The 63,635-nt window shown below is 40.0% G+C and overlaps 5 protein-coding genes and 1 long non-coding RNA gene across 8 annotated transcripts in view; 1 reads left to right on the top strand and 5 right to left on the bottom strand.

The window, feature by feature from the left end:
* The window catches only part of hoxb5a (homeobox B5a), a 3,088-nt gene extending 1,516 nt beyond the window's left edge, over positions 1–1,572 (bottom strand). Inside the window, exon 1 of the mRNA XM_026165928.1 lies at positions 679–1,572. Within this exon, the coding sequence (XP_026021713.1) occupies positions 679–1,360 (682 nt within the window). The 5' untranslated portion in view covers positions 1,361–1,572. The remainder of the gene's footprint in view (positions 1–678) is intronic.
* A 3,191-nt stretch (positions 1,573–4,763) lies between these two features.
* On the bottom strand, positions 4,764–8,335 carry LOC113021320 (homeobox protein Hox-B6a-like). The gene is made up of 2 exons (XM_026165929.1): positions 7,711–8,335; positions 4,764–6,051 (listed from the first exon to the last, which is right to left on the bottom strand). Exons 1-2 carry the CDS (start codon positions 8,282–8,284, stop codon positions 5,771–5,773), a joined length of 855 nt encoding a protein of 284 aa, XP_026021714.1. The 5' UTR covers positions 8,285–8,335; the 3' UTR covers positions 4,764–5,770.
* Positions 8,336–8,359: 24 nt separating this feature from the next.
* Positions 8,360–11,445, top strand: LOC113021325 (uncharacterized). 2 transcript variants are annotated; one of them, XR_003272281.1, is made up of 3 exons: positions 8,360–8,817; positions 10,543–10,681; positions 11,225–11,445. It is a non-coding gene; the product is annotated as an uncharacterized LOC113021325 (long non-coding RNA). The 2 variants fall into 2 exon arrangements; XR_003272280.1 differs by lacking the exon at positions 8,360–8,817 and having other exon boundaries at positions 10,051–10,681.
* Positions 11,446–19,875: 8,430 nt separating this feature from the next.
* Positions 19,876–25,898, bottom strand: LOC113021324 (homeobox protein Hox-B7-A-like). Its single transcript, XM_026165933.1, is given in 3 exon segments — positions 19,876–20,847; positions 25,287–25,646; positions 25,649–25,898. Coding segments are annotated over 3 exon segments (765 nt in total). The 5' UTR covers positions 25,794–25,898; the 3' UTR covers positions 19,876–20,587.
* Positions 25,899–28,446: 2,548 nt separating this feature from the next.
* Positions 28,447–34,832, bottom strand: hoxb8a (homeobox B8a). Of its 2 annotated transcripts, none has more exons than XM_026165930.1 (2): positions 33,893–34,832; positions 28,447–29,613 (listed from the first exon to the last, which is right to left on the bottom strand). In XM_026165930.1, the coding sequence occupies exons 1-2, from the start codon at positions 34,323–34,325 to the stop codon at positions 29,204–29,206; spliced, it is 843 nt and encodes a 280-aa protein (XP_026021715.1). In that variant the 5' UTR covers positions 34,326–34,832; the 3' UTR covers positions 28,447–29,203. The 2 variants fall into 2 exon arrangements, with proteins under 2 accessions (XP_026021715.1, XP_026021716.1); XM_026165931.1 differs by having other exon boundaries at positions 28,447–29,610.
* Positions 34,833–45,991: 11,159 nt separating this feature from the next.
* Positions 45,992–55,809, bottom strand: hoxb9a (homeobox B9a). Its single transcript, XM_026165917.1, has 2 exons — positions 55,000–55,809; positions 45,992–47,633 (listed from the first exon to the last, which is right to left on the bottom strand). The coding sequence occupies exons 1-2, from the start codon at positions 55,613–55,615 to the stop codon at positions 47,398–47,400; spliced, it is 852 nt and encodes a 283-aa protein (XP_026021702.1). The 5' UTR covers positions 55,616–55,809; the 3' UTR covers positions 45,992–47,397.
* Between the last annotated feature and the right edge of the window lie 7,826 nt (positions 55,810–63,635).

Genomic DNA, 63,635 nt, shown 5'->3' with positions numbered 1-63,635 from the left:
TCTGCTTCTTTTTTCTTTCTTTGCCCGGCTCTGTCTGCAGCTTCCCAGCCCTGTTGAGTTTTTCTTCCCTTCGTCTCTCCCCTGACAGATTTATGACGCTTTTGTGGAATTTGCTAAAATAAAAAAGAGGAGACAGAAGGGGCAATTGTCCGGCGTTCCTGATTTCTAAAACACGAAAATGTAATGGGAATTTTCTACTAAGACGTTTTCTGGGGTGTACTGCTTCGATTTTTTTAGATCTTCATATCAGTATTTAAAACACGAATACATAATTTAAAATGAAAGCATCAATATTAACACAATGCGCACGATTAAATGCCATTCATTTGAGATTCATAATCTTGACAACTGATTTCTGACTGCCACACGAAAATATGAAATTGACGCAGTAGAAAAAAGTCTGGTAAGGTGCAGAGAAAAACGAAGAACCGTGGCTAATTGGGTATCTTCCTGCTGTTCTCGAGCATCCACTTTACACAGATCAAAGCAGCAATAATTCTGCACAATCATTAATGTGCATTTTAAGAAGCCCCGATATAGGTACAACAAGCACTGAACTGTTACCAGTCCCATGTGTCAACACGGAGGCTATTCTGCTGAACCAGTCATATGAATGTTATCGCCCGAAACTTCTAGGATACATGGAAAATAAGTTGTAAACACAAGAGCAATGTGTACCATGACTAATATGTAGCTTTCTCATCCAGGGGAATATCTGTGGTGTCTGCGCCTCACTGCCAGTGTTGCCAGCGGCTGATCCCGTCGGACCGCCCTCCTGCTTATGCCCGGTCCTGGGTGGCGGATTGCTGGCGTGACTGGTGTCCCGGTTATGCTGCAAGTCCTCGATCTCTGGTGACGCGTCATTCAGCTCGGTGAAACGCTGCACTGTGCCGCCACCGCCGGTGGAGGAGGCGGAGGACAGGTTTGGTGAGCTGAGATTACCGCTTCCTGCTTGATCCGAGCGAGGAGACGAACTCCGGGCGCCCAGTTTTGTGCTTTCGTTGCCGGGTGACAGCAGGGAGTCCGCCGCAGAGGCGAGGGAGCAGCTAGATGGTTGTCTGAACCCCCTGTCCGGGGCCGGGGAGCCGAAACCCCGCGAGTCCCCACCAACTGAGCCGCCCCCGAAGTGTCCTCCAGCGTTGGCGGTACTGTTGGTTCCCCCTCCCCGGTTAGTGACGGTCAGGTCCATGCCATTGTAGCTGTAGCCGTAAGAGCCCGTCGCAGGGTGCATGGTGGCGGAGGAAGAATCCCTGTACGTCCCGCCGTTCATTGCGCCGCTGCTGCCTCCATAATTTAGCAGTTGATATTCGGGGCCATTTGGGTAGCGCCCCGAGAACGAGTTTACAAAATAAGAGCTCATTTAGGTTGTTTTAGAGACTTGCAGGTTTATAGTTGAGTACTAAGGGGCGCTTGATTTGTTAGATTTCTCTGGGTCGTTATAACGCTGGTACTTTCAACGATTTATGATGTATTAGTGAATTATGGCGTTGCACTGTACTTCGTTTTTAGCTATGTATGCGCCGTCCAAATATGGGGGTGGGGTGGTGTGTGTGTGTTGGATGGAGGGGTGTGTGTGTGTGATGGGGGAGGTGAGGGGTGAGGCGAGGGAGGAGAGAGAGACACACACGTAGTGAGGAAGGAGGAGGGGGACGGTCACGTGCTTTTGTTGACCAGTCGTAAATTCTCGCCGATGACTTTAGAGAGGTAATTTATGCTCTGAGGTTTCAAATGATAAAGATTGGGCGGGGGAAGCTTTCCCTCTCTTTCTCTCCGTCTCTCTCTCTCTTTATTGCTAGAGGTGTCGGGGGTGAGCTCAGAGCGCCACCTACTGCAGATATAATTTATTGTACAGAAAGAAGTGTTAAGGGAGAAAGGACACACAAGAGTCCATGACATATCCATGCTATAAAAAAAAACATTGTGTGTGTGTTTGTTCATCACTCAGCTCTGTTAATTGACCTTTTGCTTAGTCTCACAATTAAGAGCCGTAAGAACCGTAAAATCAAACGTTAATAATGAACACCATGGTAAAAAAAAATAGTAACTAGCCTTTCTCCACATACATCTGATAGCTGTTGATATTTATCCCGGAGTTCTACCAAAAAGCGGTCTCACCGATAAAATACACGTGTTTTTTTTTGTGTTATGCAGTGTTTCACTAATTGTTTGTACCTCAACTTCCGGCACAGGTACAAAACACCAGTAGGAAATATAGTGCAAAATATCACAAAAATTAGGCAAAAATAAACAAACAAATAAATAAATAAATACATCACAGACCAAACTAAACAGTCAACACTACAAAAAATGTTTGAGTTATGACAATTCGACTGGCCTGCGACTGTACATTCTTTCTTTCTTACTGCAAGCCTTCTTTGCAGCTGCAGACGAGGAATGTTAAACCTGATCTGTGACGTCCACACTGGATGGAAATCTGCTGATTTATGATTTGTTGATTCCCGGGTTTGGGTGCATTTCAGCCGCGGGAGTGCTTGTGTGTGTCTAAGCGTTTGCGTGTTTGAAGTAGGCCTCAGTGTGCACTCGGGTGTACACGCTTTGTTGTAACTCCGGCACAGCAGCTAGAACAGGCGACAGATGAAGAATTCCAGAGCTTTGTGTGTATGTGTGAAATGATACAAATGGATGTGCTCAGTGGGGAAATGTGTGCAGTTTGCAGGCCACATTTCAGAGTCTCGGCTAAAGAAACCAGCAGTTGGAATGGGATTCATCTTGAATATTACAAAGTAGCAGGCACATTTAAAACACACGGGCAAGCACACATAACAGCAACATGGGGTTTAAAGCCACAAAAGACCCAGCTGTCACACTCCTCTCAGCACACTGCCTTTGGTATTTATAGATCAGCACAATCGCGCTGAATTTGTTCCATGAAAGAGCTCACTGAACGAAAAACATTTAAATATTTCAATAAGGCCAGTTTGAAGACAATCATAATTCAGTTTTAGCATAGAATAAAACTATCTGTCCGTCCGTCCGTCCGTCCATCCATCCATCCATCCATCCATCCATCCATCTCTTTTCTTTCGCTCAACCTACCTATCTCTTCAGCTGCACATGTTTTGCGTTTACTTTATGTTATATTGAATTTGTCGCATTCTGAGTAAGAATAAAGGAGGGTCAGAATTTAAGGTATGAGCCCAGATTAGAGCACATTTTGCAACCAGTGCCTGCGCACAGATGCAGTTCCTTTTATTCTAATAATCTCATTCAAAGAGCCACGCAGATTTCAATATGCTTCATTTTTGGAGATTTTGATATTTTAACCAATTATAGATTGTGGTCTAAGACAAACTCTTTCTAACTAATGTTCAGTTGTCTTAAACAGACAAATAAACAAAAAACAAACAAACAATTTTTCTTCTTCTAAATTGAGACTTTCAGTAGAGAACAGCTTTCAGTAGAGATAGAAAGAACAAAACAACATGAAACATTTCCTCTTCGTTTTTCTCTCCTTAAAATATGTTAAACACCAAGCACGTATGTGCAATATGTAAAGACGAGCCCCCCTGATTCACAGTAAAACCATTTCCACTGTGTTTAACATAGAACATCTGCCAGCACGTAGTCATACAACTGATTCAAAATGGGAACGAAATCGCCAATCGAGTCATATCCACAACACAAAAAGAAACCAACGTACACTGAATATGTCTGTGCTGCAGAATACGCTTTAATAGATTTTCTCTTGAGGTCATTTCATTGCGAGTCTCACTATATTCTCAATTTGTCTCTCAAAGTATTAAATTCAAACATAACATAACTAAACGTATCATTAATTAAATCATGTGAAAGCTTTAGTTCTTCGCCTCGCACAGTGGCGAGGCTGGTTTTTCTAGGTGTGCTTATTAATTATTTACTACCAGCTTATGCCATCTTTGTCTTGGTAGTATTCCAACAGGATTTTTTTTTCTAAATTTAAAATGTGTATTCGTTAGATACATGCTATAATAACAGCACTTGCTTGGTATGACTTAAGACCGTCAAATAATAAATAAACAAATATCTGTTCTCTGTTATGCTTATTATGTGTGTTATTATACCCATAACTGGAAAATTCAGAAATATATCTTGAATGTTCCGAATGAAAAGCCGGCAAATGAAATCATTCTAAAGTAACTCTGATTTAGACCATATTTGTCTTTATGGTTTTCATGTTTCATGAGATAAGCTAATGTGCAGTGGTGTGTGTGTGTGTGTGTGTGTGTGTGTGTGTGTGTGTGTGTGTGTGTGTGTGTGTGTGTGTGTGTGTGTGTGTGTGTGTGTTTGCACCCGCATCAGTGAAACTTCCAAGATGGATACAACGCGCCGGTCACTCAGGGGACAAGTAGAGTTAAAAGGTCACGAGGACATTGTCCACTTTGTCTGCGTGAAGTGTGTGTCTATGTGTAACGTGTCTGGCTGCAGGGCTCGAGGAGAGGTCAACTTTCTCTGCCTCGCTCTGGTCATCATTTAGTTTGAGCCCGCCATCAGCAGCTCACTCTCCTCGTCGCTTTCCTTCCAGATCGTCGCGTGCGCCTGTTTGGCCGCAGCCTCGCGTTTAACACCAGTAAGAGGCTAAAAGGCTCAAGCGTGTTAAAGTTGTCCTCTAAATCATAAAATAAACCAATCTCAAATCCAGTAATGTTGAGTTTGACTAACCTTTACTGCGCGTTAATTAATGTTAGAATAAATGAAAATTCATTTCATGCCCCAAGACACACACAAACACACCCTATCCCCGTTATAAAAATAACCTTTCTCCATAAATTCCTTTACATTTTATTAAACATTTGTCATAGGTAGTATATGTGATTACTTGACAATAACACATAACCAAAACATGTAAAAATCGATAAAATATACACTTTCCTGAATGTTTTAGGTAGTTTGGCGAATATCATCAGTAGGTTAACAACCGCAACCCCACCCAAAGCTTCAACAGGTTTCCCGATATTGAAAAATTCCCCTCAACCGTAGTTACATTATTTTCACCATACAAGGTGTTTTTCCCTTGCTTATTTCTGTACAGTTTAAATATGAACACCATAAGACATACATACCTCCAATAGTTTTTCCTCCCTTCGTGTATATGCAGAGCATACTTGCACGTGTACTTAAAGGTATTAAAGGCTACACACATTTACAAATAATAAGAAACAAAATCGGGAAGGAAACAGCCGGAAGTCAAGTTCTAAAGCCCCCAAAACAAGTTGTAAACCCTAAAACAAGTGCCTTACATGATGTCTTTGAAAGAATAAAAAATAAAATGAAATAAATTAAATATGCATAGCCATAAAAAAGTACAGTAAAAAAATCGGTAGGCGGAATGCAGCAATAAATTGTGTTTCAAAACTACTCGTGGCCTTGTGTTGGTGGCCTTTAAAAAAAGTGTTCATTCATCTATTGTATTCTTTAATTTAACGCCATGTTCCTTTCCCCTCCCAGGTTTTATCGTATCTGTCCCTTTCCACAGTTACATAACCCTTGCTATAGAGTGTTTTACAAATTATTACCAAATATAAGACCACTCAAGTACAGCCTAAAGAAAGAGTTGATGTAAGAGGGATAAAAATAAATCCCCCCATTCCGTTGTTTCACCACTGCTCAGGTGAGGAAAAGAAAGAAAGAAAGAAAAACAACAGAGAGAGAGAGAAAAAAATGCGGGGGGTGCTCTTGAAAAACTTGGAGGCATGAGATTAATCAGCATGTCTTCTCTTTTATTCTGCCCTTCCTTTTACGTGTCTTACATTAGTTTATTTTTGGTCCTGTTTTACTCAGTCCGTTTCTCCTCTTCATCTGCACCGTTCGCCGTAGAGGAAGAAGAAGAGGATGTAGAAGAGGAGTTGATCAGCTTGTTCTCCTTCTTCCACTTCATCCTCCGGTTCTGGAACCATATTTTAATCTGTCGCTCCGTGAGGCACAGCGCGTGCGCAATCTCGATCCGACGTCGCCGCGTGAGGTACCGGTTGAAGTGAAACTCCTTCTCCAGCTCGAGCGTCTGGTAGCGGGTGTACGTCTGCCGACCGCGTCTCCCGGGGCTACTGAAGGTCCCTGAGAAGCAAGAGACAGATACATTTGAACCAAGATAACAACACTGAGGCGTTAACTATTCTGTTAAGAAAACGTTACCAGAAAAGTTCATCACATGCATATTCTATTCTATTCTATTCTATTCTATTCTATTCTATTCTATTCTATTCTACAAGTTTCCACAACAGTGCCTGTTTAGTATTATCAAGGCTATTTGCCCCCGCTTAAATTAAGAATTAGTAATGTTCACATTAAAGAACAATGCAGACGATGGCTGCCATCTAACAATGTGCGCCATTCCTTAAGGACACTGTTTTAATGTGAATTTAACATTGTTTTACTAAAATGTTTACTTACTCTGACTGCGAAGCCGCGGATTATTTTTGGCTTTGTGAAAAGTGAAAACTTGGATTTCTTATTTTGTTTAATAAAAACAATAACAATCATTCTACAGGAAAGTTGAACTTCATGGTTTATGAAACACGGAGAATAACTATGTTATATAATGTTGCTGATGGTAAGTAGCAGTAAATTCAGAAAATAAATTCCCATTGTGGTGTGTATACACCGATCTTCACTAATAAGGCAATTAAGGCAACTTCAGTTTGTGTATTGATTTGAAAGTAAGAGCATGGATTGCATGCCACAAGCTATTCATATCTAAATCCAAATGACCATAAATAACTCTCCCCTCTCTCTGGCTACTATTTGCACCTTTAACTGTCATTTATAACGCGCTCTTTGTTTTCCTTCATATATATTTATTTGCGGCGAAGTATGTTACCACCTCATCTGTCATAACTCGGAGTGTCCTGCAGGGCTTTACAAAACACTAGCTCTGCATCATCTGCTATTACTCATTCTACCCTCAACAGGCCGTTTTTCTCTCTTAAGGATGGTTTGCAGCACAGGACAGTGTTTAACACTTTAGGTTAAATCATGCAAGAGTGCAAAAGCACAAACTTTTAGGAGAGCCGACTAAATGAAACTATTTCACATTATTTCCGCCACGGTTTGCCTCACTTTCACTTTAAACTTTAGGCTATATCTATATACGATTTGAATCAACAGTGAATAACACTGTCTACGCTGCGGAGGCTCAATAAACGATAAGATAGAAAAGGTCAAAACCAATAATAGCAACAGGAAATGTGATATATCTTTATCAGCACAGAAAAGAAACGTTAGCAAAAACAAAACAGTATTTATCGCATCCTATTGGTCATGGCTCAAAGCAGAGTATGTCTGAGAGGAAAAGCGTTTTCAAAAATAAAAGAGATGAACTATTCAGACACATTTGAATAAACGAATGACTAATAGAGTGTGGATATTTAGACTTATCTCTGTATTTCCTCTATATCTACATCATAAATTTTTTTTATCTGCTCCTTGTTTTCCCCCACACTTTGCTTTACTTGGTAGCATCGTCACGGGTCACACAGGCTACAGTAAAAGGACCCGCAATGCAAACAAACCCGTTTTATGACGGACAATAAAATACAGCGCACATGACGGACTGACAGGTCAACAAACGGGGATCATAAAGCAGCTTCTGTGGCAGGAGGAGGGGAAAAGGAAAGGAAATCTAACAGAGGCTGACAGAGGAAACAAATGTCATTTCTATGACTGGGATCATAAAATATGCAAGAAAGAGAGGAAGAGGAAGAAGAAGACACTCACCGTTGCAGGCGTTCATCCGCTGCATCCATGGATAAATGGGCACTGACGCCGACTGTTTGTCTTCCATCGTTTCTCCGAAAAGCCCCTTTGCACTGAGCCCTACGCACTCTGTTTTACGCTGCACGCCGTCCTGACTGAGCGCGAGCTGATGCTCCTCCAGAGCGCACGGGTGTTCCTTATCCCTGTAGAAAGTCGTGGCTGCAGCTGCGGCCGCCGCTGCCGCCGCTGCCGTGGCGTAGTCGCAGGCACCGGTTCCGGTCGCGCCCCCAACACCGACCCCCGCCGCTGCTGCTGTCGCCCGGTGTCCGGTATATGCTCCATTGGCCGCCTGCTGGTAGTAGGTGGATGCCGGGTACGGTTTGTCCTGGTGTGCGCCGGGTCCGCCGGTGCTGTATGCCACAGCTGCGGTAACGGCTGCTGCCCCCGGGTAGTGCCTAAGCGGGTGGTCGGCGGCGTATCCCGATGAGTAGAGAGGTATCTGACCCAAAAACGACTCTGCTGCCGCCGCCTGCCCGCTTCCACCCGTTCCCGGTAGCGTCACCGGGAAAGAGGAGTTGACAAAATAGGAATTCATCAGGAGAAAGAAGAAAAAGAGGAGAAGCCGGAAAAGAGGAGAAGAGGAGAGGGGAGGACAGGAGGGGACGAAACAAACACAATAACAACGTTCACTCGATGAAGAAGGAGAAGGAGGAGGAGTAGGCAGAGGCTAACGGCTAGCAGCTAACGGTTCTCCCTCCCGTCCTGCTTCCTCTGCCTTCCCCTGCCTGCACTTTATGATTTGTTGTGTTTTATAGCCGACAGTCCGACGGGCTGCCGCTATCACTTAGTGTATCGCAGATTGGGAGGAGGGGGGGGGGGGTTGTATTAGGTGGGCTGAGTGCCAGTGTGGGACGGAGGGGCGTGTGGAGGGTGGGGGGCAACAGAGAGAACCTCTCCGTGTGTGTATGCGATCGGAGAACACGGGACGGGGCGAGAAGGGGTATCGGGTGGGGGGTTGGAGGGCAGACACCAGCTGACCTCGAACTGACCAATGGGACGCGTCTGTGCCTGGCATTCGTTCGCTGTTTTCCTTTCGTAGGAGAGGAAGAAGAAGAGGAAGAGGAGGAGGTCTGGGAACTACCGAATACACCCCCACCACCACACACAAACACGCTCTCTTCCTTTCTTTCCTTTTTAATTCGTATCTAATCTCTCTTTCTAATCTTCCTTCTGTTCCCGGTGACATTGCACAATCACACCGGAATCCTCGACGCGTTAAATTGATTCTTTTCTCTCCCCGTGTGTCTTCCTCCGTCTGTTGTTGGACCCATAAAAACCAGCAGTTCTCACACGTATGCGCGTTTTCCCCTTGGGGTTGGGAGAGAAGGCAACCGAATAATAAAATATGTTTCCCGGCGCTTTGGAGATAATACCGACCGCATTAAAATGAATTTGTGGAGCGTAAATCACAGCCGGGAACGTGCGCGCGTCTTGTGTGTGGTGCAGTGTGTGTGATGCTAGTATTAGATTCAGCCTACTATATAATATGGGCCATGTAATTGGAGTGTTGTATATTTGCAATTGGTATATCTGGTGATTGGGTAGTTTATGTCCCCTCTTCGGCCAGTGTGTGTGTCCTACTCCTATCGCAGGCTGCTATTTTCTAAAGCAGAAGACTAATTTAGTAATTTGGAAGGGATTTTCGGCACATAATCTGATAGTTAGAAATGTAGAAAAATATATATATATATATATATCCATATATATCCATATATATATATATCCACACATACATATGCTGCTATAAGAGTACCATAAGACTATTCAGTCAGAAAAATGTAACTCCTATACTGTGCCAGAGGGTGCTGGGTCTGATCAATGTGTGCAGTGATTTATTATTTTCCTTTTTTCTTCTCCGGTGACACTGATTAGCCTGAAATGTAAAACAAAAAAAGAAAATAAGTATTTTTTCTTTCTGCTTTTTTTCTTAGCGTCATCTTGACACTCATTAGACCCACGCGCCTGAAGCTCTTTCAATATATATATGGCCACGTCCATGTTTATATTGAACCGAAATATATTGCATTGTTTAAAAAAAACAATTAGAATGAAGTCTTCGAATAAAAAAACGCCGTTATTATAGATTTGTTAGTTTTACCACTAACAAAAAAAACATACTGCATTACTACTGTAAAATTATATTATATTTTTTTCTCAGTTTTACACTATATGGAACGATAATTATAAATGTAGAACGATAATTATAAATGTAAAAGAAAAAAACATAGCTAATGGGTACACTAGTGTCACAAATTATTATTATCATCCCTTAGAATAATAAAAACTAAATTTACACAGACACATTTTGCACTCTTTTCGCAAAGAAACATTAGAACCTCCCTTTCCTTCTTCAAAATTAGAGAGGAGAATAAATAGGGTCGAGCTGGGTGGAGGGTGGGGGTATTTCGGCGTGCTTTTCATTCGCGGTCACAAACGGAATATGTGTCGCTGAGGTCGTAAAATAACCGCAGTCATAAATAAGTCGCCCCCCCTCTCGGTGTCTTTCTGTGCTTCCTCTACAGGCTCTGACTTGTCTGAATGGCCAAACTGTAGACAGTTTGACTACCGATAGAGACAAAGCCTATTTTTACTTTTACTTCACCTCCCCACTTCATCAGTTCCCCCATCTCTTCGTTTTAAAGTAATACTGTTCGTCGTAGGAGGACAAATATGAAATTTAATCCCCGAGCCGCGCGTTCTATGCAGGATTACACAAACTGATGGAGAATCTGTCTTCTGAACTTTTATTTTGACCTCTCGCTCTCTCTCTCTCTCGCTCTCTCTTGTTGGCAGGACGCTCCGTTTCCTCTCCACTTTGTGGGAACGGGAAGCAACAGCATTGTGTTGGAGCTGACTGTGGTGTAATCATTAATGAGCACTAACAGTCGGGACAGGACAGGCATGGCCTACAGCCTGGGACACACACAAGACGGTAATACTATTATTATATATACAGCCTATTTGCATTAGCACGGTATTAACGTGATTGTGGCTTTGGTATTATATCTGTGGTAGGCCTATACCAGCACCAGCCCACAGAGTAAATATGAAGAAAGAACTTTGAAAAATACAAATAATAATAATGATAATACTAATAATAATATAAAGGCAGAATCATAGCTTTTCCTGATTCGAGGTACAGCTCTGCTTAAGCTAAGAATATTGTCAAGCCAATTGAAGTGTTGGTATAGTAACATACCGAAAGTTTTGTTACGAAGCATCTATGTATTTTATATGACAATTTTTGCAGAGATTAGCAGTTTATTTAAAGTATAGATTAATGTAACATTTAAGAATAACTTCAGAGGAGATCTCACGAACTTGTAGTTTGGTTCTAATGCTGGAAAAGCAACATGAAATATCATCATCTTATCATCTTATATCATGTGACTGCATGGAAATATTCATAGGCAACACTGCATGATGACATTGTCCTCCATGTTGCAAGTGGACATATATTTATGTGTCATTGCAGATGCAATTGCAGTTGGGAGAAGCGAGTGGCAGACGACACGAAAGAGCAGAGCAAAGAAAAAAACGACCTAAACTTTGGAAACATTTTGCTATTTGAGAACCGGATGGTTGGTCCCTGTGCGAGTGTGTGTCAGGGAGAGGAGTGGGGTGGACATAAAGGAATAGCAGAAGGACATAGTCTGCTTTAAAGCTAGTAAAGAAGTCACATTTTATGTCACGTGACCTTATGCTTTGTTGCGTTTTACTGCCTGATATTTCCTTGTGTTGACGGGGATATTGAAGTCTACCAAACTTTAACTTGCCGTCCACCAGTATTGAAAAAAAGGGAACGGGGCTGTGTACCGACGCTGCTGAGAGCATTACCATGACATTGGGTGTGCTAGACCTTTGTGCCGAAATTCAACGAATTATTTATTTGAGTAACTACAATACAAAATGGGAGACTTAAAAGACCACAAATAACATAAGCTACCTCGGATGGCCTGTTAGCTGCTTTAACCACCCCAAAATCAGTAGGCTAACAGCCTTCCAGTCATTAGCTATATAGTTATTAAGTTTTTACCACTGGTCCAACACTAATAACAGGGTAATGACAAGAAGCGAAATCTGTTTTAAGTATATGAATCATAATGACACAAATAAATAGAAACTGTAGAGAGATGGAATGGTCTAGATTATATCAGAAAACAAAGAAAGAAAAAAGTTAATATTCTGGGACATTCTCCCACGTTAAAAATTGGTTGGATGACGATTACAAATCCCATCTTTTTTCTAAACGGATATGCGTTTTAAGCCTGCTGTATTCCTGCACAGTAAATTTAATGGTGCAGCTTCAGAGTAAACAGCCGAGAGGCGCTGAAGGAACTCCAGGAATCCGGGAAACTTCAGAGATTATCGACAATTAAAGCTGAAAGAGTCAGGCGGCTGCTTTATGGCTTTATGGGTCCCTTTCACCTTTTGCGTGTGTGTGTGTGTGTGTGTGTGTGTGTGTGTGTGTGTGTGTGTGTGTGTGTGTGTGTGTGTGTGTGTGTGTGTGTGTGTGTGTGTGTGTGTAAGGGGGGTATGTGCGAAGGAGAAAGAGAGAACTCAGGACTTTTATGGTTTTATGACTTTTTATGACTCCTTGTAAAGTCCGAGGAATGGCTACGAACTGAAAAACAGGCCCGCAGCAAAACAGCAGATGAACAAATGTGCTGTTCTCCGCACAAGTAACGAGCACTGTGCAGCTCACCTGTGGTTTATTTCAGCCGTGGCAGTGAAAGGATCGATAGCATTTCACGGGTTAAATAATTAACCGTCTATGAAATTAAAAATTCACTGCTTATCCTACTAAATTACTCTTATGTGTCATTTTAGTACGAGTTATTTACAAAAAGGAGTTCAAAACTCTGCGCGCATCAGACTGGTCCTTGTCTGGCAGAGCAGACATTTTAAGTAGGTGGTCTGTTATAATGTCATTAATTTAGATATTTCATGGGTTTTACTCATGTCAGGAAAAACGGGGACATTTTTTGATATAAGTAGAATACTTTCGCTCTTAGGATCGTATAGAAGATTGCAGAAGTTGTGATGCTTGGAGATAAAAAGTTCATGTGTTCAGAGTTTAGATACATGGAGCTTCTATTGCTAATTCTCTTGCTCGGTGTGTGTGTGTGTGTGTGTGCGTGCGCGCGCGCGCGAGAGAGAGAAAGAGACCTCTTCTGCTGCACCAGTTAATGACAAACTCCAAAAAACTGCCTGACTAGTACTTTCTCTTGTTTAATATATTAATCGTTTCCAGGCAGCGCCAGTCGACTCGCCGCGTCCTTCAGGGTACTGTGAGCACGCGCTCCAGGTCAGTTCACTGGACTATTACCGGTGGACGCCAGCCCTCAGCCACAAAAGGCCTCGGGACCAGTTAAAGTTTAACGGGTGGGTGAATGCAGCATCAGAAAGAGCCGCATATTTTTCGGCTAAATAAGAAGACTCGAGCTTGATTATTCAAACTGTGTTGTTCGACATTATTTGGTCAGACGAATAATAATAATAATAATAATAATAATAATAATAATAATAATAATAATAATAATAATAATAATAATAATAATTATCTGGTACTATCATCCTGGCAATCGTTATTCTAACTGCACAGAAAATCCTGTCGAGGTATTTATCCGCTGCGCAGACCACAAATAGGTGAAGCGAAAACAAATGTTGTATCTGATCTCAATACTCTGAAATTGAATACTCAATTTAAAGTGAGACTATGCTAAAGTCATAAATTAAACAGAACGCCATAGTTTTCCCTCCATGAGGGTCTTTCAGATGATTACACACACGTTCACAACTGGAAACATATATCTGAGTGGGGCTGCACAACAGATTTACAGATAAGCGCAAGTGATAAAACCACAAAGCAAGGACGAATTAATATGCTTACACACACACGAACACGGTGAAGCCCATGCACTCACATTCCCTGCTTGCCGCTCTATTCCGAAACAGCCCTCCTGACCAATCAGCATAAATTTTGCATCCAGAATTACTTTTCCTTGAGCACATCCAGTGCTCGTGCGCACGCGCAAACACGCACACACACAAGCACAGCATTCTTCTGGGATTTTGTACACACACGGTTTTCTCCACGTTTCATTCAGCAGTGTAACAGCACCCAGCCTAACCTTGGCAACAAAGCAGGACGGAGAGAAACACCCGTTTCTCTACCTCAGTGCTACAAGTCGACCTTTCCAACCCTACATCAAAGACAAAAAAAATCTTCAGCATACACTCTTGTGAAAGCACACAAAAGCTTTTTGTGCCACTCGCTGGGGTTGACCTGGTATTATTTTTCCAGAGGTAATACATAAGTAAAATTGCGGGCATGGTTTTTGTAAATCGCACTGACACTGACCCAGGGATGTATAACTTGTGTTTCCGAGTCTTGAGAAAGAAGAACCTGTGTATGTGTCTATGTGCTCTTTGGTATTGTTGTTAACGGAACACTAGATGGCACCAGAGTGTCTTGTTAAGTGCGGACTCTGGGCTGCTCTGAAGCTTCATTGTAAGGACTGCCGTCGAACACAAACAGCCTCCGGATTGTGTCTGTCTATAACCGTTGCTCCCAGAGCTGTGGGATCACAGCTTTACAGGAAAACAGACTATTGGCTTCAACTTATCTACCAAAACAGAGAACACAAGACAGAAAGACACACATTGCTCGTACCTTATATACCACTCTCTAAATGTTACTGTCTTCATTTAGTATTATATAACAATTATATTTGTGTTAAATTATCCATTTTAGTTCCAGAATTTCAAGACATACATTAACATCTGTATATGATCCAAATTGTTTGACGGTTAAATATAACTACATCTGTAGTATGTGAAAAATGTATAACTAAAGATGACACTTCTAAATATGGTAAATAAGACCGTAAACATCTCTCGAGTCCGTGATTATTAATGCACACACATACATAAACACACACGCATACTGCTGTTCTAAACCTAGTCAATGATTATAATAATAAAAATAATACTACACTGCTGACAATAATGAGTGTCAATAGCTGATTTGAGATTCTGCGTGGTCTTTCTCTGTTCAATAACCTCAATACTATATTGATATCTGCGACAAAAATATAAATATTTTAGCATACGTGTTTGTTAAAACCCATAAGTATGCTCAATGCATTTCAGTAAAGTCATGTTTTTAAAGCAAATGTTTCACGGTACCTGGGACCAAAAAGAAATTCAATTTCAAATTTAATTAAATTTTATCTATACAACGCCAACTCACAACAGTCTCATAAAGGCGCTTTATATTGTAAGATAGGCCCTACAATAGAAATGCCTTCTAATCGCAAACAGATTTAAAAAAAATATACATAATTTATTATACATTTTATTTCTCTGTTCTATGTTTGCGTTTGTTTTACTTATCACGTTCAGCATACCCCGTAACTTAACGAATGCACGATTGATTTATGTTCCGTTTACCACTACAGACGGAATAAAGAATTGGAAAAGTGCCGCAGATCTGTAGCCACGACTTAGTGTGATCGTGGCTTTAGAAAGTCCGGCACGGCGTATTGCATGTGGCTCACAATATATCCCTAAAACGAGGCAGTGACTTTATCTTAAAGAACTGGTGTTTATTGACAATACTGAATTTCTCACAAAGCAAGACTGTTGATTCTAGGATATATGTTCATCATGCTACAGCTTACTATTAGGCATATCCTTGTGTCTACTGTGTGTTTTAAACCATCCTGCATAAGAATGATTGTGTTAGCTGTTCATCTACAAAGCGGAATTGGAAACGACTCGAAATGTGGTTTAACTGTAAAAATACATGTGCATACATTTCTATGAGTGGTTTGTGAATAATTTGACAACAACCAAATAAATAACTATAAGGTAAAATACAAGTTGTTAAAGTGTATATTTGTCCAGCGAAAATTTCCACAGCCGTTTGCAGACCTGCAATGTTCTTAGATAATCAGTCAGACCCTGTTTTGTATGAGGAGGAATATCAAGGAGCACATATGAGCGTTAGTAAATAACATGTTACAATAAGAAAAACCACATAAGCTTTAAACATTGGGTGATGATGATTTGTCAGACAAGGGTAAAAATAAAGATAAAATCTTCTTTGTGTGTGTGTGTGTGTGTGTGTGTGTGTGTGTGTGCGCGCGCGCTCTGAGACGAAAAGTCTGGCTATTTGATATTAGAGACGGCAACAAATTGGAGACCAAGGAGATGACACCTACAGGTGTGTTTGTGACTGTGGGGTTGTGATTGCAGGGAAAGAAAAAAAACGTCTGCTCCAGGGAGGAAATGAGAAGGGAACCAAAGTCATAAAAGTGAGACAGACAAACATGCCTTGCTTGTAAACTATCTCTCTCTCTCTCTCTCTCTCTCTCTCTCTCTCACACACACACACACACACTCGCGCTGTCAATCTAATGAAAAAAAAATCGAAACAGAAAAACCTACACGCTGGAAGTAAAACACTGACAAAAACCCCAGAAGCTCATCTTCAATTCACCTGCAGCCAGATGCAAACCCCCAAAATAGAAAACTGTTGCTTTTATCTTTAAAAGTCATAGTAAATGAGGGACTTCAAATTCTGCCAAAGCCATCAGATCAAAGCCAGTCTTTTTCATTTGCACATTTGCCTCCTTCCTGCAAACACAATGCGCAGCTTTTGGAGGAAAAGCTGGAAGCTAATCTTTCAGTTCTCAAACAGCCGAGTTTCGAGCAATAGATGGCTCCTCGACAGCTAATACCACTATTTAAACTAAGCAATATATCTGTATAGATCCAGCTAGGAAACCGTTTATTCTGAAATGGCGGAGCAACGCTTCGTTTAGAAAAAACAAACAAAACAAAACAAAAAACAAATGAATCAACTAGATGCTGCAGAATTGAGAAAAGCTGCGCTGACTCATTTTCTCTGCTCCTTTAACAATGCGCATCATGCAGGGTTGCGTTAAACGTGCGTGGACGCCTCTTACCGTTTGTTGATAATCCGTCACGAGCCCACACACCTGCCGGTCACTTCCTTGCGTTCGAACAAGTCAGGCAGTCTGGAATGGCACGAGACAGCCCTGCACTGGGTGGTAATTAGGTGGATGTAATGTTGAGGAAGTGCAGGAACTGGGGATGGGGGACTGCTGTCACCCAGGCGTCAAACCACCACCGTAGTCTTCATCATCCTTGCAGTGACAAGTGACAAATCAAATGTCAAATTGAAATTAAAAATGTAAATCATGAGGGCATCTCCGGGATGCTTTCTCCGGGTTGGGTCCCACTGCTCGCCCCTTCTTTGTCTCATCACAGCGGAACTGTCCTCATCCAGATCCGCCAATTTGGAATAGACAGCAGCAGCACGAGACCAGACGGAGCAAGAAGCCATAGCGAAGCAGGAAGAGAAGAAGCAGGAGGGGGAGGGGCGGCTTGTTGTCGGCGTCTCGCCGTGCCGGTTTCCACAGTCACAACAAATATTCTCATTAACTCGCTCGTTTAATTACAGCCGGGTGTTCATTTCCTGGCGGTGGTCGGACTCCGAGTGGAGCCTTGCAGGAGCAGGGAAGGACAGGCGGCAGCTCGGGCCGGAGCGGAGTGCTGCAGCAATATAGCCACTTGGGAAATCATAAAAAGTTCATGTTCACGTTAAGCGCGTCCACATGACCCGCCCGTCGGCCAATCCCCGCGCGCGGTCACTCATAAACTTGTATCACAAAGTTGTAAATTTTCATAAAACAACAAAGAATTTATTGCATTTCTTCATGGAGTGTTGTTAGAACCGAGCTGCTCCTTCTCTTATTTCATTCTCCAGGCCGCCATTTTCTTCATCGACCGCTTCTTAAAAAGCAAGCTAAAAGCTTTCAAAGCACTGGAGAGCGTGAAGAATTTTGCCACGCATTATTGTGGATTTTTCATGTCATGCTTTATATTTATTTGATTTTTGTTCGTTTTAGATAATTAGACAGAGCTTCCTTATTATCTTCACTGTCATATTTGCATTATATTTTCATTAACGACACGTGACAATATTTAGACCCAAAATGTTTCAGAAACCAGATGTAGCTATATAAAGACAAGGTAGGAGGAATAATGTGGAGCAAACAAGTTTCTGTTTCCATACTGCATTTGAGATTTTTTTTAGTACAACACCAATATTCCGTGTTCTGCTGTTGTAAGAAGACCTGGTGTCAAAACACAGACAAGTTTTCTTTTATGAAAGTGGCACGAACGTAAAGTCTGCGTCCCTGGTGCTGAAATATGAATCAGCTGAATCAACAGAAATCTCTCATCTTTTGAAGCCGCCTATGCGACATTTTTTAATTATTAATGAATTAGTTTAAACGTCATTCTTTGCGTTTAAAGTGTTATGACACAAGGGATTGAACGCAGTGTATCGTAGCCTACTGTGGAAATGTATAAGTGAAAATGAGTTAAATGAGAGATCCCTAGACAAACAACAACAACAACAACAACAAAAAACAGCAGTGGAGTGTAGTACCTGTCCCGGCTTGAAATGTTGTGAGTAAAAGTGGTTTCGCAATGCGGCAAGGCGTCACCATTTAAAACCTGCAGGCCCGAAGCCGAGGATAGCCAGAAACTGCAGCGAAAGTATATTAATGTTTTTACAGATATACAGTTAGAAATCGGAAATGTTCAAGCACATCAGAGCTTCATTTCAACGACGAGTGTCTGGAGTACACCTGACGTAAAGTCTTTGAACGCATCATTTTATTTGGTAATGCAGGTCTTGTTCTCCCACAAAGAAGTCCAAATCCAACGCTTCCTGAATCTTAAAGAGGTTGCAGTCTAAATTGCTGCAGTATGACGAACCATTCCCCGCATCTACTACAAGAAGATCTCTTCAAAGAATATAAGACCTTTCAAACGTTTAAATTAGGTTTCGTTGATATTAAAACCCAGTTTATAAGCGAATTTGCTTTGACAGCAGACTGGAACCACATCCCATATGATCAAAAGCGCCAATATTAGCAGAATTAGTATTTTCTGTGTTGTTAGTCAAGTTGGTCTGCATTTATCTCTGTCATCCTCTGTATGATGCGTCCTATTTACAGGCTCGACGTTTGGCCAGATTTCAGATTTTCTTTTAAACCCTCACTGACCCATGTGTGACCTTTCCAAACCAGCACACTGTCTGGTTAGCAGGAGAAGGGGATCCGATGCTTCCTCTATCTGAATAGCTCGAGTTAAATTTTAACTGAAAACAAAACAACTGCATAGAGCAGATAGAGCAGGACAAAGAACTAGTCCATCCTCCCATCTGCTTTATTCGTCTGATGCCTTTATTGGAGTTTTTGGCCTCTTCATGGATGCAACCCCCCCCCCCCCCACACACACACACACACACACACACACACTCATGTTATGATACTGGGTGGCTTTTTAAGGCAAACACTCCTTGAAATGTCTGATGATACTAAAGGCGCAAACTTGATATTTTTGGCCGAAGAACAACAACAACACAAGAAAGTCCATTTTTTTCTTATCTTAAGTAACAAAGATTTTCTGCTGATGCTAAAGGACTTGGATTATTGAAGCACGTTTTTGTAAATAACACCCTTTTCTTTAGTAACATAAAAAAGATTTTTAAATATTGAAATGGTGATGAATAAAAAGCGTTAGCCTTTATTAATGTTATAGATCGATGTATAGTCAATAATGTTTGGTTGTTTGTTTTAAAATCAAGCAAACAAACAAAACAACTGCGTTTTGTACAAATATTTGATCCCACTAGATACCAAATCTTGTATTTTATTACATTATAATTCCATCCTTTAGTTTTACAGGGCTCGAAGAATACTGTGCTAGCATCAATTATATCTAAGCACATCTTTCAAAATAAGCGACTGTTAAAAATTAAGTTTAGGGGAAAATATTATATTCAGTCTTCATTTGTCTAAATATTTGTCACTAGAATTATGTTTTCAGTATATAAAATTACTCAGTATATATATATATATATATATATATATATATATATATATATATATATATATATATATATATATATATATATATATATATATATATATATATATATATGCACTAACAGCAACTAAGTAAGGAAGCACTGGTGCAAACAGTCGATTAATTTTAATTTTATTTTAAAAACGCGATCATTTAAAATAAAAATCAGCCTTCTGCTGCAACGAAATTTGTTGGAGCACCTTACCACATGAATGTTTCATATGAAATGTCTCGGTCTATCTTTATACATTTATGGTAACAACGTCTTATAAGGTAAAACAGAACTTTCAGACACTAAATAACACAAAAACAAACAGGAGTATAATGCAGTACAGTACTGCTCGCGGACAATTCTTCCTACAGTTTTCCCATTAAGCAGAATACCTGCTGAGTCATTAAAAAAATAAATCTTACTGTTTTAATCTATTAGTAGCATTAAAATATGGGGGGGGGGGGGGATATAAATTAACCTCTTCCGCTAAATATTGAGGGGACAAATCAAAATATTGCGGAGAGGATTGCCTACTTTCGCTCTGAAGTGATAATAAGAACAATAATAACAGAAACAAAAAGCTAGTATAGCTCTTGGATTGTGATTTATGGGCTCAGACTTTTTCAAACATAAAAATATATACATACATAACTGCACATGGAATAGATATAACACGAATCCACAGAAGTCACAAGTGCTGCTGTTCATTGCATCAACAACCATCTCGTGCCTTTCTGCCGCAAATCACTTGAGGTAATAACACGAAGGAGTCTAGGATTCTTGAATTGTAACAGAAGAGTTCTTTGTTGAAAATGGTCCTATCCTGTAAATTCTGATACATTTTTCTTATCTCTTAAAATCTATGGTCACACATCAGTCCTCCTCATCGACCGCCTCCTCTTCTTCTCGACTCACTGCTGTGGGGGCGCCGCTCTTCGTCACAATGTTCTCCTTTTTCCACTCCATCCTCCGATTTTGGAACCAGATCTTGATCTGTCTCTCTGTGAGGCCGAGAGCGTGCGCGACCTCTATCCGCCGTTTACGCGTTAGGTACCGGTTGAAGTGGAACTCCTTCTCCAGCTCGAGGGTTTGATGCCGCGTGTACGTCTGTTGGCCTCTTCGTCTGTCAGAGACTGGACAGAAGAAAACACATTCTCTTTCAAAACAAAATCTTCCTCGAAAGATGAGGAAATATGATGTAGGTTAAAAAACGCTTGTTGACTCGTCGGTTAGTTTTCGACTCCACTTTCTGGCAAACCCGAAAAACTTTTAAATGATGGGGAAACGCGTAGTTTTAGCTTCTGCCTGTCTGAGATATACTTCTATCCTTTTCACCTACAAAAATAATGAAAGAATTTAGAGAAACGGGCATAATCAGTCTGACTGTGATTACTGATGTGTAATTTTTAACTAATTAATACAGTCAGTGTAAACGGACACGTGCACATGGCAATGTTGGTAGAGAACTGTTAATTCAATTTAAAACTAAAGAAAAAAGCCTCTTCTTGTGAAAAATGCATGAATCCGTGAAACTGCATTGACCTCCTGTGTTTATGAGGTCACACATCGCCTGAAGGTTAAAAAAAAAATAGGTCACATTTTTAAATCTCAAAGGTCATTTGCCGGCCACAAAAACGTCCAAGCGCATTTCCTCTGCACATCGCAGTAAAAGAAAGCTTCTTGTACTGCACCCATGACATTTAGAGATCAGTGGAAATCTATTGTGTACTGGACGATTTTCAATTGGGATCACAGTGCACGACATTTTTAGGTGTAACCCAGTGAAAATCTAGGTATAGCAACCGAGAAGGTATTTTACATGGTTCCTGTAAAATATTTACACATGATGGACGGATCACAATCTGTATCAACATCATTGTCTATAAAGACATCATTAATGGGGCAAATATATATTTATCATTAGGAATGATGACTGAGTATTTTTATGTACTGAAAATATAATTTTTGTGAAAAACCTTTAGACAAATCTAGTCCCCTTATTGTAATGTGTTCTGTACAGCTTCAAAACAAACTATTCAATTCAATTCAATTTTATTTATATAGCGCCAAATCACAACAGTCGCCTCAAGGCGCTTTATATTGACAGTAAAACTATCTCTTCCAAAATGATCATACAAAAAATAAATAAAAGTTATATTGACTAAACGTTTTCTTCTACTATGTGAATTGTAGGTGAACCCAATAAAGTTGCAGCTGTAGCTTGAATACCATTCAAGACAATGAAATACTTTTAGTGAATATATATAGATAAAATCTATTAAAGGTTAGTTTTTTTTTAATCAGAATGTCTGGTCTTCTGATGAATGTGTTCTTATTCTGCCTAAATGACATTGACTGTATGACATGGAAGCACAGCTCATGAATCTTTGTCTGTTGTACTTGTCACTATACAAGAATCATATATCACAGATGTGCAATCATAAAATCTATATCAAAACCAAAATTTAAGAAATTACAATAAAGGATTTGCAGTCCCTGTCTGTGATTTGCCATCATTCCTTTCTGTGTGTATAAATTTCACCAAAAAGCAAAAATTAAATACATACTTACGAAAGGTAGGTGTGTGTGTGTGTGTGTGTGTGTGTGTGTGTGTGTGTGTGTGTGTGTGTGTGTGTGTGTGTGTGTGTGTGATTATGCATGATGTGATTTCATTTCCTAATTATATATAATTAGGAAATAAAATCTTTTGGGTAAAAATCAGTCTATGAGCTTGTAAAAGAATCTTGACTCCATCCATTTCCTTCCACTTATTCGATTTCCAGGTCTCACAGGGCAAGAAGACAGATATAGCTTGGAAATACTGCTAATCTGTGACAAGGTAACACAGACAAATAACATATAACAATTCATGATCACACACACCTGTGGTCGATTTAAAATGGCATAATGCCATGCACTGTTTTAGTATGACAGAGTATCTGAAGAGAAAGACACAGAGAGCACGCATCACGGCGAATGTCCCTAGAGGAGATTCAAGCGCAGGGACATCTTGTTGTGAGACAACACTGCACCACTGTGAATGTCAACTCACTCAGCCAAAAGCCCTCAATTTCTTTTCTTTCTTTTTTTTTGGTTTGTTGTTCTTTCTTTCTTTCTCTTCTCTCTCTCTCACACACACAGACACCAACCTTGTCACATTCAAATGCTAAAAGAGAATATGATGTTCTGATGTTTATTTCCTGTCCACGGTTATTTGTTTTTCCACCTTTTTAGATGTAATTATTAAATACACATTTCAGGGAATGTATTTATGAATGTAATCAATACATTTAATTAAAAAAATACTTCCAGTTACTTCCATTCTTGCAGCTGCTATTTGTGTTTGAGGACATTGTAATAACTGGCTGGTTCATGCGTTTATCTGTTTATTCTTATTCATGTCAGTGGATATCTCACTGTTTTCTCCTGTTTCACGTATACACGTTATATGGTATTTTTTCCCCTTAACTCACAGTCCATAACAATAATTAATAATGATTGAAGGAGAGTAATTACAAACATAAACTCATATTTGTTTACATATATGCCTACATACACATTGCTCTCATTGTCCTTAAAGAGAAAGTCGATAACCTGCACTTAAAGGCTCACCAAGAATATTGTCGAGTATCTCAGTGTGTGCAGTCTCCTCTGGGTTTGTGCCACAGATCAGTATGTGTAACTGTCAGCACCTAGACATGTTTTGCTAGTTTGTGTGTGTGTGTGTGTGTGTGTGTGTGTGTGTGTGTGTGTGTGTGTGTGTGTGTGTGTGTGTGTGTGTGTGTGTGTGTGTGTGTGTGTGTGAGTGAGAGTGAAATTCATTTTCGCTGGTAATATTTTCTGCTCAGCAGTGATTTTCTTGAGCCAGATTTGGAATTCTCTGGCAGTCAGTGACAACAAGGGGATTTGCTGTTGCTTACTCTCTCTCTGGTGCAAACACACACACGGGAAACCAAAACGAAGTAATTGAAAAGAAGTCTGTTGGTGTGCTTGTGCGCACATACACATTCGAAGAGAGAGGCCAGCAGTCTCCTTAATCAACACTATCAACGGGAACATCCGGATCTTCTCTGTCCAGTCATCTTCGGATGCCTGGATCTAAATCAACATCTATAAATTGATTGGCTGATTCGACCTCAGAACACTCGGTCTCTCAATACACATTAAATAAAAATAGAGAAGACTAGGAATAACAACAATACGGATTTTGCAGTGCCTCTGCAGTGCCTGTCTGTGATTTCCCACCATTTCTTTTTTTAAAAGATTTTTAATTAATCTTGGTAAAATATTCTAATTATATTTGTAGGCCACAATATGTGGGCTAGTATTTTATTTGTCCATTACTAAGTTTTTATAATTCTATATGACACACGTTGTTTTCACTTTTCTGCCTGAAAACGTGAAACTCCAAAATAATTTCTTCATTCTTTACAGTTTAATGTTTATACATTATGGAGCTCTTGAAATGAAAGACACTTCAAATTTTTTGTTATGCTGTCAGTGAGATAAGCACCCACACGGGGGCTGTGGGACAGGAGGACTGTATGGTGACAATAAATAATAGTGAAACCTGGGTCCCCTACACACGAAACTTGTCTTTGCTTTTTTCTTATCGTAAAAACATAAAGTAAAGCACAGAGTAAGTGTACATTAATTATTTAACAAATACTTGGTTATAAGATTTCCTTTTATGACAGCTTTGACCATACATCTTTATAATAGTGCCACTTAAAAGCGCAGGAAGAACCTTCAGGTTCTCACCTGCGAGGCAAGGCAAGCTTTAACATTTTTCACTTCTCTCCTATATGATTCCACGTGACTGTTTACTGTGTGGGGCAAAGATATCTTCAGCGCTTTTACGGAGGTTTTACGCAACAGTATTCCTAACCTACATCCCATATTGTATCACATGTTCAATTTTACCAGTTATAAAAACAAAACATGGTATCTTTGTTGTAGTTCGAGACTCAGTATCCATTTTGCATACAGCTCGATGTCGGCATGCCAGATCAGTTCGTGGGAAAGAGCAAGCCTTCAAAGATCTGCTAGTTTATAGTGTTTGTAGTGGTTAGCTTATTGTGTGACAGTACAATAGCACAATGGGCTTTCAGCGGACTGGTTTGTGCAGACAGTGAAACATAAGGATGAGGTGAGCTGAGCCAAACACTGACTGTGATGATTCCACTCCTGACGGCCAGGTGAAAACTATTTTTCTTCATTTTCAAACAGTCAGAATAAAGCTCCACCCTGCCCCCCTTTTAAACACAATATCACCTCATGAATATTCATAAAGTCTTAAATTCTGGTTTTATGGCATTATGGCAGAGCCATAAAAGAACTGCAGAGTGGGTAGGGGTGCTGTAAAATAGTTGCAAAAAGACCCTGACAGGCATAGTTCATCAACCCACAGTGGCCGCTGCGCAACCGGGCCAACAGTTTAAAGACCGTTTAACGAACAAGGACACACACACACTCAGTTCTCTTTCTTAGTTCACCTCCCTGTGTTCCCAGCTGACGAGAGGGGAGGGCGCCTCATCACCTCTCATAACTTTCTATCCCCATCTCTCCTCACCTGAGCTTTTCATCCAGGGGTAAATACGCAGTCTCTCGTGGTTTAGCCTTCTTTGATCGGGGCTGCTCTGCCTCCTGGAGGTCGGCTCAGGAAGCTTCGGAGCCAGCGAGCATAACTGAGTCCGATTGAGTGGGAACAGCTCTGCGGGGCATCTCAACGGCCGGACTCCCAGTGAGTTATAACCTCCTGCTGAGCATATTTCTGTAGCCTCAACACCCCTAATGCCCCCGTTTAGTCCCGAAAGAGAAGACCCAAATGATAAAGGAGAAGAGGAAGAGGGAGGAGAAGAAGAAGAGGGAGGAAACTGGACTCTGCTGCTGCCTCTCTCACTGGATGCATAATGGTGGCGATATCCTCGGACACGAAGGCGCACGAAGAAGACACGGCGGGAAAAGGAGAAGAAGACGGACAGTGAGAAGTTGAAGTGTCCGCTGAAAGCAGTCCACAGCTCATTGTGGATTGTTGGTATTTGGTAAACAGCGCGTTGGCGAAGTCCAACGAACTCATAATTTGGCTCCGGTGATTTGTGGGCCTGGGTGGTTGAATGTCGATCTTTTTAGGAGCGATAGTGAATTATTGGTGGGGTATTACTGTCTATAGTTTTACACACACACACACACACACACACACACACACACACACACACACACACACACACACACACACACACACACACACACACACACACACACACACACACACAATCACCCCACCCTGTATTTCTCATCCCCCACCTCCCATTGCCTCCAAGAACACGTGACGGAGCGTCCATGTGATGTCAAGATGTCCAATGGCGGACGGGGTTTCCCTCCGGATGCAAAATCATAAAGGGATCACAGGGAGTGACTCCTACAACATGTAGAACATTATACAAAAAAGTCGGGGCAACTCAGAATCTTCGCCAATCACCTAGAAACCAAGAAGACTGAAATCTGACAAATATTCAACTCAAAGCTAAATCATTAACTGCCATACTTGAAATGGGCTTCAAACAAACAGCAGAGGACACTATTAGAAGAAGAACAATTGGAACGTATGCGAAGCAGCCGAGCAGACTTCAACAGAAAACGGAATTCTCTTGTTCTCAGTGTCTTGTCCCGGCTCATGGTTTGAGGGGACCACACATGCAGAGAGCAGAACAGACGAGCTGTTGTGTGCCTGCAGTGGGCCGCTGCTGTCTGGTCAGTACAGGCAGAGTGATAGACGAGGATGTAATGCAAACAACAGATAACGTTTAATGGAAGCAGTCCAAAGGTGTCACTTTGAAAATAATTCTGTGAGCCAACGGTGAAAGATGAAATCTCTCCACTAATATAAAAAAAAAATTACGTTTTAATATTGCTCATACCATATCACGCTCCAACTATAAAGCAGGCAAACAAAAGTTAACGAGTAATGGATATGGTTTCAAGAACAAGCATACCGAGTCTTGATCTTATACAAATTCACCGAAGAACACAAAGCGCACCTCTCTATGCCGTTTCATAAATCACCTTTACTCTTGAATTCAGCTTTAATGAATCCTGCGCCCTCGTAGATTCAGAGAAACTCACCTAGCGTGCAGGTGCTCTGCTACGTCCTTAGATGTTCAATGTCCACGCAGCATTCAATTCAATCAGGATTAAATCTGCGCGTTGAGTCTAAATAAGAGTTATGAACTGGAAGAACGAGGGAGAGTTTGAGGATTGAGAAAAAAAGATTTGTTTTTGGTGACTAGTCAGACATAATCGGATGTAGTACGCTTCAACCTCTGAAAAAAGGTGGCATCTGTCTCGGTTTTAACTGTTCATGTAGCAGGACAAGATCGCAAAGCATGGCTATGACGTTTGCATGCAGTTGTTTAACATCAGGAACCCCCCGCCGAGATTAGATATTTTAATAGTATGCTTTGATCATACTTAAAGTGCTTATTAAATCAGAAATATATCAGTCATGATTACTTAGCTCACCAATCAGATATGATAAAAAAAACTCCTTGGAAATGTTGTCCAGTGTGCCCCAAAACATTTATATTTTGACAACTACAACTGCCATATCCCTCATTTACAGTGTGTCTCTATCTCCTGCTGGTAAAATATTATTGGACATAAAATATCTGAATTTCAGAAGCGGGACCACATCATTATCCCAGTTCTACAAGCCGTTCGTTCTCGTTTTGGTGCCCCACTCCCCCCCCCCCCCCCCTTTTTTTTTTTTTTTCAATTCTTTCACGTCTTCACTTCTCATTAGTATGAGTATCTGCCAGGCCCGGGAGCCGCCACGGGTCCCCTCCAAGGCCTTCTCCAAACCGCAGCTTAATTCATGTTTGAGCCATTCGCCTTTATCTACTTAAACGCTGTCAAACCTAAACTGAGGACATAAGCCCAGCTAGTGAAATGAACAAGTGCAGTCTGTAAATATGTACTCTGAAATTATATTTTCAAGTACAGGCTTCTTAACTGTGGTTCATTACTTTAAAACTAAAAATGACAAACAGAATGAAATATTTCGAACATTTAGGTATACATTAGTGCATGTGCTTTTATTGTGGAAACTGCACATGTGGTCCACTTTGCCTCAATATGTCAAAGCCTGTTAGATTTGTGCAATTATTCGAAGCCTATTTGTCGTCCTATTAAAGCTTTACTCTGAATCTGTCTTCCAGCCAACGCCTGAAAACCCGACCAGCCAAATATTCAGTGATTTGATAGCATTCAAACCCAGACTTCACGGATACGCTACAGTTTAGGTGAATGCGGACAAGCGCATGCTCCCTGAATTTGAGCTTCCCATATGGAAACAATCGGATCTGAAGTATCACCGTGATGATGATGGAAGACGGTGTAATGATAACTTTAGAGGTCTCTAATAATGTAAATGCAGGTGGAGTGGCACGCCATAAATAAAGTAATGTTTGGAAGGATGAGGATTGTGCGCGAGTGTGTCACCGTGAGGGTATAAGAGGGTGGATGTCTGTTGTTTTAAGAAGAGATTTCCGAGTCAAGGCTAAATGTTTGGCCTCGTGAACTGAGCGGTCTGGCAAGTCTGCGTGGTGATAGAGTGAAGAGGGATAAAAAGGAAAAGGATGGAAGGATGCGGGAAAGGATGGAGAGTGCCACACAAAAGATGAAAGGCGGGGATTATACGATTATACGAAGACATAAAAGGAACCCTCAGCTTCGACTTTTTATCACATTTTCCCATTTTTATTCTTATAAATGTTCTTGCTTTTGAATCTGCACTGCGCGCATGCGTTTAACCCCCCTCCCCAAAGAGAAAACAACATAAGACAAACACCACCAATCAAAAAACAAAATAAAACAAGAAAACAAACAAATAAACAAAGGGAAAAAACGACAGTTAGAGGGTGTAAAAAAGAGACCCGACCTACTAAAACGGCATAAATAGGCAGTTTCATGTTGTTGGAAATTTCATTAATTGCTACGTCATCACCATCATCATCAATCATTGCCATAACAACAACATAGAAGTGAAAAGTACAGTAAAAAGTGCACCATTATCATCGTCGTCATCATCATCATCATCATCATCATCATCATCATCATCATTTTAACTTAAAAACTATACAGCTGCCAAAGATAAAATTGTTAATGATTAACTTCTAACAATATAGAAATGTTTCCACGATAATTGTTCCACAAAGAAAGAAAGCTATCTTTTTTTCTTCTTTTTAAGTTTATTTTAAACACTAGTGTAGACTATGTTTTCTTGCTTCATTGTCACGTTTTTTTCCTCTCAAGTCCATCTAGTTAGCCAGTCACCATTTTTAGAAACTCACATTCCCTTCCAACGATTGAATCGTGGAGACAGCAGGGGAGTCCAGTGGCCTCAGTTAAGAAAAAACAGCCCACCCCTCACCCCATCCTGCCTAACATTTACACCCACCCTGTCCCCATCTACCCCATTTTCTTTCTCCCCTACATTTGCTTGTGGCTTTTCTCGCAGCAATCGTCGTTCACAGAAGCCTGTGACCCCGCTGTGCCTGCCACCGAGCCTCCTCCACCACCTCCTTCTCCACTTCCTCCTCCTGCACCACCGCCACCTCCGCCGCTGACGCCATCCCGCAGCTCCTTCTCCCTCCTCTCCCTCTCCACTGCCTCCTGTTCGCTCTTGCTACTGGGGAACTTGTCCTTGTTGTTCTCCTTCTTCCACTTCATCCTCCGATTCTGGAACCAGATCTTCACCTGCCTCTCCGTCAGCGCCAGCGCGTGCGACACCTCGATACGGCGTTTCCGGGTCAGGTAGGGGTTGAACAGGAACTCCTTCTCCAGCTCCAGGGTCTGGTAGCGACTGTAGGTTTGGCGGCCCCGCCTCCTGCCAGCAGCTACTGGGGGAAGGTGGGAGAGTGAAGAGAGAAAATTGTTAGACACAAAACTTCATTCTTCCATGTCTAATAATCAACTTGACACCACGCACACACGCACTCAAATGCACTTGCGTGGGAAACCTTCAGCACTTTCAGGTTTTCGTGAAAATTTACCTTCGCCTTCGTGATATTTTGAGTGTTTCTTTTTCTTATGGATTTGGTAATGCTCTCATTATTTCTGACGTATTACTGTACCTTTACCAATATCAACTGACTGCGAATATTGTAGTGAGTGCACCGTGGTGTTAGCAAAGTCTCCTCGGTCATTTTGAAACGCCTCTGATTTTAATACACAAAAGAGTGGTGGATGTGGATGAAATTTAACTTAAGCAAACAAAAAACGTTTGATGACTTTGCCTGAAAATAAGTTTCCAAAGTGTTGCTAAATTCTCCCATCTAAATCAGTGCTTTTTGTCTACTTGCTATGGCTCCTTTCGTGTTGACCTTTAACTTATAATGTTTACATGTCTATATTTCATATTGCTCTTATAACAATTTCAACACTATACACAAATTGCCACCTTGTACGTCTAAACCTCACCTTGTTGGAGGCGTCTACTGGCATGTACACTCCCAGGTCATCGCTTTTCCTCCAACAAGTTCTTTGTTCTGCTAATGATGGGGAATTAGCTTTCGTGCCAATTACAGTAGGCTCGTTTACAGACAGAAATGAACACGACTCACAAAGCGAGACATCGTCCAGTGTTATACAATTTGCAGTCTGGATCAAATACGCATGTGCCAAAGGAAAAAAAAAACAGTTTAATGCAGGCGCTGTGAAATTATGTGACAGCCGTACGTGAAGTTACAAGAGCACAGTAAAAATGGACGCACGCGCTCTTTGAACACGAGTCTAAAAACTGAAACTCTATACCGCTCAGCCGGTTTTACTGCAGTAATTAAGACGTCTCTTATGTAGACAAATCAACTGAAGACTTCCCCTTGTGCATATAAATATTTAGTACTATAAATGCATCGTAAATGCTTTTCAAACGTGAAAAATACTCAGCGTATTTGAGAGGAGCCTAAAGGTCTTTTCTAAGGACTTTAAAAGATGCCCACAATGAAATTTTGGAATAAGAAGGAACTATTTCTCAAAACATTTGCTAAATGCAGGTCCGCATTGTGCTGTAGTCTATTGATATGGTTTGGTTCTTTTCTGGCATTCGTATCATTTTATATAAACCCTTGGAAGGTACATTTTTCAACAAACTGGGCGATGTTTTAAATTGAAATAATGTCTAAAGGTTAAGCTAAAATGCATCCAACATGACATCTTGGGGCTGTTAATAAACTCCAAGTTGTTTCAGCGTAAAGTGGACGATTAAAACGACACATTTAACCATGACAGCCTGGCAGCAGTATCTCCACGGTTTATACAAAGAGGACATTTGTGTAAGTGATTATATTTCCATAAACATGTTTGTCTTTCGCCTTTATTATTATGTCATAAAAAGGGAGCGCCGTGCCATGGACAAAATATGCCAGTGGCCATAAAAGCTTTGAAGTAAAAAAGGCTGCGTCCAAAGTATTGCTCTGAAGGGAAACTCAGCTTTTACAAGTTTTGTATTGATTGTCGCTAATCGTGCTCGAAGACCATCGATCTGGGAACACGTTGAACCGTATTGGACTAATAAGAATGTTTTATGAGAGAGCGAGAAAATTCATATTTGATGTTTTTGTTTTTTGGGGACGGGGGGTCGTCAAGCCTCTAATGGACTTCTAGTGGACTCTGGGTCTACAGCCCCCATTTCACATGCAGACAACTATCTCTCCGCAACGCTAAAATGTAAGGGTTTAAGTAAAGTTTGAGGGCATAGTCTCATATAGTCGACCACTCTGATATAGGGTGACACTAGGGGTGACACTAGGGGTGACTAGGTAAATGTTGAAATTTCCTGCACTACACTGTATCAAGAACACATCTTACCGAAACAGTTGTACAGGTTGCGGTCTAATTTTTAAAAAGAGCACAAAGTTTACATGTCCACAATATGGGAACAAGCCGCGGGAAAAGATTAGACATGGAAATGCAAAAAGTTGTAAGCGGTGTAGAGGTCCTCTGTGTGTGTTGTCAGAGGAGTGTGACAGTAGCCGTGCTATACAGTTTCTTACGACGCAACACCACGAGGAACTGAACCTTCAATCCTCGCCGTTTACGTACAGCCTGTGTTCGAAGAATATATGTGTCTATATGAGAAAGATAAGTAGAACTATTATTCTACTTATCTTTCTCATATAAATGTTAGCTTGTGTTTTTTCCATTAAGAATATATGCTACCTTTGTGGCATGCTGTATTGTTGAAAATGTTGTTATAAGCTTACAGTAATGAAACAAATTTAGTTGTTTTCCTTTACAAAGCCACTGGAACAAATACTAAATAAATGTACGGGAGATGACATTTGAGGAAGGAGACAGCAGATGCCAGTGAAAGCTGGGCCAACGGGAGCTAATACCATTACACATAGACATTTATTAGCTGGCCTAATCACATTTCTGTTCTCTTTGTGTCATGTTTAAGGTCGTACAGAGAAATCATTTATCAAGACTTCCAACCACAGGGGTGAAGTCGTAAAACTGGCTCATGTTCGCAAGTTTACAGTCAAACTCTGATATTACACCCCACCTTTGGAATATATATATATATATATATATATATTCCAAAGGAGGGGTGTAATATATATATAAAATGAAATGGAAGGGGAAGAAGAGTAAAAAGACTAAAACCTTAGTCCGCTCGGTCTCTGGTGCGTCTCCATTTTATCATTATTTTATTTTGTTTCTGTTTTTGTAAAGAGACTTTACACACACAGTTATGATAAGCAGGGAGTCGAGCAAGTACATCGTTTTAAGATGTAAAATACCAGAATTTACACTAACGCTGAGGCGGAAATGTTGTAGGAAACGCTTTGCTAAATCGTGCGTAAATGTGAATTGCCCGCTATTATTATTGCTAGGTTCTTTAGCAGCTGGGTAAAAAGCTGCATCCTGTAAGGATGGAGAGAAGGTAGCTTCAGATTAATACACATCTGAGTTGTTGTTTTATTTATTTATTTTTAATTTTATGATCATTAGCTTGAAGTCACAAAAGTTCAGCACAGGTCATAACAGCGTCTGCAGCCCTACTTTGAAAATACAGCCGAGAACATAAGCCATAAAATAAGCGCGCGCGCACACACACATACTCACACACAGAGCAGGAGAGAGAGATATGGACTCAGACAAAACAGGCTACTATACATGCCAGTCCATTCACTCTCTCCCTTCAAAGCACAAAAAACAAAAATGCCAACTTGCACAAGTCTTTAGGTCTGACTGTGGTGCTGCTTTACGTTATAAATTAGAACCCGGCTCTGCTTTAAAACAGTTCTTTCAAAGAAAGTCACATTTATGCATCTTACGTGATTTATAATGTGAAGGAGTTGAACCGATCCGGCCTCATCTATATATCAATGGCTTTTTGCACCACAAAACACAAAAGCGAATTAAATATGAATCCGAGGGACTTCTGCTGGGGGATAATTTTGTTACGCGAGGTCTGTGAATTTAGAAACCACAGACGCTGTGCAATGGCAAAAAAATGCTCTCTCTGTTCTCACATGCATTCTCTGAGCTCTGTAGACAACTGACCACCGTGTAGCCAAATAATCCCACCACAGGCAAGTCGTAAACCGAAAAAAACAAAGCCCAGTAAAAGTTTAACCGGGGTCAGAGCTGCATGTCCAAAATGTGTCGGTGAGGCTGGAAACAACTACCTTCAACATCTCGGTATCTTCTTCCTGTCTGTTGAAACTAAGATTTTCTGCGTTTAGTTCTAACTGGAGGCACTGAGGTTCAGTTCCCCCTCGTCAACCACCATTTCTCCCCGTTTCTTGTCTATTTTCCATCACCCCCCTTCTTATCCCGGGGCTTTTCCTCTCTCTGTTTGGGACGGTGCAATTAAACCCTAAAGTCATTCACACATGTTTTGCTGCTACCAATAAAACCATAAACGTGCTATTGTTTCCCCACTTTGAACGCAGGAACCTCTAATTGTTCTCCCTAAATTGCTGCTTTCAAAACAACTTCTCCAACTTTCTCCCACTATTTCCTGCTCCCTGTATGATTATATTTTCTGCCTTCGGTTCCTGGAGGACAAGCAGCTTTGCTCTTACTGCAGACTGCTTTGTAGGAGTGAAGTTCTATGGTTTGGAGGGAAAAAAGAAGAGAAAAAATGTACTAGACTCGCCATTTCCTCACCTTGCGGCCTCATCCAAGGGAAGAGTTGCGTCGGCGAGGGACTCTGCTCGGTGCCCTCCGCGTCCTCGCTCCCGAGTCCGGGCGCGCCTCCCAGCTTACAGTCGCTGTACTGAACCAGATCCGCGTCCTGGGTGCCGAAAAGTGTCTGCCGCTGCAAGGCGTCGTATCCGTAGAAGTTCCCTGGTTCACCGTGGCATGTGACCGCGCACGGGCTCTGCTGGTATGGGTTGCTGGGCAGCGTCGAGGCGCTGTGGTGGTAGAAGTCCTGGATTTGCGGAGCGTGCTGGAAGGTGGCGCCGGAGCTCGGGCCGTACACCACGGTGGGCCGGCTGCCAGCCAGGTCCTGCGCGAACCCGCACTCGTAGTAGTTCGGACGTAACGAGTCCCCGCTTTTATATTTGGAGAAGAGCGAGTTGACGAAATATGAACTCATCTTTTGTGTTGTTTTCTGTTTTAATTTGTGTTCGGCTCGGCAGAGTCAGAGTGAGGGTGAAGGAAGAGACCAGTGGCTTTCAACTGTTTTCTTTTTTTCCTGCTGCTTCTGTGGTACGGTTTGAGGCAGACACACACACACACACACACACAGATAGTGAGCAGGGAGAGTGAGGCAAGTCCGCCGCCGGTGTAAGTGACCGTTGTTGTAGTATTTTCCACCTCACGGCGGCAACAGACGAGTCGGTTGCGGTGTGAGTAACGGTGACGGCAGCCGGAAATGTGAGAACCACAACCAGCACCACAACAACAATAATATAACAATAATCACAGTGACTCCATAGAATTTCCAGCCCAGAGGAAGAAAAATAAGAGGAAGGAGAAGAAGAGGATAAGGAAGGGCTCGTGCGCATCACAATTCCGGTGTTTGCGCTGTAAGCCCTGTCGCGCTCTCAAACGGCTTTTCCGTGATTTACTCCCCTGCAAATGAGTTGTTTCATATTTTTCTCCTTCTCCCTCTCTCTCTCTCCCTTGCTCGCTCTCTCTCGCTCACCCCCCCCCCCCCCCCCCCTCTCTCTCGCTCTCTCTCCGGCTGTGTCTCACGCGCCCTCTCTTTCTGTCGCCTCCTGGGCCAGGGTGTGTGTATGTGTGTGTGTTTCAAGGATAATTTGCATCTGTTATCAGCTCTTCATCCCATTGGGTTTCGAGGCATACCGACAAGTGTGCACCAGCCCGCGCGCAAACCACACACAAACACATGCGGAGTCTTTTTTTTTTCAATTTCCCCCGTTCTTTTTGCGCACGCACGCGCTTATAAACTGATAGATGATAGTTTCCGTCTGACGGAGCCTCTGTGCGCCTGTGATTATAAAAATGTAATGAGAGAAGGAAAAAAGATGGGAGAAGAAACGGGAGAAGGAGAAGAACAGGATGAAGAAGGTGAAGAATATAAAGCAAGAAAAGAGGACACACACACACGGGCGCGCGCACACACCGCTCCTCTATCCAACCAAAATAAAAAGCGATGCCTTAAGTTTTGCACAGGTTAGTGTTGGCTGCACCGGTGCTGCTATGTTTATGTGTGTCATTAATGAATCGTTCTTATTTCTCACCCTGATTCCTTCAAGTGGAGTTGCAGTGGAAGCGAAGGCGTGAAAATATCAGGGAACCCGACAGAGAGTGTTTAACTCACAATGAAACGAGAGATGGGGAGGGTAGATGGGGGGTGAGTAGACCAGAGTTTCCCTATAAATTTAACTGAGGTTTTAGCATTATTCTTTCCGTTTCGACTGCTGATGTTTGCGTGTGGCCAGAAAATAAACACGTCTTCTTATAATCATGTGCTTGTATAAATATGCAAGGATGACCAGCAAATGTAACAGGCGAGGAGAACGTGGCTGCTAACGCTGAGACAAATTATAAAGCAGAGGGGCTTGGTTTGCTTGTTTATGTCCTTTCAGCTGAGAAACAAAAAGGGGGCTTTACGACGCGCCCTTTGCAAAACTGGAGGCCATAAAAGCCCTATCCTTGCTACGTATCATAATTTTCGTCTCGTCTTCCTTCAATTCCGGCACAATAATAACAACAGCAACAATAAATAAATAAATATTTGATCTAATTACCAAGACTCATCCACTTTGTGATGGGAGTTCCAGTACAGCAGCTGCTCTAAAGTCGTTTTCAGACTCGGTTAATATTATTTTATTTTCGAGCTATCGCTGCTAAAAGCAGCCAAAATAAACATTAAATGAATTAAAATTACCAGAACTGATTTTATTTACGTTTCACGGCCATGACACAAGAGGCCAAAATTCCGGCAACAGCCAGAATTACAGACTGAGCTCCTTTAAATCAGCTGATTGTCTGCCTGACTTTACGAGGAGTAATTGCTGCCATATTTTATTTCCCGAATATGATCTTATTGAAACTTCTTCACTCCGTGTTTTACACTTCCAATAAAGAGTATGATTATGAGATTTGATATCTACATGGTGAGATGAGAATGTGGTTCTCAAAAAAACCAAAACCAAAAAAAAAAAACAGCTAAATGTTCACACACTGGGCAAAACAGCACGAGGGCTCAAAGAAAAATAGAGTTCAGTTCTGCCGTAAACATCTAGACATATGCGTTCACACTCACAGCAGCGCATTTAGAGCGGGATTAACTAAATGAAAAATAACAATGCTAACAATTCCTACGTATTAAATCTACTCTGATCAAAATATCAGAGAATGGGTAGAAGAATATGATCGCACGAGGTAAGGCCTTGATGATATTTAAAATAAAACGTTTCCATTAAGACAAACATATATAGTATATTCACCTTTTAGAGCAAACCTTTACAACCCCGCAGCAAGGTCTTCAATGAGAATTCTGAAAATACATATCCCGCATACCAATGGGTTATTAGTTTTTTCAAGGCCTCAGCCTCTTCCTCTTCGCCCACTGCGCTGTAAAACGCCCTACAACTACTTCAGATTTCACTATTTGTTCTAAAGCAAAGTGAAAAAAAAAATGTCATCAGGTATCCGAATTTCCTAAACCAAAATCAAAAAGTATCATCTTCTTCTTTAAAATAAATCTTTACAAAACATCAAAATGGAATAGGCCCAGTTTCGCCCCCTTCAAATGAATCCTTTTCCCGTCAAGGCAGGGAAAGCCTCATCGAGAATTGAAATATCCGTGAAGCAAGAGTGCCATCAAGCGGTCAGCTACAGTAAGGCCGCAGGGGAGGAAGACAGCCTCTAATGTGGCTTTATGGTTCTATTATGTCGGCACATAAAGCTAAATAAGATGCTTTAAAATAAAACCCTGCGTCGTAATTGTGAGTCTGATGCGAGGGTCGATTTGGGATTTGTGGCGAAAAAAATGAAGTGAAATGAAAACAGATCCGTGGCACGTTAATGTGTTTCTGGAAATTAAAGGGGAAATAATCCGCTTAAAGCAGCCAGTAGCTGATATACTTCTTTTTTTTCTGGCATTATGAAATTTACTGTACTTGCCTTACTTTCATACCACAAAACACTGCCCCAAAAGCAAAAGTGAACTAAAGATAATAGATTTATTTTTCTGTCTCAAGGACACCTCTTTAACCAACAACAAACGAATAAATTCAAACCAGGAACCTCCACATTAAATGTAACACCAGTAAAAACTATAATTTTTAAGATTGCAGCTTTTTATCTGTGTTCTTTACGCCACACTACACTTTTCTTTATGTAAGGTTTTATAGCCCACCTAAAATAGATTACGTTTAATCCCAGGACGATTAGCTTCTAGACTTTATGTAACGGTTTGCATATAATAGATTTACTAATGTACACATAAATATACAATTTATGTTTTTATTTTTTTCTAATATAGTTAGCGGGTTTTTTTTATCATAACCGCGATATATACAAATACAAAGGCATGTAACTTGCCAAAAATGTGCATAAGATAATGTTATAAGTAACTAATGTTGTACATATAAAGTTTCAGACCTTCTCGTCAGTTATAGATTCTCTCAGATTATAAATGAATGACTGATACTATATGGATCCTAATACTATATTTTTGTGACACTTCAGTCCACTATTTACAGTTAATTAAGAGAGGAAGTAAGTAGGTTAATGATGAAGCGTCAAAGAAAATAGAAAGCTATTTTCATTTTTAATGGTATTTTGAAATTGTGTTTTGGTTACCCTGATTTTCTATTTTCAAATGAGCAAAGCCGCAGTGATGTAAAGTGAACAGTGTGTTTCCCACTCTGTATCCAGTTCAGTGCAGACAAACCGGTTTTATTACAGCGCATGATTGCTTCTTTAATGTTTGGCGGGACCTGTGGCGTGATTGTGTGTGCGCGTGTGTGCGCGGTGGCTAAATTGCAGGTTGTAAACAGACTGTAAAAAGCAGTTGTTACCATTATCTGAAGAGACTGCCGCCCAGATCCTCAATTTCACCTCTGTGGGAATGTGAACACTATAAGTTGCCGAATGGTAAAACCACAGAGAAATGAATAGGATAACATTATTACTTAGCATAAGTAATAAAAGCATAAGACTCTGTCTCTGAATATAGCTTAGCACATGTATCACATGTTTATAATCCCCTTGAGGGAAAAACAAACAACGAAAGAGAAACAAACAAACAAACAAAAATCCTCTTGCAGCTCAATCCATCGGTTCAGCAACATGCGGAGATTGCTCTGCCCTCCCACCCTGTACAGCCCGAGCTCAAGCCCGATACTTGGTCAGCTCTCAATCTGTCTGACTGAGTCTGCAGTCTGCGTTTTTTTCTTTTTGTTTGTGGTGGTGGCTTTTATGGCTTCCGCTGTAAGTATGCATCTGAGAGAAACAAAGGGAGATGGGCTTGAAGACAACACACACACACAAGGCTGCCAGAATAGGCCCATAGAACCAAACGGCTACAGAGCCATAAAAGTCCTGAAGCTGAAAACTAAAAAGGAGAAGGAGGATGTTTTTATTTTTATTGTTTTGTCTTTTTTCTAAGTTTTTTTTCTCTGTTTTTTATCTATAAGCCAGGAAGTCTTAAATATAGCTACAATTTTTCAACGTTTGGACTAACATTTGCCTTCATCTCATGACTCCAGCTTAAGTTCACAAAAGGCTTCAAATAAATTATCAAGCAGGGAGATTTGAAACTTTGCTTTCATATTTCCTCCGTCTTTGTGGCTTTCCTTGCTTCGCTGTTCTTCTTCTCTAGGTGTGTTTGCTTTACAGCCGTTTAGTTCTTAACTTTCAGAAATTTATAAGCTATAAACTTTTATTGCCGTCATATTCTTTTATTGCGCCGCACCGCCTTGAATCTTTTCTCAGTCTCTCCCGCCTATTCTCCTCTTTTCCATCTTCTTCTTCGCTATTTTTACGACAGTCGGTGGCGGCTTCTTCTAACGCATCCGTTCCCATTCACCCCCCCCCCCCCCCCCCCAAGGCACACACGTAGCACATCCTGCTCCTCTTTTGCTGCTTGTTTCCGTGTTTGAAGATAGGAAGTGTGTAAAATAAGTTATGTGACAAACAAGAAAAAGAGCCGCAATAGAAAAACGCTGCTCGGACATATTGGCCTTAAATGAGAGAATACCTTACGATCGGATATCTATTTGTCTATATCAGACAGATTGCTCATCATTCAAAAACTATTTTTTTTAGTATTATTACTGCTACTACTAATTACTACTACTACTGCAACTAATAATAATAATAATAATAATTATTATTATTATTATTATTATTATTATTATTATTATTATTATTATTATTATTATTATTATACAGTGGGTGTTGGTCTAATAACTTTGTTAAGCACTGTATTTTTTTAACCCCGTATCGAGGTTAAAAATTCAGATAATAAATATTATTGAAAATATATTAAATGATGAAATCTGCACATGAAATTTGTCCTGGGAAGTTTGATATGAATTACTTATTTTTCTCAAACTTCCTTTTTCAAATCTTTCCTTATTTATGATGTAAGAGTTGTAAACATATTGCTCTTTGTATTCTTATTGTTACTTTTTGTCGAAACAGTAGTAGCTGTATCAGTAGTTTTGTTATTTTCATTGTTCTTGTTAATTAATTTTTGCCCCAGTCCTATTAGTTCTTTAATAGTTTTGTTCAGTAAGAAACAAGCAGCAAGCTCAGCTTTCTGAGCAGTTATTTATTCCTCTGTCCTATATTCTTTTTCTCTATGCTTTAATAGGCAGTTGTCACATGTGCACATACTGTTATTATTTCTGTGTTTGATGCTATTATTATTATTGTTGTTCAGCATAGTCAGAGACAGCTGTAACATGTGCGATGCAGCCAACAGCACTTGGCTTGCTGTCCAACTGCTAATGAGTCCAGAATGGCTGATATGATGTGATCCATATAGTCATTTATATCAGCAGGACCATAACTCTTTTTAAGTAAATTTATGAATATGAATGATTTCCTCTACAGCTTGATGAATTATAGAAGAATCTCAAAGCAGGGGGGGAGGCAGGTCTGCTACGCGTTCAGATCCACCCAGAATGTGTCAGCAGAGGCAGTTATTATCTGTGGACTTAATATGAGAGGATAAAGTGAAGATGTACTGGATTGGCCACATCCACGTGGGCTGAAATATGATTTCTTGCCAGCAATAGTACCACGTGCTTTGTCTTGTTCAGCCCATTTAGTTCCTGAAAATATCACTGAAATGATGAGACCTGTGCCTACTTTCGCCACACAGCTAAATCACTGCACAATGAGCAGATCTGAATCTCTACATTATCTAACAGCTGGGATACATTACAGACAAAATAGTAGAGTTAGCAGTGGAATTGTATGCTGGAGTTGATGGCTTTTGGATTGCAATTCAACACTATGACCAAGATTGACTCCAGACCAAAGAGTTGGAATTTTATTAAAAACAGATCAATAAGAAAATGAATTTCTTCTGGTGCACAAATCTACATAGACAGTGCAAATTTTAATAAATCTCAGAAAAAAATTTGTGCTACTGCAAATGTTTTGCTTGGTAAACTACCTGCAGTTTATTCCTTAAAAAGTCCAGTTTTGCTACTAAGTCTCTCTTATCCGCAATAACTGTACTGCTTCCTTCATTAGATATAACCATAATATCACCCTTGTGTTTCTGCACTACTATTCCGAACCTAACTCGATCTTTGTGCATGTTGTTATGGGGGACTCCTGCTTGGAGTATTCTCCTAGATTTACTGTGCCATGTGTCACAGTTCTCCCCTCAGTGTGCACACATACACACTAGGTTGAAACAGTCTGCAGCTGCCCTCCCTGGGACAGCAGGCTAAGGCTGGAAGGAGGCCTGATGCAGGAGACCAGGCGCTTCTGGATTTAATGAAGCTCAGACCCTGCCAGACCTCAGAGAAGTATCACAATCATCTGCTGTCGAGTTCACAGATGTTTTATGGGTTGTCTTTGTTGGGGCCAGAGTCTAAATCTGCTTAAATCCCCAGGCTTCATTGGTTGGGCCAAGAGGAAGCAGAAAGGCTGTGCTCAAACTGCAGTCACCATCACAGTTCTAATCCTTTCCAACAAGCTGTTTCCACTGCTCCTCCTAGAAGCCTTTCATATTAGAACCATCACAAAAATATCAACCATTATTACCATTCTTCATTTTATTAACTAAAAATGTATGTAATAATTTAATCGGTGTACTCAAAATTAAATGGAAAATATGTTAATTAACAAAAACTCAAATCTAATGAATACAATCAATATATAAGAAATCAGCAGACAGAAGATTGTTAATATATTTATTATGCTGTGTTATGTTTCTTTTGATAACTATAAGCTGTTCCCAGAACTGCCTTTTATTTAATTACAGGTAACATATTGTGTTCAGTGGTGTTTTAAGCAATTTAATATCTTATGAATGCTTTAGCTAAAGTGTTAACATTACATATGTCCAGAAGCTGTGCTGAGCTTATTAATTGTCCTACTAAGGTTACAGGTTAGGCAGTTGGGTTTCTAGATAATTTGTCCTTTATTTAAATTTGTCAGTGAGTTTCGAGATGCTTTTAATATTATATGACTCAATAACTTATACATTAAGTTATTACATTAAATTAAATCTAATCCCTATTTGTTCTCAGTAGCCATTTCCTGTACAAGACCAATGCGACTTAGTACACTTTTTCAAGGTGCCTTGTATTTGTTTAACATCTGACCTTGCCACACATTGGTGCAATTATTCAGAAATAGAAGAAATATAAGAATGCTTAGTCGCCCTGGATCTGGAGCCCCAAAGGTGATGGATCAGCACAAAACTAAACAGGATGAGCTTGTTAATGATCTAAGGCAGTTGGGACCACAGTCACTAAGCACGGTATTGGCAATACATTGTGTCAGTATGGATTGACATTTTGCAGCACCTCTAATATCGTAGACTGAAATGTTGGAGGATCTGTGAAGATGTACAGGCCTGGGAGAAAGTACAGACAAAACCAAAATCAAGCTTTTGGCATCAACTCAACATGTTAAGTTTGCAGGAAGAGAAATACTGAATATGACCCAAAGTACAGCATCTCTACCAGGCATGAAGGTGAAAACAATTTTCTGTTAAGCGTACAGGAAGACTTCAGCACATTGAGGGTCAAATTCATAGAACTTCTTAGAGAACACTGAAGTTAGATCATTAATGGGTGTTCCAACATGACAATGACCCAAAAACTTCAGCAACAAATGTGTGGCTAAAGAAGCAGTGACCTAGCCACTCCACACCACAATCCTATAGAAAAACTGAGGAGGGAGCTCGTGTTTGTTAACTAACTTGTAAAGCACGTTGTTCAAAGACGTGGCATGGGTGGGTCAAAATCATTCCTGAGATATGTGCTAACCTGAAGTATTGTTTTGCTTGGCACTCAAATACACTCTCTCTCTACACATTGTTCACTCTGTCACATGCAATTCAATTTATATTGTTTATGTCATGTGTCCGTGTTTTTAAATATTCCGCCTCCCTCCGTTAAAATACCTTAACAATTAGAAACTGTTCCATTCTTTTGTTTGTGAGCAAACTTGCAAATTGAGCAAAAATGCTTTTTTCCATTGTACATTGCTGCTCTTTTTATTGGTACTGCTGGATCGAAAACATAAAATACTGTTTTGTATTACTAGCTGCTAACAGGCTTGTTTTGGAGCTAGCTGATATATAGTCTCACCCTCTTCTTCAAAGTCACTGTCAGACTATGATTTGACAGTGCTGCTGTACAATTCAATTGAATTAATTAGAGCAATTAAATTCCGTTTTAATTATATAGTGCCAAATCACAATAACAGTTTCCACAAGTTGCTTTGTACTGTAAGGTAAAGACCCTACAATAACACAGAAAATAAAAGAGAGAGAAAACCCTAACAATCAGATTATACCACACTGCAAGGACCTTTGCTTCCTATGCTCCACTCCCCCTGAGTCTCTTACTTTCCTATCTAGTGCCTTATACAAAAAAGACCAAATAACTTGTGTTTTGAAAACTCTTACCCTTTATCATCTTCCAGATCGTCTCGCTCCTGAAAATACTGAGGGTTTTCTGAGCAGAGAGTATTTTCTTTATTATTAGGGAGACACACAAGCAAAGTTATTTATTTGTTGTGTTCCACCACAGAGTTACACATATCCAGACGACAGAGGGTAAAATCAAAATGTGGGAAAGGGACGACACGCTGATGTAAGTGCTTAATATGTAACAATGTTGGAGCCTTGTGTGGGAAAAGAACGAGAAGAAAGACAAAACATACAAGTACACACAATTACGCAAACACACATAGAAAATAATAGAATTTAATTTTCTTGGTCAGGGAGAATGATAGCTTTCTACTCATCCATAGATCCGCCGGCCTTGCTCATTGGGATGGCAAGTATAGCAACATGTATGTTTTTTTTTCCAGTAGCCTACTTCACATTGGTATTTCCTGATAATATGTGACACAGATGATATTAAGCCTGGTGACATCTGGGTATGTTTCTAGTTATGTATTGCTTTCATGTTCCAAGGTAGGCATGGGGGGATAGCCTGGTGACCCTTTACTGGATGCAGGCCCTTGCCAGGATTCAACATCCGACCTATTGTTTCTTTGTTTTTTCTTCTTTTTTTTCTTTTTTTTTTGAAAAGAAAAATGGTAGGGTTTGACGGTAGGCCAGATCTCTGCTGGGGAAATAGGACCACAATATTCAGCATGATTTCACGAGACTGAGCCACAAATAGTAATATTTATAAAGTCTTGCCCAAACCCACCTGTAAACACACTTCCCAACAGCTGGATATCAATTTTCAAATATATAATTTACTTTTTTTTTTAAATAACTCATTGCTACACTGATACCAAATTACACAAAGAGAAATGAAATTCATATTAGTACTCCCAAACCTAAGTATTCTAGGCACTCTAGAGCTTTATGTTACTATTTTGTAACTTTCTGCATTAACAGCATAACCGTGGCAACTTTTAACTATTTCTACAGTTTCAGCTATGATAATTGTATCTGTGATAAATAAGAAAGGAAATAGAGACGTTGTATGCATAATCAGACTTTGTGTCTGTAGGAGTCATTTGGTGCAGCAGAGACAAACACAGGAACCACAGCGGCTTCACAAGCCCCTAATGGACGGATGAGACGCCTCTATCTAATGAATGCACTCATCATCTGTGTGTGTGTGTGTGTGTGTGTGTGTGTGTGTGTGTGTGTGTGTGTGTGTGTGTGTGTGTGTATTTGGGGGGGGGGGGGGGGGGCTATGGGTTTATTACAGGCTTTTGGTGTTGCAGCCAAACAGACGCCCCTCTTTTTTCAGTTGCAGTGTAGAACTGAAGAGACACATATTTTAAACACATGCTGTTTCATCTGCTTTTATCCCTCAGTCTCTTTGTCTTTTGTCTTTTCCGTCACAAACTACTAACTCTGAACCTCCTCACATTTAAATACATAAGCCTATATACCAACATGGTAATCAAACTAAACATGTTCTTAATATAATTAGTCTCACCATCTCAAGTTTGCAATTGCATAAAGAAACAAGAGACAACAAACCAAGCAAAAAAAGGACCAGGGCTTTAAAGAGTCTTTAAGGAGTCAGAGTGTGTGCATACATTTTCTAAAAAAATAAAAAAACTCCTGTGTGTCTGTGTGTGTGTTTGTGTGAGTGTGTGCGTGACCTCTTTCATCCTTACTCCACCTCTGTGATGACGTGGCTTTATTTTGTCTTAAAGAAACATGTCTTCATATAAAGTTAAGCCATGTGGTCTCATAGGTGACGGGCTATGAAGAGGATTTTGTGTGCACTGAGCTTCAGCACCTTGTATTACACACACGTGGTGTTCAGGTCCACTGGAGTGTGGAGGTGCTATGTCCTTTCATCATTTTCTCCTCCGGTTTGTGTTTGTTTGCGTGTATCCTTTCATGTTTGCTACACCTCTGTGTTCACGTGGCTTGATTTTGTTTTGAAAACGCATGGATTAATATAGAGTTAAGCCATGTAGTTCTATAAGAACGACTTCTAGAACTGCGACATCCAGAAATGATTGTTCCTTTGTCAGGACAGTAAATAGTGGAAGTCAGAGTAAGGGCAGATAATTATAATACTGTTGAATCTCTGCCCCAATACATCACCAGAATGTTATTGTTCACCAAAACAAAAATAAAAAATACAAAATCAATGACACAAGAGGTTCACCGGACTGACATCAGAACATGTTTTAGACAGTTGGTACAACAACATGGAAATAGAATCTACAGAACATGGCAGACAAAACGAACAGTCATCTATATTACAGTAAAATGTAATTTCCCGAAAGGACAACTCACTCAACTTATTCCAATAAGACAAGGTTATTCACTTTATATAGAATAAATAAGAAATATTTCATATCAAGAAACTTCTCTTTATTTTTTTTTTCCTGTTAGCATCCCCTCTGACAGATTTACACACAAAACGATGTACGACGAAATGAAGTCTTTGAGGCATGCGCAAACCATGTAAACATTTGTGTAAATAGAGGATTTGTTGATGCTTCGGAGAAAGGGCAGGTTTCTCTTCTTGCTAAAAAAACATCTGGCCATACAAACCCATTATAATTTTTTGTAAAAAGGAGTAGATGTATTGTATATGTATTTTGGTTCACACACAAACTCCCCCCCCCCCCCCCCCCCTCTCTCTCTCTCTCTCTCTCTCTCTCTCTCTCTCTCTCTCTCTCTCACACACACACACACACAAGCGCTCGCGCATGTTGTTTATTTCCCATCCATAAAACTGCTACGGGACGCCATTTAAGTATACCGACACTACAAAAACGCAGTCCGGCTCTACAACACGGCCTACTTATGTGTTAACATCCAAATCAATAAAGTTCTGCATAAAATGAAGAAAACACTCGAAGATATAAAATCTGCATACTAACCTAAGACTTTTTTTTACTTTCTGTCTGTTGCTCTAGACTTAAACTTGTAATGGGACCTGCAGACATGTATTTATTTTCAGCTTTATTTATTTATTTTTATTGCACCAAGTTTCTGGTAGTAAATAGAAACCAGTGTTGCGCACGCATTCAACACAATTCGTTTCATGAGAGAGAATGCCTTGCATAGCAGTTGATACACGACAATTTATAAAAATAGAAAGGACTTGGAAAAAAGACTGACGATGGTAAGCAGACAAACGTTATATCCTTGTTTTCAGTCTGAAATGTGCACAGCTGAGCTGGAAGTTTAATTTGATGGAAAGGGTTGATTTATTAAATAAATAATAACTGTCGTGAGTCCTCTTCTTAACTAACTCTAAACTCTTGTGACGTCAGGCTACTGATCAGCCGCCGCCGCAGCGCATGAGCCACCCTAAAAGCAAGCCGAACGCCGAGATCCCAGGGATAGACCCGATGGTCAGACAACCGGAAAACAAACGGCTATTGGCTGCTTGTATCAGCTTCAACTATCAGGCGCTATGTAATTAAATCCTGCCAGCAAAAAAGAGTGGGTGGGGTGGGGGAGTACAAATACAAACGAACAGCAACGCGCTTGTGTGCGAGCTGTGGGTGCTTTTCGTGCTTGTTAATGACCGGGTGAAATCCCATTTTCAGCACTTCAGCACACACCTCTGGTGTCAATAAACAATCAATCAACTTTCTGCACATTTTATCTTGAAGAATTTAATCCGATATCAAATTGCATTACTGTATAATAATTGCTAGCTTAATAAGAACTCGGTAGAAAGTAATGGCAACAAAATCTTTGAATTCATCAATCTATTAGTCTGATCCGAAGGTTTACACTGAGTCAATCTGAGTGCTTTGAAAGATTGGCCGCCGAAACAAACTCAATTTTTTACTATCGCAATCGCCTAATAGGAAATAATCCAGAAGTTCCAGGAAATTTCCAACTCTGAAAATTAGACGTTCCTAATACTTCAGCTGCAGCGTCATATGCGCTTGTTTGGGATCATACTTAGATTGACATCACGTTTGGCTCACTCGGAATGTTAAAAGAAATTGAAGCAGTAGATGTGCATGTACATTTTTGCAGTTCTTGGGAATGTGAGATGTGTGTGTGCATGCATGCGTGTCTGAGCGTTTATGTCCTGCTAGTCCTTGGATTGGTCCTTATTTTGTTTCTTCATTTTCATCCTCCGGTTCTGGAACCAGATCTTCACTTGTCGCTCTGTCAGATTGAGTGCGCGTGCCACCTCATGTCGCCGATCGCGCGTGAGGTACATGTTGAACAGGAACTCCTTCTCCAACTCTAGCGTCTGGTATTTGGTGTACGGACAACGTTTCTTTCTGGAGGAACGTGCATGAAGCCAATTGGCCGATGGGTCATCTGCAGGAAGAAACGACAGAAAAAAAATCATCGATTAAAAAATGGAAATTGATAATCCATGCAGTCACTCTAACACTATTTTGTGTTCACGACATCTTGAAGACAACACTAGACTCAGCAAATGACACTTTTATGCACGTTATTAATAACACATAATTTGGACATAAGTAAAACCATGGCCCTTTTATATGGCATCACATCAAAGCCACGCGGCCTTCTTTCCATGAATACCCTCCAGTATGCAGATGAAAAATGACAGAGGATTAAAGGGGGGAAAAAAACAGAAAAAGAAGAGAAAAGAAAAACTCGGACTACCATGCTGATTTCCTTTTTTTTCTTGTTGGTTAATTTTTTAAAATTATTATTGAACTCATTTGTACCTCACATTGGCTTCACGCGCCATTCAAGGAGGCAACTATCGATAACAAGAAAACAAAACAAAAAAGCAAGGCAAAGTTGAATGCACTAGGAGTAAGCACTGTCTCTATATTTGCAGCTTAATCTAATTTTATGACAAAAAGAAAGCAAACACACAAACACACATTGGTGAAAGTGTTCTATCTTTTAGTTTTTTTGTAAGGATTATGATTTGAATAGAGCGCTAAATCCATCGCTTGTGTAGCAATTGTTCCTAAATTTCCTAGCTGTGGGAAATCTATAATCCAGAAAAAAATGTTATCCTTTGCTATTCATTAAGCGTACTGAGATTTGGCTCTTTTGAGTGCAGTAGCAGAAATCTGAATGAAAACTAAATGTTTTTGTTTTCGATGAGAACATAATGAATTTATCTCAGTTATTTCCCTCGTTGTCTTTGCATCGCCTCCTTGTTTGCCAGGCCACTGTGCCCCCACCACCCCTGCTTCCCATCACCACAACCCCGTTTATAGCATTCAGGACAATGTAATTAGCCTTAAATTCTCGTTTAGCAGGCATGGGTTTGGTTTGGGGCTCAAAGCTATGTCCCCCCCCCCCCCCCCCCCATCTCCACTATGAGGCAGGTTGTAAAGGTTGTAAGGAGTCTCCCGGCATCTCAAGTTTCTAAAGGATAGTTAGAGATCAAAACAAAGCCCCCTACTCAATTTTAAACCCGTTGATAGTGCTTTTTTCCATCTGAAAGAAAATTGCGCATCCATAGCTCGTTCTGGTACATTTCCATTTTTATATGTTCTAAATAAAATCTTTAACCAAGCGCAAGCATTTCCTGTGGTTAGGTCAGAGTCTTCCTCCATTAAGTCAAACCAACAAACGGAAACGCCTAGCAGTTAGAATAACTAAACTTTAACAAAGAAAAAAATACACCCAATGTTACCAAGTCAGGCCTTAAAACTCCAAACAAGACAAATAAAAACTCAGTTTTAAAAGCCATAAAATGCCATCAGCAATGATAAAAATGTGGGACGCACAGGGGAAAACAAGAGCATGCTGCGATTATTTCCTTTAAAGCTGCTGTTCATTCGTTGCAGTGTTATTCGATTTTATTTCATTTAAAGGAAATCAGAGAAACAAACCACAAATGAAGTCTAACCATCAGTATGACCTGGAAATAGTTACTCTTTCTGAATCTTTCTGATTCATCCTTGCACCCACCAGCAGGTCTCCAGCAGGTGCTATGTCCTTTCATCATTTTCTCCTCCGGTTTCTGTTTGTTTGCGTGTATACGTCCTCCTTTCACGTTTGCTACGCCTCTGTGTTCACGTGGTTTGATTTTGTCTTGAAAACACATGGCTTAATATAAAGTTAAGCCATGTAGTTCTATAAGAATTACTTATAGAACTGCGACCTCCAGAATAGGTTGTTCCTTTGTCAGGAGAGTAAATAGTGGAAGTCAGAGTAAGGGCAGATAATTATAATTCTATTGAATCTCTGCCCCAATACATCATCAGAGTGTAATTCGTTATTGTTCACCATAAAAAAAAAGTTAAATCAATGACACAAAAGGTTTCCCGGACTAACATTAGAACGTGTTCTACAAAACGTAAAGAAACATGTAAAGAAACATGAGGTATAACGACTTGGTAATTAGAATCTACAGAAGATGGCAGACAAAACGAACAGTCATCTATATTACAGTAAAATGCAATTTCTTGAAACGACAACTCACTCAACTCATTCTAATAAGACAAGGTTATTCACTTTATATACAATAAATAAGAAATATTTCATATCAATTAACTTCTGTTTAGTCTTTTTTTAGTCTTTTTTTTCCTGTTATCATTGCCCTTCCCAATTTAACATTTGAGGTGGCTGCTCCTCCCTGAGACTGTTTCTCTTCCTCCTAAGTGTGGAGTTTGTCCTCCACACCATCACTAAGTGCTTGTCATATAATCATCTAAGTAATCTTGTAGGGTCTTTAAAAGATAAAACACCTTGTGATTACTGACATTCTGATCTGGATCCCATTTTATATTTATGTATAATAAATTGTTTTAATAATTAGATATCAAGCAACTTTTTGAGTTTGAAATGAGTAAATACAATTAGGATATTAACTCTCCTGCATTTCATGGTGACATTTGCAATTGGCTTGAAGTTGACCTCTATTGTAGTTTGCCACATCCATATTGACTTCCTGATGAAGGCTCTTTGGGTCCGGTTGGTTTTGTACAGTTCTAAGCATTCCAGGATTCATGTGTGAGCCATTCACTCATAGGCTTTCTTGTAGTCAGTCCAGGTGGTGCATGATTGGTCAGTCTCATGTTGCAGACAATGACTGCTCTAGCTACCAGTAGCTGGTGTTTTGCCCCTCTGATGTTTCTGCCAGTTCCTGTCTGAGGTCGAATAATTTATTGAGCCATATGCCTGTTCATAGCTCCTATGATGCCTGACACTATGGTTCTTCTGTGCTGCCAGAGGCTCATGGAATATAGTTAGCTTTTTTAGCCAGTACGTGTGAAAGACGCTAAGGACTGGTACTGTCCAACTCTTCATATTTGAAACTCTTGAGATGACTGGTGTTGTGAACTGACACTGTATATAACCAGTGGGTGGCATGATGGGCTATGGCCGTCATTTGTATGCAGTCTATAGTAATCTTGCAATGCTTGAAACTCTGGGTTTTGAAAATGATTGCATTATCTAGAATCTGTCTCTGCTTGGATTTGACAGAAGATATAATTTAGGTTTCTCTTCTGTTCTCCCTGCAAGTTGAATTATAGTTAGTGGCCATTGTCAGTAAATATGTCCTTAATACCTTCTGGAATTAATTTCCTTCAACAAAAGCAGCATGTAGAGGATTTATTTCAATGCAGAACAAAATATTGTCCAGTAAGGTGATGAGGCTGGTGGGAACTAGGGGGGTGAGAGCTTTTGTCACTGTAAAGTGTGTGCTTTGCATTCCCTGGGTGTATATTCACCTCTACGACCATTCATTACCCTCAGAGCTGTGCCGTGACGATGGCTGTCACCCAGGATGACAAACCGATTGAGGAGTGGGAGAGTTTGGAAAGGGCTGAGTTAGTGTAGACATCTTTTTTCTAATATATGGGAAGTCAGAGAGTATCTCAATAGAAAGAATAAGGCTGGGGTGGGGTGTTGCTTGTATAATGGTAACCCTTGCTTGTATGTTAACTTTAAGTTTTCTGTAGGTTACATCCACATAGTTGCAGAAGCCTGGTGTTCATGGACAGGCGCATGGATGAAAAGATTTACGTTCCCTTAAAGCTGCCTGCTATAGCCCATGGCCCTGCAGCTGATGTTCAGTTGTTAGCATGTGGGTCTTTGCCTAGGTGTGTGTGTGTGTCTACTTTGATGAATGCATGGAAACAGCAACTGAAACAGTTAAGATAAATATCCCATCCAGTCTCTTTTTCTCTGTGTGTCTTCCTCCCTTTGCAATTTCACCCTAATAGTTCCAGAAATTGACCTCTCATATATCCCAAAGGCATGTTATTACATTTCCCAGAGTCATATTTTATCCCGCTCCCATACTTCCCCATCCCCATCCACCGCCAACACTTATACCCCATCTCACCAACAGCAACACGCCAATTAATGGGGTTGTTTACTCTGTGTTATAAGTTAATAAAGTTCAAGGTAATAACTTTGTCAGCCTGCTTGGCAGCAAAAGCAGAAGCACAAAGACTGGAGTGTAATCTTGTAGTTTATTCTGGAAAGCAGCCCAGTGCCAGCAGCATAAAGAGAAATCTGTAGCTGTAGACTGGCATTAACTGGATAGGATGTTTTCAAAGGTAGCATTCCAGTGATGTTATTCACATGGCGACCATTTTAAATACTCAGCCATAATCTGAAGATAGACTACATCATGCAGACACTCATTTTTATATATTCCTCCCTGAAAACAAGTTAAAGAGGACAAGTACAGTTTATTAGACTGATTTCACAAGCAAAGCTAGTCTTAGAACCTGGCTATCACAGCATGTTCATTTTCAGATCTACAAGGTTGAATCGGGGAAACAGTCAAGTTTTTCATGTTGATAAAAAAAAAATGTCCAGAATGTTTCTGTGGTTGACGACACATGAATGCCAAAAAGTAAAACTTTTTCAGAATTCTTCCAACACCAACCATCTGTTCAAAATTCTTTATTACTATCAAATAGGGGAGGAATTTTGCCGTGCTGTAGCTGACACATTTAAGTATATAATGTCAACATTTTCAGGGGAATCTGGTTACTGTGGAGGACTGCATTGTTAGGCATTTATATGTGACCACTTCTATCCGGTATAAGACCCAGTGTTACGTGAATAATAACAGAAAGTACATTTTAATGTTCTAATTTCATGAGTACACAATATGTAACATGCCTGTTTGTGAGTTTTAAAGGTGCTGAAATTTTTATTTTGCTACCTTTGGAAATTAATGGCTCCTTGCTTCCCTGTTTCCAAGCTAAGTTAAGCCAATAAACGTAATATGTATCCTATATACATAAACATGGTTTCAGTCTTCTCATTTTACCCTTTTCAAGGATGCAAATAAGACTGTCCCTAAAATGCCTAAAGATGTAAAAGAAAGTTATTCCAAACCAAAGAGTTTTGAAAATGACAAATGCAAATCACCCAGTGTGTTTCCACTCAAACTGCTTTACTAATTACTCCAAAAAAAAAAAAAGTCGCGCGGGGAGGATCAATCAACGCAGTGTTGTGACGCCACCATTTTGAAATGTCCACGTTATGAAAAAGAGAAAAGGCTTTCACATGCTGCTTAGTATGCTCCCACTACCTGAAACATTAAGTCACTGCAATACGGACACAAAGAGAACACAAATCAACCAGAGGAAAAAAGTCTCTATGGCTGCTTTTTGAACCCTATAAGACAGCTCAGAGAGAAACTTTTTTTTCTATTACTCATTCAAACAGGGGAACAGAGGAACTCTTCAGGAGGAGCACCTTCACGAACACCACGGCGCTACGAACGGAAAGTCTAATAATTCAGACTGGAGCCTGCTAGCCTCCATCCTGTCTTTAGACTAGCTCACTGTTCTGATGGATAGCGTGCTCAATCGCAGTAATAAGCTGGCTGTGCATGTGTATGCATATGTGTGTGACTCTAGTGTAGTATTCGTGTATATATACACTAAACGTGAATGTGTGTATATATGAATGTGTGTTTCTTTGTGACCATTTTTTTCTTATTAAGGCCACAATAGAGACAGAGGTCTCCCGCTCTTTCTCGCACACTGATGTTCCGACTCCTCTGGTAGATTTGTCAGGAGGGAGTTGAGAAAGGGAAATAAACTCCGGCGTCAGTTAAAAAGAAATTATACATTCATTTGAATCTCTTTCTAGGGTACGGTTTTCTTCTGTCCCATCCAAAAAGTCAAGAAACTTTGGAAGAGAACTGTGAAGAGACCCAGCATCAAATGCTGTTGTTAAAAAAAGCAAACAATCAGAAAAAACACAAAGGAACAAAGGCACATAAAAGAAGAGGAGAGAAAAAAGACCGTCCTGCACTTCTCAAACTACCAACGGATTTATAACAAGATGACTGTGATTTGTGGAAGGTATTTTTACATATACGTTCATATAACCACCAGACTACAGACCACAATAAGGTCAGTAGAGCTGTGCCTGGGTTGAAGTATTACACAGCAGGAAAGGGTAATTTTAACAAAGTTACAATTCAATTAGCTGTTTGTTTGATGCTTTGAGATTAACCTGATTTGAAGGCTGCAGTCATTTATATATTATTGGGTGATTTCTTTTTAAAAGTAAATAAATAAATAAAACTCGCTAGTACATAAAGAACACACAAAATTAAATTAATTTAGGATATATATTCATTGTGTTTCACGTTGTAGCTGGCAAAGCTCGAAGCCATTGAGGAATTTACATGGGCCTAGGTGGGACGATTTATACACGCCGTGAGAAGGCAGAGTGCACGTCCTGACTGTCCAGCTCTGATGTGAGTCTAACAAAGTGTAGCCAGACTTAGGCTGACTTAGAGGCCTCTGCGCCACAGATGCTGGCGGCTCGGAGCTCTGCGGCTAGGTCACTGACCTTTCATGATTTTTAAAAAGAAACCGGGTTCGACAATCTGGTTTGTAGTCTTTTGTCTTCTTCTTCCCATTTATAAGCGTACAACTAACAAGAGAAACGGTAGACGCGCGGGGCGTGGGGGGCATAAAATGGGTAATGCGTAAATGCGAAGGATTGGAAGCAGAAGGGTCCAGAGACGATATCTTAATCTATCTCAAAGAAGATTTGGTCTTTTTGAAACAGGATAGTAATGCGTATGTCAATCTGAATGTAACACAAACAAACTACCTTCTGTGATTTCTGTCGGGTTGATAGATTTAAGGACGAAGAGGAAAAAAAGTGCCAAATAGGCTAGAAGTTTTCCAACTGTTAGTCTTAATAATCTTTCTTCCTAAGTTGACTTTGAAGCTTTTTGGACTCACCGCCCTACCGCGCGCTCAAAACCTTTTAACGTGTATATAATACGCATCATTTGCGCAAAGCTGTGACAAGCTTTTGCCAGACGGTCAACACTATCGTAAGCACTATGAGTCACTTTGACGGTCTCTTTTAAGGCAATACCAGGGTCACCTTTAAAGCAAGCAACATTATAATACAGAGTGTTGCTCGTAATATCTTTAGCTAATTTAACAGCTTTAATAAAATCGTATGCATCACTTGCTAGTCACTGACACATTTTTTAAAGAACTGTTAAAGTCTGAAAAAGTTGCGTCCCATAATCCATTTAAAAAATGTTGCTACAGGCGCCAGCTGCAAATACAAGGATGACATGAGCCAAAAAACACAGTAAAGTTAGAGAGCAGACGGTGGGGGCACTTCGGCCTCTCCAGTTCTTTGTTCTAGTTTTATGGCGGCATTAAAAGCATTTACAATCACCCTCCCTCGTCTTGTTCTCTCCCACTATCACGCGTTATTTCCTGCTTTAATAACTTACTTTGATCCAGGCCATCTTTGTCCTCATTCCCTTCACTAATGTCCTTGTTTTCTTCGAACCCTGTTCCCTGGATGGCGGCCGAATGGTGGCTAAGCTCGCGCGCTGCCGTGGACGCTGACTCCAAGATGTATGTTGTGGGCTCGTGCTGATGCTGTCCCATGATTTTGGATGCGATCTCCCCACCGAGATGGCCAAGCTGAGGCTCCAGCTTGACCTGACCCGTTTGGCCCTGTACCGGACCAGACTCAGAGCTCCGCGGCGCACAGTCCAGCCATGAACGTATGTACCGTGTGTCCGCGGCGGGCACGTGCTGCGCGGGGATGTAGGGATGGTAGACAGCGGGGAGGCCACTGGCTCCGTGGTGTGGATTAAATGGACTCCATGATGACGAGAAGACTGGAGGCTTGGGCTGGAAACTGCAGGACGGATAGGAATCGGGATGGGGATGCTCCGTGTGCGCAGCAGCGCCACCCGGCAGCCTCCCACTCGCGGACGCAGCGGAGCTCGAGCCGGAATATTGGGCGCTAGGAAAGCGAGTCTGGGATGAGAGTTCATCGCTCTCGTGACTTATGATGGAGTCCACGTAATAGTTGCTCAAAGTCCCAGAAATGGACATTCTCGGGCATTATCTGTGAAACGCCTCGAGTTCACTAAATAGAAAACAAGACAAGAGACATTACGAGATTTCCTTCTTTTGCCTCTCTTTCTTTTTCTTCTTCAATTCTGTGCTTTGGTAGGTTGCCCCCTCCCTTTCTTACTTCGTCTCTCTGCCTCTCTATCCCTCCCCTAGTCCCTTTCTTTCGAAACAAAGTGCTACAGCCCTACAGCCTAGCACTGTGCACGGGGGTTTGTCAAGTCTGTGAGCGAGGCGAAAAGTGATTGGCCGGTTTTTTTTTTTCTTCTAACCTGAAAAAAAGCGTCAATGAAGCGTAAATCACGCATGCACAAGCCCCCACCCCCTACCCCAGATAGATGTTTATATGCAATATGCAAAATTAAGGCTATTTCCGAATATCTTGTCAATTTATTTACTGCTGCTTTCGATCTAGAATGATATAAAACCGTTAAATTATGTTATGTCTGGACTGTATGTATGAACTGTAAAGCAGAGACAATGGCTGACAAATAAGTAGTGCCAAATGAATGAAAAAAAAAAACTAAATCAATTCCTGGATCGAGGAGTGTGCTTTTAAAATACCAGTAGTATAAGTGCCAATAGTCCTCCACTTAAGGAGAGTTAACACAGATATTTTCTATCCTAGACAAGATAGGCGGTAAAATTCACACCTATGTGTGTTTTTCATCGTTTACTTGACTCCTGGATCTACTTGGCAGCTTCTCTGAGAATTCTGGAGCGTTTTTATTGACAGATTAACAGCCAGTTGTGTTAACGAGCGCCATTAAATCGGGTCCTGCGTGGTTAGGTCGCTTGTCTTTATAGCGCAAACTACTTCAACTACTTTTTTGAGTCTGTTTAATACCATAATAAAATCCTAGATCGTGCCGGCTGCTTTGGTTTTTATTGAGTTGATATATGGCCTGTGGTGGTGCGGATTGTAAACGCAACTGGGGCTGTTGAATCTTTCCTGCTACTCCGGTACAGGGTACTTTACACTCAGCGGTCAGCCTGCTATGGATAAACATAACTCGGTCCGGAGCGCAATGAGGGCACCGGGAAGAGAAGCTGGAACGGACTTTTGTTTCATGGAACCGGTGGTGACTTCTTTGGCTGAATTAGTTGGGATGAAATCCGCCGGTGTGCTCGAAACCAAGAAGCTGAAGAGCAGCTGCAGTCTGTGCTGATCGGAAGTCCTAACATTTGACTTGCAGCTGACCTGCAAAGTCACCGGGCTTGTAAGTCTTTGCATTTATTTATAATTACAGACTTGGAGTCTTTGACTCGTTCAGGAAGTCATTCAAGGGTATAAATCCGGTCTGTGCATCGTGTATGGAGCTAACAGTTATTTACGACAATTGAATATGAAATACAGGTTGCTTGTTATTAAAGCTGTTATTTACCAGGTGAAAGATGGACTATAGCGCAGCTTTCATATATGCTGAGGAGACGATTCTGAGCAACGGCTGGTGAATGTTCATTTCAGGAGAAGAAATGCAAATACAAACCCAACAAACCTAGAGTCCTTCAAACATGACTGACTCTGGCGCACAGTTTGGTATTTGAGCTTGAATTCACCACATTCCTCTGAGCTTTTGTATTAAAGCACTCATTTACAACTTCGTTTGAAAATCAAAAAGAAAAAGAAATAAAAATATAAACTGTATTAAAAAAATCTAGCTGTTCATGCTCAATCAAATATGTTCTAGATAAAGTTACTGTGACCCAGATCGCTTTTATCCACAAGAACAAGTAATGAGGTGCGTTGTGAAGCAGTGTAGCACATTGCCACATACGTGCCAATTAACCGGACAGTTCAAATTGTTAAGCATTAATTAGCATTATTTTCGATATGTTTAGAGTAGAAAAATACATACTGTTTTGCAGGCATAAATGCTAGGGATATTTTTCTTTTTCAGACCACAGGCTGTGGGAATTTTAATTGTCGGTGGGCCTCCGCCCTGCAGGGCGTTCTGCCAACTCGAGGAGTTAATTGGAGACAGTGGTGCTGAAAAAGCTAAAATAATTTTTCTGCAAACCACCTTAAATTTCAACATCTTCAGTGTTATGACTAAAGAGAGTTTTGGAAAATAACCTTCATAGACACACAAACAAAATCCAACACCGTCATGCTCGGTTTGTTAACATTGCCCATACCCAATTAGATGTTCTCTTCAAATTTCCTGTAGAGAAAATATTTCCCATCTGACATGGCACAGATTGGCACAAAAGCATGAAACAACTGGAAAGACGTCGGTAACCAAAAAACACAATTTCACTGCGAAAACTGAGCATAATGAAGTACATGTGCAAATTCAGCCTCGTCTGTTCAACTGTTATGTTTTTTATCCATTTCCAATATCTCAAATTTTCTGTTTTGTGTGTTTGTTTTTTTCTGTTTAATATTATCTTAATATCGATCGCAGGAGTCATTTAGTGAGAATGAAGCCAGCTGAGTCAATTAAAAAATAAAGTGTAAGAAAGCAATTTACATGCATGATGAAGATGACTTTACTTCATGCATTTCTCTATTTTCAGATATTGAAATTGAAAAGAAAATGATCGCAGTGTGCCGGATATACTAAAGTGAATATTTTTAAGTAAACCTAGTTTGTTTTTCCCACAGTGAAAGCTCCACAATCACATTGTAACCAATTACAAATTAGATCTAAAGTTAAAGGTATTTTGGCTGTTAATCACAATAAAGTTAAAATTAAATAAATGTAGTCGGTGGGGTAAGAAAAATAACGTGAACTTAACAATTTTCTAAATTATTTTGTCGCAAAACAAAACAAAAACAAAATAATAATAATATATAAATGTAGCATTGACACAGCTAAAATGTCATTATGCAGATATTTAATATTTCAGAAAAGCAGCTCAAATCATCGACTTGCATACATTTTTTTCTTTTCTTTTTTAAGGGTAAATATTATTTTTAAATTACTTTTAATTTGTTTTTAGTTTTACTTAGATAAAATATATTCATTAGCCCTTTGATCTGATTTTTTTTTTTAAATCAACTAGTCCCTGTGGTATTTGTATTTAATTTAATACAGAATCGGTCGGTTAATTGTTCAGTCGGTTAGTTTCCCTGGGTGAAAGAGGTCTCAACATTCTGTCTCAAGAACTTTTAATATTTAAATATTTAATTTCCCCTCATACTGGCATTTTTTTCTTCATCCGCTGTTCCTTTTTTTCCTAAACGGCGGAAACGTTTTGAAAGGAGCGCAAAATAGGCAATAACATACATTTCATTATCTTCTGAAATAGAATGAGGGTCTCAAGTATTCTCCGTTGCATTAAAAGAAACACAATAACCTTTTTTCCTGGAATATGCATAATGAGTTAACACACATACAGACATCGTTTCCTCTTCTGTTCAGTTCTTTCTGATATTAAACTGCATTTTCTATTTTGTTTGTAGAAGTAGTCTGTTTAAATAGGCATGCATCACGTGGTCACATTAATATTTTTAGTGTAATGTAATTAATATGTTTTTAAATTGAATTTCTAAAAATCCAAAAAATCTCAAATATTATGAACATTGAGTACAAAACCAGAGGAACAGACTGTTTCAGTGTTAATTCTACAAGAAAAAAATTCCCAAATGTGATAACAGATACTGCAAAAATTAAACTATCAGATTAACACTGATGCATGCTTCTGGTGGAGGTCAGCGTTTACCACTCCAGTAATGGCGGTGTAATAATAAGTCTAAAAAATTAAATAAGATAATAATAAATAATTAAAAGAAATCATTAACACTTACTCATGTGATTTACAATGACTCATTTAGGCTTTATATTCTTATTAAAGGTAACGGTTGTTACCTTACAATAAAACCTGCTGAGTATGATAACCTGTGTGATTGATGTGATCTATATATTTTAATAACGACCACGTGGCTGAACGTCGTAGATCATCATATTTCTCAGCTGAAAAGCTTAAGGAGGCTTTCAAAGGATTCAATACGTCCTATACATTCACCTATTCACACAAGCGGTTTTTTATGCTTAAATCTTTCTATCTAACACTGATAGATGCATCGGACCAACTTGGAGTTAGTATCGTGCCCATGTTTGGCAAACAAACCAGCAACGTTAGGATGACTAGATGACCGCTCTCCCTCCTAATCTACAGCCACAGTGAAGTCAGTATTAATCATTAGTTAAGCAGCAGGAAAAAAGTAGAAACATATCGTTATGCTGGACGGGCGACAAGTAATGTCTGGAAACATCTTAACTATAGTACAGCTGCTGATAATTCATCTTGTATCATTTGACTCAAATAGGGATATTGTTAATAAGTCCACGATATCTTTTAGTTTAGGCACTTCGTTGCTCTAGGGATGATAGTCGTGCTGCTGATGTAATTACAGTATCTTAAAAATCTACAGGAGACCAAAATTATGGGTCTGTTAAGGTGGGTGCAGATTATAAAAAACAAAGCATTTATTAAACACATTAAAAGGATTTATTTTATTTTTTGCCTGGCTTAGTAATTCATGATTTGGTATCATCACTACAATCATTCTTTTATTGAGAATAGAGATTTATAAATCTTAGTTAAATGCATGCTTTTGCTAACATTTGTTCTACAATACATAGCCTCAGAGGACATTTTTGCCAGCAGTATTGAAATCCTAGACAATGTTTGAATATGAATATCTCAAAAAAAACTATTAAAGCATCAATCTTTCAATGGCTTCTCTCACCACAAAATTAAATCAGGATCTGTAATTTGTGAGTATTGGCTAGTTAAAATGTGGAAATAAACGACTAAATAAAACCGCCCTGTAAAGTCGCATATTTTAGCACACACTAATAAAATTAAACGAAATCACATTGCAGAAGACAGCTAGTGACAATTTTTGAATAGCATATAGTTGTATTACATAATAACGCAAAGACAAAAATGTAAAATACTTTTTACCATGAATTTCTTCTAAAAAGAGTTTTCAAATGGCACTTTATTTATAACTGATTATTTTAATATAAACATATTTTTTTTATTTTTCAAGACTGAAGGCATGCACATTGCCCTGGAGATGTCTTATGCTGCACATCCTTTCCAGCCCTCTCTCTGTCTGACTCTATGGAAGTCCTCTTCTCCTTCTTTAGTATCCAGCCGCATATGCAAATCACTATAATCGCTTTCCTTTGCCACCCATCGCTTTGCTGTATGCCTTGCCTCAGAGTACTCTTGTCTACTTTCTTTATCTCCTTGACTGTCCCATTTTTTCTTTGTTCTTCCTTTAAGTATTTTCCTGTTCTTTCTTATTTCACCAAGTCTCCTTGTTCTCTTTCCTGTATCCAGAGGGCACACCAAATACCTTCTTGCCAGTTTCCCCGTCACGTAGTAAGTCTTCCCCACCACCGAGAGCCTGTTTCAACTCCTGTCTGAACTCTGTGTAACATTTTCTTTCTTCTGCTTCCACCACTTAATGCTTGCCTGGGCCTTCACACACTTCCGTTGCTTCATTTCCAAAGTCATCCTACAGATCACTATGCAATGCTGTCTAGCTGCTCTCATGGTTTTGGGTTTTCGACTCAGTTTGTGGACTTTTGAATTCTTCTTTATCATTTTATTCTCCATTTGGTTCTTAGTTTGCTTATTATTGGTTGACACTTGCCTAGGCATCTTGAGTCTTAAGTTCTTTGGCTCACTTAATATTCTGCTTCAAAATATTTGGTTTAGTCTGTTCCTATTTTTTCTTAGTCTTTCCCTCCTTCTCTCAACTTGTCTGTCAATGTCTCTGTGTTTAGTTACATCCTGTTTTATTTTGTTAACCTCTTGACTCATTTCTGTTGTGTTTCATTTTGCTTCCCCTATTTTGTTAATGTGATTAGTTTCAGCTTTTTCACTATTTTGCCCCACCCATGTTGCTTTTGCCTGATTAGCCTCTGATCTATCTGAATCCTTTGTTAGTCTGTTCTTGTTCTGTTATTCTGATTGCCTGCTGATCTGTTTCTGCATGTTTTCCCTGTTGGTTTTCTCCATGTTAGTACTTTGCTTATTGGGCTCTGTTTTTTTTCCAGAAGTCTCAGCCTCAGTTGAGATGATATTTTTGTTTGTTAAATATATCTGCAGTTCTGCACATGGATCCACATTCTCCTTAATTCCTTAAAGCTACATTTGCCCCTGCAACTACGGTTTCATATCTTTTTCAGATTGTACTTTCTGCATAAAATGTGGTCCACTCTCATGCAACATGTAGTGTTTCTGTCTCTCCTTGAAGTATGTATTGACAGCTATTTCCATCATTTTCACAAAATCCACTTTTCCATTTATTTATTTATTTATTTATTTTTACTTTTTTGTGGTAGAACATAATCACCAAATGGGATGATGGGTTACACCACAGCAATACCACATGAAGAAGGCTCGTATTTACAATCATTTTATCGAATAGACTGTTTATTTAGTGGGACAGGACAAAGTACCTTTTTCTGTTTGTTTTTTGTTACCAGCACACAATAAACAGCAGCTACAACTAGTGCTAGGATGTGCTTGATTTACGCCTCTTTTCAGGTTGGTGGCATGCAGCTGGTGTGACTCAGGCAGTTTCAGGTTCCTGTGATCTTAAGTATACAGACCAACAACTTGAAACAACTACATCTCACAGCTCCTGTTTGAATCCAGAAGCTTTGTGAATGACAGCAGCAGTGGCCACCAACATTGAAAATAAAATAACTCCAATTTATTCTGGAATCTCAACACAAAAACTGAATAAAACTCAGTGAAGCCAATGCCTAATTTTTAAATGCAATAAAAACTTCTCTGAAGCTTTGGCATAGGGGAACATTTTAGGGCCACTTGGAGATGGGGCTTGCAATCTAAGATCGAAAACCTTGGACTGTAAAAACTAGTGAACAAGGTAAGCTCTTCAGACATATTTGTATGAATGCAATGGCAGAGGGGAAAGTATTTCTTCCTCCGATCAAACTAGAGGATTTTTTATTTCAAAAAAATATAAAACATAAAAATGGTTTTTTTTTTAAACTACACTATAGAGCCACTTACTCGTGCCTTTTTTTTTTAGTTTTACAGCTTGGCCTACACACTATCTTGTGCAAGACATTCTGCTTTTCCCTGGATTGAAATGTGCCAAAATTATAAATTAGTTTTACTTTTGTGCTTCATATCAGCCTAAACTGTCAACTCACTTGAGTCTGAGTCCTTCTTGAATCTGACACTGACTCCACTCAAACAAATTTCATATTACAATACTATAATACTAGAAGAACTGATGGTCACACATGTAACAATAAATAAAAATGCAAGAAAAAAATGTTCTTTAATATCTCGCTATGTTTACTTGCAATATCCACTTTACACACATCTGTTCTGGGCAAGCATGCAACATGTGACAGCATGCTTTTGTGTGACTGTGTTCAGAATGTAAATCCATGTTAATTGACAGTATTTTAGCTGTCACGCAAGTATAATAACTCCCTTAGGGTTTTTTTGTGATGGGTTCAAGCCTTAGAGTATTGCCTTTTTCTGGTTTTGATCAAATTTTTTGGATTGTGTGTGGTTAAATCCAGCAGTAGGAGGTCAGGCTGCTGCCATAAATCATGTCTAACAAGTAAAATCCATTCAGCACCAGGTTGCTGCTTGGCTTAATGAATATCCAGGTGTGACTCTGATATGAAAAGAAATTGAAATCATGTCTAGGGTTGATTTTGTAGACTAAAATGCATGTAAAAAAAAAAAAACATACACAGACAAAAAGTTTCAGTTCAGTCTCAGAAAATCTGACATGAGGGTATTAAAAGAGAATGCAACAGACAGGAAGAATAACAAAGCAGACATTCCATAGGGTAGAAACCTTCCTTTTGAGTGTATTTTATTGACCACCAATAAACAATAAAAGGCAATTCGGCCACCATAAGGCAATACTCTACGATAATATACACAACGTGTACAGCTGCCGCCTGTACTTTCTCTAGCCACAAATAAACAAGATGGATAATTACCCCTTGGTAAAACATCAAAAGTGGCAAAGAGAGAGAGG

This window comes from Astatotilapia calliptera, chromosome 4 (assembly GCF_900246225.1).
Source record: "Astatotilapia calliptera chromosome 4, fAstCal1.2, whole genome shotgun sequence".
NCBI lineage: Eukaryota > Metazoa > Chordata > Actinopteri > Cichliformes > Cichlidae > Astatotilapia > Astatotilapia calliptera.
Note: the sequence above shows the minus strand (reverse complement) of the source record. Positions and strands in the feature narration are given on the sequence as shown.

Bases quoted from the DNA above. Each gene is read 5' to 3' on its own strand.
- hoxb9a (XM_026165917.1), bottom strand. From the start codon at position 55,615: ATGTCCATTTCTGGGACTTTGAGCAACTATTACGTGGACTCCATCATA. The intron at 47,634-54,999 runs GTAAGTTATTAA...TTCTTCCTGCAG, and splicing joins CAAAGATGGCCTGGATCAAA to ATGACCCATCGGCCAATTGG.
- LOC113021320 (XM_026165929.1), bottom strand. From the start codon at position 8,284: ATGAATTCCTATTTTGTCAACTCCTCTTTCCCGGTGACGCTACCGGGA. The intron at 6,052-7,710 runs GTGAGTGTCTTC...CTTGCTTCTCAG, and splicing joins GCGGATGAACGCCTGCAACG to GGACCTTCAGTAGCCCCGGG.
- hoxb8a (XM_026165930.1), bottom strand. From the start codon at position 34,325: ATGAGTTCATATTTCGTCAACTCGCTCTTCTCCAAATATAAAAGCGGG. The intron at 29,614-33,892 runs GTGAGGAAATGG...ACCTTCCCCCAG, and splicing joins CCCTTGGATGAGGCCGCAAG to TAGCTGCTGGCAGGAGGCGG.